Consider the following 71,203-nt stretch of genomic DNA (forward strand, 5'->3'; position numbering starts at 1 on the left):
GCACCAGACAACACACTGGATCACTGCTTAGGGCTTACCGTTTGAGTGTTGGTGGAAGATGACCCAGTACATCCTGCAAGAATGTCAACATGTAGCGTGTTGCTGTACAAGCACAGACAGTTGTAGTATCTTATGCTTCTTAGATGCTATAAACAATTTTCACTGTTAAAAAGGAGGAGAAGAACCACAGAGTTATTTTGAGACCCCAGCTGGAGAGGCAGAACAAGAAGTGCAAGCTGCATCTTGTAGCAGGAACAGGGGTGTAAGTGGCTTTTGAAAAATCTAGCATACTTAAGACAAATAAGTTTATTTCTTCGTTCTTGCTGACAACCTATAAGTGATGTCATCAGTTGCTGATTTCAGTCGCAGGCATCAATGGTATTTGACCAATGAAAACAACTGGCTGCAAGTGGATCTGGAGACTTAGGATTCTTACATATCACACACTGTACTATTTGAAGACTATCAACACAGACTGAATTCAAACTGAAGCAGACATGATTTGACTTGGTCCCTACTGCACTACTATACGTGTGTGTGTATGTGTTTGTGTTTTAACATTGTACATTCTCTTGAATGGTGAAGACATCGCACAGAATTTGTCCCACCCCATTTGTGTCTGTGAATCACCACTGTGCACGTGTTTCATGCTTGCTCAGCTGTGACACAGTCTCCTCCATCTGTCCCCCATCATCTGGACCACAGATGAGAACTGAACTTCACTTCTTGCAATAGCAGAAACCTGATAAACAGCATTTTATTTGACTGGAATCTGTGCAGGGGGAGAAAAGATCATGTGATGTACAAGATAAATAATGATTGAGTCCATGAATGTACAAGATATGCTTAAATACTTGTGGATCTGGCAGCTGTTGTGAGTGACTGGAAGGCAAAGGAGTGTGGGAAGTTTCCCTGGTGGAGGCTCAGCAGCCTGATGATGCTACACAAGGGGCTCACAACAAGCCATGAGAAACCCAGTGGGACTGGAAAGAACTGAAGCCTGGGAAATACAGACATCGTGACAACAAAGATTAATTTTCATTTAAAGTTGCATTATGTTGCATAGATTTATAAATTTAAAAAACACACAACTGATTTACTGTGTAATTGTCAAGATGTTTGGTGGGGCTGCAGCAGGAAGGATGACACCATTCAAGTGAACTTATATAATATGATATAATATTGTTCCTTTCATAGGGAGTCACATATCAAGCCTTCAAGAGGTACTGTGGCCCTTTCACAAAAGACAGCAGAATATCACAGAAAAGGCTTAGCCATGCAATATAAATCACTCAGGAGAGGTAACCATATACTCTCATTATGATGTATGTTATAAACATGAGAATACATTTCTTTATAAACTGTCTTTATTTGAGTTCTGTTAGCACATAAGGGAAACATAGTTTTTTCTTTGGTAAAGCAGGTTAAGAATTCATCTGAGGTTCCTCTTATAGTTTTGGTTGCAAATGTTTGTCTGTTGATGAGAACAATGTATACAGTGAAGGGCTGATATAACTTTTTTTAGATGGAGGTCTCCAGGTCTCCAATCCCAGCATTGGGGTTATGAGGTCAGTGAAGATGACTAATCATTGAGAAGGATTTGATTAACAAAAATCAGCCTACTAAATTCATAAATGTCTGTCTGTATGTGGAACGTATGGTGAACTGTTCATCTTACGACTTCTCGCTTGGCCTGTGTCTTGTTAATGGTTCAGTGAAGTGAGCGTTACATTGAGTGCCATATGGACACGTGATATGTTCAATATTAACATTATTTGAATAAGCAAACGACTAGTACTAGCAGTCAGTGAGGGAAGGGCGGTGTGCCCACAGTCTGTGAACCTAGTTAAACATGTCTTCTACTAGCAGTGGTTAACAACTGGGTCAAACCACAGGTCAAACTCGCACCAGATCATTTTGATAAATTAAATTATTTTTAATTTATCATATTAGACTGACAGGGGTTGCAGGTGCTGACCTCAGTCATGAAAACACATTTTTCAACATCTCAACAAAGTCAATGATTGTGTCGGTTGCTAGCGCAGACCTCTGAAATAGTCGACATGTAATGTATGAAAAAATAGCTGCAGTTAAGTCAATCATTCAAACTTATATATAAACCACACGCATTGAACACTAATAAAGAAAATTGTTTTTATTTTATGAAAAACACTGACTACAAAATCTGAGCAAGAAGAGGAATCTGGTTGATCATAGGTAATTTTTAAAGTTTCAGAAAGAAAGCTGCATCCAGCATCACCAAAGGCCAAACAAACAATAGATTCAAAACAGACGTGTTAGAACATGCACTACACCAGGTCATTCAATGACATTTACTTGATAATACATTCTGGTCTATTTTAGCATCATGATAATACATAATGATACAGGAGGACAGGCAGGAAATGTACAGGACATGACATGCAACAAAACTCCCCTCCCGTATATGAAAAGGATGTGTAGCAGTTTCACTGGGAGCCCGCCAGGAAGTGAACCCATTGAACATTTTGTCTACTTCACCTCATAAAATATATGAAATTATTTTTTTCTGAGAACCCTCTGAAGAATTTTTAGTTATGTGTCACTTCCTTTGTAGGAAAGCATGAGGAAACAATGGGACTTATTATAGTAATGTTGACAATTGTTTCTTATTTTCCTAGTGCATGCTTGAATAGACTTTAGACCCAGTGACTATACTTGGAAAGAACAAGTGTTGATTAAATATGGATTACTTTTTAAAAGTTGTGTACTTCAGTAAACATCAACACACTATTTAAAAGACAGTAAAATGCTCTGAATTTATATAACACTTTTCTAGACCTGATGTCTACTCACAGTTTTGTCATTCACCCATTCACTCACTCATTCATACAGTGCATCTATGTGCAGCACTTTCTCTGTCACACATCACTCACACACTTCCAGCACAGCCAAAAGACACTTCAGCAGGCGGAATGGGGGAGACATGGATCCGAATGCTGACCTTCTGGTTAGTGAACGACCCGGTCTAACTCCTGAGCTACAGTGGACACATGCTCAATTCGCTTTTACTGTTAATTGCTGCAGTGTAGGCGTAAATGTCCTTAGGCTGAATCTGATCGCCATTATTTGTTTCTTTTAAACTTGTAGGTCTGCAGGTTTTTTGTACACCAATATAGTTCATGTATTCTGCAATGCTATTGATCAGTCACGTGTAGGTTTCAGTAAATGTCAGAGGTAATTTGGAATCTGCAGTTTAAATAAAACCTTCCATTCAAGGCATTTCCTCTATTTTGTCGATGTCCTCACACGTCCTGTTTAGATAGAACAGATTAAAATGGCGCTCTAACAGCATTACTCACTCACATTAGCCCTGGGGTTGACCGTACTCCTGAGGTCATGCAGGTTTGTCTATCTATGGCAACTTCTCTCTGTTAATCATCTGAAATCATTGTGATAGCCCAACAATGCAGGAGACAAAATATCTCAAGATGGAAACACAGGTGCACAGACACACAGTAAGTCATCTCACATTATCTTGATACAAATGTAAACATCTAAATCAAACACAAGCAACCAATTCATATCATACTTCAAAAAAGATAGGAATTTAATGTATGTAATGTGTTGCATATCTATTGCAGTATCTTCAAGGGTCGGACAATCTGATGATAAATACCATGAGATTATAAACGGTAATAAGATTATCATGATTTATCAGGTATTTACCGCCACTAGATACATCAAAAAGAGACCTTCCTTTCTAGTTCTTTTATTCCAACGTTTTATTCTCATTTGATTTCCCAGAGGATTTAATATTTGATTGGACGGAAAAATTGATTCATGTCAGCACGCTCTAAAATCGTTCTATGAAAAAGTAGAAAGGGAAACCACAAACCTTTTGTTTCATCATTTTTTATGTAATCTCGACTGACTCACTGAATTGTAGAGCAGATAGGGGATCTTTTTTTTTTCTCTTCACTGTTTCTAAGTGTTTGCTCATAGAAGGAAGTGTTGGGTTTCTCTTTACATCTTTTCCAGGTCGTGACTTAATTGCTTTGAGATGATATATTTTCTGGTTTGAGGGTATATAAATTTAATTTTACTGAAATTTAACTCTCCAACAATGCAATGTCCTGTTTAAGTATAATTATTTCCCAGTATCAGATATACCAGATCCAGTTCAATGGCCTCTTGTAAAGTCCCCTCTATAGGGGTATCAAGTTTTCCAGCCTTGTGGTTTTTCAGGTATAACATCCCTCCCCCTTTTGTTATGTGTCTGGGAGAGACCTTGAACAGCAGAACTGATTCAGCCAGTAAAACCTGAATGGGTAAGGTCAGGAGGGAAATAGGTTTACCTTCAGAGCTGAGCACTTCCTGGACAGGACCAGAGAAACATGTAATCCTTTACCTAGTTAATGTAACAAGGCCAGTGTGAAAAACTTATTATCAATAAATGTCCTCCATTCAAAATGCTCCTCGAGTAAACTATGTGTGATGTGTTTATGTTACTTAGCTCTAATTTTACATAATGTTTGAGAAATCATTATATCATATAAAAAAAGGGTTGAAACCCATGTAAAGTATGTCAAAGTATTTACTTATCTTCCACCACTGTCCAGTTAACAGTATTTAAAGAATGTTTTCAAAAATGATATCAACAACAGTAGGTCAAAGCTTTATACTGTATATCCTGTTGTACTAGCAAACCTAAAAAGTTACTCTACATTCACCAATGATTTACAGGCTATGTTCCTTTATAACATATTGACTATAAAATAAAATACAACATAACTACGGTGCAATATAAAATAAATAATACTACATTAAAATCAAATGCTAAATAAAATAAAACATAAAAACTGTGTAGTAAAGAATAAAACTGCAATATGAAAATACAACACAAAAACAGTGAAATATTACATTTTAAAAAAGAAACAATGCAGTATAAAAAAAATATAACTTAAAACAGTGCAATATTATATCAACAAATAAAATAGAATAAAAAACAAAAAAACAAGAACAACATAAGAACAGTGCAATGGATAATAAAAATACAAAATAAAATACTTTGTTGGGTTTGTTGGCGGAAGGCAACCGATGTCAAGGTGCATTGCCGGAAATAAAAAACTGTGCAGTATAAAATTAAATTGAAGTAAATAAAGTACAACATAAAAACTGTGCAACATATTGTAAAATGAAATAAAATAAATTACCACATAAAAAAAAACAATAGACAACTATAAGGCGGGTGGCTGTATAAACACCTTACCTGAACTCAGTCAAATTAATATATAGATAAATAATAAATAGATTCAAATCGGAATATGTTATAAGAAATAATATTGATTAAGGTTAAGGCCCACACAGCAGTTATAAGCCATGGTTTATATAAGCCATGTTTTATATAAGTCATGTTTCTGAAGTAAAGAAGTTTTCCAGTTGACACCTCACGCTACGCTCTCGTGTTACGCAGTTGGAGGCGGCTCCGTGATTGGCTGAGCAGCAGCTCGGGCGCCCTCCCGTTGGCTGCACTGTACACGTCAGCGTTCAACAAGTTTCAGCCCAGATGTTGGAGCCTCTTCCTGGTGTGAGCGTGTTGACACATCGCTCCTCGTCCGGGTGAGTTCAGGTCCAGGCTGAAGCTTACCGCTAACTAGTGCTTTGTATCAAAGTCAAACCAGCACGTCCCCCACTCACTTCGCTCTGTTCTTCCTGTTGTGCTCCACAGGTGCCGAGAACCAGCCGAGAACCAGCTCGTTCCGATGACACGGTGTCCGAGTGAGGAAGGGGACCCGCCGTCACAAACACAAACTTCTGCCATTCGGTTGAAGAAGCGGCTCACGTGACGTCGGACCGTGATCTTCAGTGCAAGAGGAGGTGATGTTGCCAACGAGCTCACAGCGAAGATAAAGGTGAATCAAAGCCACTGCTCCTCTGCCTCTCAAGTCTGTTTCCACCGGGAGAAAAATGAGGTCTCGAATGTCCAGGAGGAACCTGCTGCCACTGCTGCTCCTCTTCTTCGTAGTTCTGTCTGTGACTGTTTTATTATTACTCTACGGCAATGATGAAAGTGTAACCGATCACGTGGCTCAGGGAAATGAGGAGGAAAAGGTGAAGTTTAACTTTGGTTCTCCGTCAGACTTGACTCGGTCCGTTTACAACGCAAACTACAGGCAGTATATTCAGAATTTCGACAAGTTTGTTGGGGAGCCTCAGCTGGTGCTGGTCGTGCAGGTCCACAACAGGCCTGAATACCTCAAGCTGCTCATCAAGTCGTTGAAGGAAATCAAAGAGACTCACGGCTTCCTTTTGATCTTCAGTCATGACTATTTTACAGAGGAAATAAATACGATAGTGCAGGGGATAACTTTCTGCAGGGTACTGCAAATTTATTTCCCTTTCAGCACTCAGCTGTATCCCAGTGAGTTTCCCGGGCAGGATCCACGAGACTGCCCCAGAGACATGTCCAAGGACAAGGCTGTGAAAACAGGATGCCTGAACGCACAACACCCTGACTCCTATGGGCACTACAGGGAAGCCCTCATCACTCAAACCAAACACCACTGGTGGTGGAAAATGCACTTTGTGTGGGAGCGAGTGCAGGTGATGCAGGGCTACAGTGGGTTTGTAGTGTTTCTGGAGGAGGACAACTACATCTTACCAGACTTTTTCCACTTCTATAAGTCAATGGTAGAGTTCAGCAAGAACAGCTGCCCGGACTGTGACATGCTGGCTCTGGGTAACCACAATGGCCTGAATGATTTTGTTAAACTGTCCAATAAGGTTTTGACCACTGGGTGGATGTCCACGAAACACAACATAGGCATGGCCCTCTCCAGGGAGGTGTACTACAAATTGATGGGCTGCAGCCACGAGTTCTGCACCTATGACGACTACAACTGGGACTGGACTTTGCAGCACTTGTCAGGAACATGCATACCAAAGCCCCTCAAAGTGCTTGTAGCACAGGGTTCCCGGGTTCTTCACACAGGAGACTGTGGCCTTCACCAGAAGGACGAGTGCAGGCCAGAATTGGCTTCACAGAGGGCAGAGGAGGGGCTTCAGAGCGTCAAGCATGCCTTATTTCCTTCATCTCTTCTCCTTAATGGTGCAGAAGCAGTAGAGCACAAGGCACACATGAAGAATGGAGGATGGGGAGACACCCGTGACCATAGTCTATGCAATAACTATGCCAAGCGACTTTGAACTGTACCTTTTTCTTAAAAGTAGAATTTGGTATTCTGCGAATGAGCAATCACACATCACTTTTCAGGGCTTTAAGGCTAAAATGGTAAAATGCTATAAAGAAATATAACTAAACATGGTGCATGCACACAGCTAGTTTATTTTTTGTAATCACCAAAGCTGCACTATTGCCAAAGACATTGTGGAGTTTGTGCGTTTTTAATGCATGCACATTCCAACAAGCTGCTCAGTTTCATTTCATCATGTTTGTTTATCTCTGGGTGTCTCACAAGCCAAAACATCAGGTTAGAATTATTGCACAGTGATGGTGAATTAGAATAAACAACACACACACACAGCATGATGTTTATTCACAAGAGGTTCAGTTTGCTTGTGTGTTGCTTTTTATGGACCATTCAGTTGTAATGATTTTTACACCTTCTTTTCATGGTACGGATTTTATATGCAACACCAAAAAGAATGTTCATGTAATGTACGTACATAGAGGTGTAATCAATTGTGCGTGACTGTCTTCAATGTTAGATGCTCTGATTAATTGAGCAGCTCTGTCTTGGGATTTTAACTTTGTGTTACTTAATATCTCTCTCTGCTCTTACCAGAGGTATTTTTTTCTGAGGGGAGGTCGACGGACACCACTTGACTTAATCTGTCTCATAGTACCCAGTGTATTGATCCCATGTTACAACCTGCAAGAGGTTGATATTGATTTATTTTTTGTGCATTTGCTTTCTGATTGGAGCAAAGTGACCTATTGGAGTCTGGCTCAAGATTCTGATACTGCAAACGTCAGGGTCGTCTGATTCTGCATTTCCAGAATAGCACCTTCATGGTCAGAATTTATGCTGGGAAATGAAAACAGAATGAATTGCATTGGGATTAGATGTAGAGAGAAAGACAGATTTCTTTTCTTTACAGGCATTCATTCAGTAGATAAAAAATATCCCCCTGGAGATAAACTTTCCCTTTTACATTATAAAAGAATGAGGAAACACAATCATAATGATGCTGTTGATGGCTTCAAGATCACCAAACGTGCCTTTTTATAGTTCCTCTGTGCCAGACCTGTTTTAAAGAGATTTTTAAAAGTGCACTGATAACATTGGAATTCACCTTGTACTTTGCATTGTATTTACCAATTCTTGTGACTCATAATTGCTGATGGATATTATTTGATAGTGTCTTTCTTTACAACATTTTTAGGGAAAAAATGTGGAAATTAATTTCACAAAAGAAATTCTTAGTATAAAGTTAGGTAAAATTATGCCTCACTGTGGAATATTGCTTGTACAGAAGATAGTTGCCCCAAATAAGTGCCCTAACCTGTTTAACCTGATATAAGGGCATCACAATGTGCCTTAGGGAGATTCAAGAAATCTGCAATGAATGTGATAACGGATAGATTATCTTCTGTTCATGTTGAAAAGCACAATACATTTTTAAGAACATAGAAAAGACACAAAAATATACATATTATAATGAATTTCTGTGTATGTGGATTATTTTTGTGTGGATGTCGACTGTTTTTGTGTGGATGTGGGATGATTGATTATCCCTTAATCAGTGAGATAGGTGTGCAGTTTCATGAAATGAATCCAACCTTTTTTGTTGTCATTTTTGCTTGTTCTATTGTTCCTCTCTGTCACTTGAAATTGCTGTTTATTGTTCACTTAATGTTTTGCCAAATGGAAAATAAAAGACATTGAATGTTTGGCTGGTCATTGTTTTTTTAAAATAAATAACTTGTAACGCTTCAAGTTAATATCAATCGCTACCTTGAGTCATACAGTTGTGACACAGCAAGTTAAATGAGCATTAAAAAAATATGTTCAGCAGTTGCCAGAATTTTCAACAGTTTCTTAAAGGAAATGTTTTTTATAGTCATCAATTGCTAATGTAATAATCTTTATTATATAGCACTATTTTTATCAAGGTTACAAAGAGCTTGTAAAATAAAATGGGAATTTATACAGAAATAAGATTAAAAACTTAACACAATCAACTAATTTTAAGTATGTTTGAAAACATTGTCTCTGTCTTGGCTATAATTACTTGATAAAACATCCAGACTGAGCAACAGTGACTGCTCTGTTAAAAATATATTTTTTTTATGACAAGTTAAAATCTCTTCGAGAAGCTGAGCCCTGAAAGAAAAGAGAAGCTGATGGGAACTCGGAGGTTCTTCCGGTAACACGTCACGTGATTGACGCGCCTGGTGTCATTGGCCGACTTCTGCTCCGTGTTTATTTCCGGAAGTAAGTTATCAGTGTCACACTTTCCATCAGGACTATCAAACATCTCCAACGACGCAACAACAGGTACAAGATAAATCCGCATTCAAACACGTGAAGTCCTTTTATTTAGCTGTCGAATTAATAAGTCAGTTGTCTCGTCGCTTCAGCGAATCATGTTTACATTGTGGATGTAGCCAGTGTTAGCCGTTAGCACTCCGTAGCGTAGCTTACGTAATGTACTTTGTCTTCAAAGGAGAGAAAGACAAATAATCCAAAACAACATTCATGGCAGTCTGAAGTCATGTCCGAGGCTTTGTGTCAAGATTTCACACACTTTGTCCTGTTAGTGAGTCAACACTGCCGCGGGCGAGGAGGTGAAGCGACCGTGTCGATAACCTGATGTTAGCCATGATTACACATTAGCTAGCTTGTTAATGATGCCCATTCTATAAATGCCTCACCAAAATGTACTGGCTATTCAGGAGAAGGTCGATTCTACTTTACCATAAGTGTGTTAACTCTAGAAAGGGAAGTGGTTCATTAAGTGCCTGTCATGCTGTATGTTTCACCCCCTTTGTGTGTCCTCTTCCACAGGATGGCACATTGGTTTCACAGGAACCCACTGAAGGCAACGGCGCCTGTGTCTTTTAATTTTTATGGTGTGGCAGGGAGCCCCTCCGCCAATAAGATATGCAAGTATGTCTTATCATCTTATTATAAACTATCAAGGGTATTATAGCAATGGACTTTGACTATGAAAAAGATCATATACAGATATACCTTTTGTGTGGTCCTCTTTCCTTTCCTCATGATGATCTAATGACCATCAGTGTGGTGCTACTGTCACAGTCCTGGGATCAATTGCGTTTCTTTAACTAATTGGCTATAATAGCCTTGTTGGATACAATCTGTATGAATGATGTAATGATTATGATAGATGTTGGACATCAGTTGATGGCTGCTTTTATTTTGTGACACGTTCAGTGACCTGAGGACAACCAGGGCGAGACTGCTGGAGATGTTCACTGATGTCACCTGCAACCCAGAGATCATGAAAAATGCCACAGATGCATACTTCTCCCTCTTACAAGGTTTGTTTACACTGCAGAAAATGAATCTCCTCTCCTCCACCTGTCGTGCTTACATCAGTGTTTTATCCTAGGAGTTTTGTCAGAAGTGGTGCTGTTCTGTACCAGTCTGTGAGCGTGTAAAGCTGGACTGTTATATATGTGCAATGGTAGTGGAAGAAAAAGGAATAGTCAGTAAATCAGATTTTTCATGGTGACCTTGTTAGTGTGTTGATTTACTTGGGGAGTTTGAAACTTATAAGGTTTCACAGGCCCAGATTATAGCCAGTAGTAATGAATGTTGAAGAATAAGGTTTTACTGAGAGGAGACAGGCGGAGATGACTCCTGTCGTATCTCTTTCCAAACTAATGCTATACAGTATTATAGTGCTGCATAATCAGGTTAATTCACACACCACAGTGAGGTTAACCTATGAATGAGAAACTTAACACTTCCCTCAAAATGACAGATAATAACAAGCATTGAGTACATGTCAACAGATGATATCAATTGCACATACACAATTGTTTTATTCTTCATTGAGGCAGATCTCATTTCGTGTGAGGGACACTGTGGCACACAAAAGCTTTCAATCTCAAAGACAACTGGCAGATCCCTTTACAGAGACATTAACATGTTGTTACAAGTTTGGATATAATTTAAAAAAATTGTAAATTCAAGTTATTTTATCATTGAAAATGTCTTCAAATTAAATTAAAAATGAATCATATTCTCAGAACCATTGTTGCGCTGCTTAACAGTGATGTCTGTGTATTCATATTCAGCTGTGTGTGTAGGGTACCCCTACTTTCATACCAGCACTGGTCAGCTGCGTGTAGTGTAGAAAGCACCAGTAGCAGGTTACATTTTGAAGTAAATATCAATAAACCATGCGAAATTTCAGCAATGATAATGCAGTTGGTCAGCCAGCATGAGCTCAGGCTGCTCAGTTAAACCCACTGCTCAAACCAACAGAGCTGTATCTTAATTCTAGTGGCAGATGACATTTAAAGAAATGTTTATAAAATGATCTACGAGACACACAGCACTGTATGATGGAACTGTACAGGAGTTAAGTATATATATTTCACTCAATAAAAACATTGCATTGCCTCCATAAAGAACTAGCAGATATATGCAACACACAATGTTAAATTGTCTTCGTATGTGTTTCCAACTTCTAAGAAATCTGAATATTACCTAAATATAAAAGCAATTGCTTCTGAGCATGGTCTTTGCATATTGTTGACTAAAAAAGTGTTTGAAAAACAGAGTTTGCATTTTGAACCTTTATGAGACCGGCACACTTCATGTCTTTTAATAGCTTTTATACATTCAAATGTGTTTCTCTTTGTCTTCTGCCATTTTTGTTATGTCGCTTTGCACCTAACCAGCTGCTTTTCTGTTTTAAAACATCGGTTTAACACACAATAGGCTTCATCTCATCCTTGGATGGAACTACACAGGAGAACAAGATGAGGTTCATCCAGAACTTCAAGTGGACTGACACCTTACAAGGAAACACACCAAGGTAGAACGATAAGAGAAACTCGTACAACCAGTCTTGTAGTAGGTGGAGGGACTGGCCTTCTTTTTCACATCTGAACAATGGCGTGATTAACTTGCCAAGACCTAGTTAGGATGTTCTAAAAATAGTGTTAATATCTGTTAACAGTGGGTGCTGGAAGGTAAAGGAATTGTAAAATGAGCAATTTCTGGCATAATTGATCGTCACACACACACACACACACACACATACACACTTTTATATACACAGTTATTACATGGCAAAAGTTGGTTATTCCAGAGGTCAGCAGCTAAAGTGAATTTCTGTTTGGCGCTGATTTTTAATGTTGGCAATATTGACTTGTTTGCATGTTTATTTGCATTATCGTTATTGCATGTTACATTATTATTTAATGATATACAAAATACAACAGCTATGATTATATTATTCAGTTTTGTTGACAATTTCAAAAATGTGTACATTCAATGATAAGGTATGTTCAATACCATGATTAAAGATGTTTTCTTAGTGGACTGCTTTAAACTGAAGGGTGTTTCTATTCATTCATTTTCCTTACATTAGGGATCATAATAATAGAGACACCTCATAGTAATGCAGCTTAGCACAAAAGCACTCTTAACTATTGCGGCAGAGCTAAACTGTGTAATTTAATGAATACCTCAATGACAGAATTGACAAAAGTGAAAGACACATAAAAGTAGAACATACAGCAGAGCAGTTGTATTCAGGCTGTACAGGTGTGAGTGGACACAGACCTAAGTGCAGCACTGAATGCACCCAAATCCGTCCTCAATGGGACCTAAGATCCCATTTCTACGACCACATTTGGAGGTCATCTGGGAAGCATGCGACTAAATTCTTTTTGCTGTGTGAGCACATACTGTACGTCCTGAGCAACATATGATGGACCACCAATTCAGCTGTCGCCTCTGAACCGCTACAGTTTCACACTGAATCGGACCTCTTTTACGCTTGAATACGTTGATGTGTTCGTGGCCACTGCCATAGTATCAGCACTACTCACCACATAATAATTTACACTTTTCTTAAATTGGTAAAGTCTTTCTTCTTAGTAACAGCTCTGCCTATGTCACTCCTGACTCCACAGCTATCTTTCTTGGAAGAAGGTTAAACAACATAATGGGTAACTTGGTAAAAACAACCTAATATGGTCTTTGCAAAAACACAAATGAAGTACATGTTTATTTGCATATAGAGTGTGGAGGTGAGATTTGATCACAAGTGGTCCCAGTGGACACATTCAAGACACATTTTCATGCCAGGTATGAACAGGTGAACTTAATGCTGAACACTAGTGATCGGATCTTTCAGGGCGGATGTTGATGCCAGGTCTGATCAGAGCCTATATAACCCACTGTCTCTGGTTTCTCTCCTCCCAGTGCCCAGCAGGATGCAGTGTTTGAAATGGTCTCCATGGCCTTCAATGTAGCCGTCTGGTACACCAAGTTTGCCTCACGACTAGCAGGCAAAGAAAAGTATGTGGTCATTTTGTTTATATTCGTGCATTCATTTTTGTGAAATCAGTCGTATACTAAATAACAAATCAAAGATTTTTAGAATTTTCATTGGTTTGTTCCCATACTATACATTTTTACTGTCGTGATTGTGTCTATCTTATAGCATAACAGAGCCTGAGGCAAAAGACGTTCACCGGAGCCTGAAGGTTTCTGCTGGAATGTTCAAAAACCTCAAGGTGAGTCTCATCGACACACAAGTCTTCAGCCTAAATTATGGCAGAGCTGGGAAGCACTTTTTTTTCTGGAGGGTTCCTCATAGTACAATTTTTTTTAACTCCCCTCATAACCACAATATTCACATTTTACCGTTTTGTAAACAACATACTGTTCATAGGTGTAAAAACTTCGAACAATGGGATTTTTCCAAACGCCCTGAAACAACAGCACACCCTTTACTTTTCCCTTCATCACGCAAGCATTAGTCAGACTAATACACTTCCTTAACTACAAAGCAAAGCAAATGATCGCATTGGTTAAGAATACATTCATAAATGAATATATTGGGGGTGAGGGTGTGTGTGTGTGTTTTTTTTGTTTTTTTTTTCAAAATAACTATTATCTGGAACGTTTCCTGCAGGACGTTCATATCCCTCGCCTCATCACCCCGGCTGAAAAGGGCAGAGACCTGGAGCCCCGAGTGATGGATGCATACATCATCCAGTGCCAAGCAGAAGCACAAGAAGGTACAGTAGCTCAATTACAGCACTGCATTACGAATGTTTATAAACATTAACTCATATCCAACCATTGCTGGAGCCAGCTGTGTGTCAGAACTCTTTTTCCTGCCTCCATGAACAGACAGCGACATTATTTTCTGCTGGAAGTTTTAATCTACAATTCTGTTGACATTTTTAAGGATGTCTAAAAAAAGGCTTTTCTTGTCTTAGCTGCACATGACTTGACTCAAGAGGAGTATTTTTCTTTTCTAAACTGAGCTCTGACATGACCGCTGTGATATCTGCATCTAATTTCTGTATAATTTGCATCGAATATGACTTGCATTTGTTTGTCAAAGTTAGTTTGTGAGAGTTTAGTAGATCCTAATAAATTTGTCTAAATAATAGGGAAAGATCAAAAATAACAATTGTAATTATTCCTAACTCTGCCAGTGTGTTATTTAGAAACACACCTTTTCCTTAAATTAATAAATCAGTAGATATACTGACAACGAGAAAGGGTTTCAGATCAAGTCGTATGTTTATAAAAAATTTGATGGAAGGGTCTTCCCAGACCAAGCTCAAAGCTTGGTGACAGCAGATATGAAGTGAGGGAACTTATGAATATAAAAATAATCTATTATCATATTCATGTTATTTTCCATTTTGTTCATTATATTTGAGTTCCTTTATCATATAGTCACTTTTTTCCTACAGTGACCATTGCCAGGGCGATTGAACTGAAGCACAACGCCACTCTCATCGCAGCGCTGGCATTTGAAACAGCAAACTTCTATCAAAAAGCAGGTCAGTATTTTTCTGCATCTGGTTTAGAAAACCCAAATCAACACACTACAGCAACTATTAAAATGCTGACAATTGTTTTTCCTACTTTACGCCATGTTTGTATATTTAGAATATGAAAACTGTACCTGGTTAGTTACGTAGACCCGGGTATTAAAGGTACATTTTCCTTTTTGTAGACCACACACTGAACACATTGGAGCCAGAGTGCAGCAGCAAGTGGAGGAAGTATTTTCAGCTGAAGTGGCATTTTTACATGGCTTATGTGAGTTCATGCGTATCCTGGTGTTCCCTTTGAATTTTAAAACCAAACTACCAACAAGTCTTTAAACTTATATTTACCTGTCTTTCATTGTGTTTGCAGGCATACTGTTATCATGGGCAGACACTGCTGGCAAGTGACAAGTGTGGTGAGGCCATAAGATCTCTCCAGGAAGCAGAAAAGTGTACGTTTGTATTGAGCTGACGTGTAATCAACTTGCTGCAGATGCAGTAGGTCATGACACAGGTGCTTCCTGTGTGTGTTTCCTGGGTTGCTGCTGTATTTTTGTGCACATTTGTCATCATGCCTGCTCTTTGGCAGGGGAGGTGAGCAAAAACACACATTAACTACATCGGATCAGGTTTATTGCCAAGTAGGTTTACAGCAATTCCATGTGTGTGTAAACCTACTTGGCAATTAACCCCATTTTGATTCTGATTGTAATATAGGGAATGTGGGTTTTTGTTCATCTCTCCTTCTAAAATTGCCAAACATCTGTTTTTGTATTAACACAAGGATGTTTCTGTTTAGGTTACTCCCGTGCTGAGGCGCTGTGTAAAGAGTATCGTCAGACCAAAGGCCCGGGCACCACAGCCAAACCATCAGAGCAACTGTTCTTCCTCAAACTGGGCGGCCTCATTAAAATCACACTGGAGAAGTGCCAGAGGGAAAATGGATTTATGTGAGTCCGTCAGGGTGGACACAATACACAATACATGCATACAACGCATATTACCATCCCCAAAAGAGTGTTACTGAGACAGTAAGAACATTTCTTTTGTTTATTAAAGTATATTAACTTATCAGAAAACCTTCATCACCTACTGATGAGTATCTTCTAATCACACTGTCTATAGTTAAGTAACAGTTGCGAATAGTATCTCTTTGCAGTTTAAGAAGCTGCTTAGTTATTCCTGTTTATATCCAGTTTGGCTGTTAAATAGTGCACCACTCAAACCTAAACCGACAGAGTTTGAAATGATCATAATACCTCAAATTGTTTTTAAGTCTTACGCCTTTAAATTGTACCTCTGAACATAATCCCTTAGATACTTCCATAAAGTCCCAGCTGAGGCCCCCCTGCTAGAGCTGAAGGCGAGTTACGGCCTGGCTGAGCCGGTCACATTTGAGCTGCCGCCTCTCAGCGAGCTGTGCACTCCTGAGGTTTACGCCACCTTCGATCTGACTAAAGGAGCCAAAAATGGAAAGGTACTGCCGCTGGCCGCACGCACACAATCTCCAAATCAAAAAGCCAACAGAGGTAAGATTCTGAGCTCTGTTGTTTTTATTCTTACTTCAGGCAAAACCCAAGGAGGAGGAGGTGAAACCAGTGAAGGAGCCAGATTTGAAGCCTCAGACGGACACAGGCTGTGTCATCTCCTAAACCCCCCAAACACTTCATTAACAGCATCATGCTCACCTCCATCGACTGTACTGATGGCATCTATATTTCCTTCCAAGTATACATCCATAGGAAATGTATTTTTTAATTAATCCATGACGTTTTACATTTATGCTAAGACATGTGTATTGTATTTGGGTATGACTGCCGTTGTTGTTGCATTTAAACCAGAGCCAGTTAAACATCATAGCTAACATGTTTGGAGTTTAATTAGGGCCCGAGCACCAACAGTGCTTTCGCCCGATTGTTCAGGAAAATTAGTCGTATTTTTGTCAGCTTAAACATACTCAAAAACTCACAAAACTTTGCGTGCGTGTCAGGCATGATGACAATGGCTCAACAGTGATTCCTAAAACGCAGCAATTCCGTCTGGTTTAACCGATCATCACGAAATTTGGTACACACGTGTATCATGACCTGACGAAAAAAAAATATTTTGTGGTCATTTGGGATGTTTTACATGTGTATTCTAACAAACTCCTCCTAGAGCCCTCAGCAGATTTACTTTAAATTCAGTGAGTGTCATTTCCACTCTTAGGAGATGAAAGTTATTAAACGTTGAAGTGTACGTCACACGGTGTGACCGGGCGTCAAAGTTTGATGATTGCCAAAAAATAAGGATTTACTATAACTCCTCTGTGCATTGTCCAATCAGCCTCAAACCTCTTTATCACAATGGCAGTCCCGCCCTAAACAGAGCCATATGTTAATATTGACTCATCGTCACTTCGCCTACTGCTGGGGACAGGAAGTGACAAGTTTTATACTTTGATGCTTTGAGTATGTTCAAGCCGTCAAAACAGCCGTCAGCCTTGCTTTGACTTCATTGTATCTCTCCTGAGGTTTTCTCCAGTCAGTCTGTAAACTTAGCAGAGTCGTCTTTGTTTCGCAGAGCTGGATATTGAGGTCAGCACTGAAACTCTTCTCCTGTACCAGCAATTCAAAGAGCTCCAGATTTTGATCTGCCACCTTTTTCTCATTTTTTTACTTTGCCACTTCCCCACTGGGCTCCTGATAGTCATCGTACATGATGAACATTTCTTTCATCCTCTGCAGTTCTTGTGTGCTCTTCTCGTCGTTCTCCTTTGCCCTCAGTTCTGCAAGGTACAGAGGAAAATTGATCAGTTGTAGGTCACTCATCTTGTGTGCAATTATGGTCTTTTCCTTGATTAACGTCACTGCTGAGTTCAGTTGTTCAGATGATTACACAGAATATCTTAACCCTTTGATACACAAGCTATGCAAACCCCTTCTAATGCAAAACATTGGTCAAAGATGACCCGTATTCATTTCCTGTGTTAATTCATGCATGGCTGGGTGTTTCTTTGCTAAATTCTTTTACAAGTTATGTAGAGAAGAAAGCTTCTTCATTTAGGAGAAGGCTGCTTTGATGACAAAGAAGATGAGTCCCCTATGTCATCAAAGAAGCCCTCTTCATTTAGGAGAGCTGGATTCTAAGACAAACCCACAACTCCAGCTTGATTCTACAGTGTAGAACATAGTCTAGATCCTCCGCATCAGAGATTTCAGGCTCGCAATCAAGACTAAGAATTGCCTCCTCATTTCCCCCATCCTGTTCTTCATACAGCATCTTTATGACCATTAAACCGTGAGTCTAAAATGATAGGGACTATCCACTCATGCGTGAAATCAGGAAGTGAATACGGGTCCTTTTTGACCCATGTTGTACATTATAAGGGTATAAATATATGTATAAATAGGGAAAAAATAAATAAGGAAACATTTAAATAAGGATTAAAATAAGTATTTGTGGAGATCTTTCAATCATCACAAATCCTTAATACATTTTTGTCCAATCCAAGTTAATTGTGGAATACCTGAAATACCGAATGATGAAATTCATTCACTGAAAATATATAGAAAATCAAAACAGAGCTAGGTCACTTTGTTGTATATCAAAGGGTTAAGCTGAAAGAATAACACTTGTTTGTGACTTACAATAATAACTCCACCCAGGCTTTATAAAAAACACTTCAAAGGATTCATTAGGGCAAATCATTTCTTGTTTTCGGTTTGCTTTAATGTCACAGTGTCAGTGGTCATAGATTCCTTCGATGTCTTAGACGGTTGTTAAAGGAAACATTGTATACGATCTGAAGAGAAACAAGTGTTTTTGCCCTGAACAGATTTATTAGTCTGTACGTAGTGACAGTGATATCACCACTTATTTACCAAAAGGGAGGTAAGCCTCATTTAATTCGATTTACATAAAATTCTCAACAATTGGTCTTCACTTGATGGCGTGGACCGTAATACATCATGTTATCGTTCCAGCGATGCAAAAAACCCCACATGAAACGCGGAGCCGTTTCGCCTGGTCCCTGTTCACCCTCCCTGCGGCTGCATCAGGGCCCGAGCTCACAAGTGCTCTGGTCAACACAGTGCTGCTCGCAGCCCTAGTGCAAACTGAATTTCCTTGAAGTAAACCTTAAACACATACAAATGGACAGGTCTTCTAGGCCGTGGTTAGGGATGACTTTTGAAAGATTTTCTTTAAATTAGGATATTTATACTGATAAAAAAGCCTTATGGGCAATGCAGAATGGTGCCTTTGTCTGCATTAACCTGTTCACTGTTTACTCTTATAAGTGTCTGGGTGTTAAACTCTTAACCGCTTTATTGCTCTGGTCTGGTGATAGACAATTTAAAAAAGGCACATCGGTCTATTAAACTTGATAAATGGTTATATATTGAATATAGATCCAAAGCTTTTAAAATTAAATATTTAACACTACATAGACTATGATGGAACAATCTGCAAAGAGTAAATGTAGGATTTGCATTCACACAACCGCCCTGTAAACTAAACTACCTTTCAGATGGCATTCTATTCAGAACCTACACAAAGACAAAATTAACAACTGCATGTGCTATTGCTCTGTTTAGCTGTAGCAGTTTACAATCCCAACTTTTAAAATAGATCACATGACGTATGTACTGTAGTTATTTTTTGTACATTAGATTCCATAGCAGTTTTATACTTTGATTGTTGATTTAAATAAGCTTCATTACCACATATATTTGAATCATTAGTAAAGGTATTTTAATTTATTTCTATTGTTATGTAATGATAGTTTAGTTGACAACATAACACACTTAACGACAGTATACAGTTCTGTGTAATTTGAATCATGTTTATTGTAATTGATTTTGGTTGAATGATATTCATTGTTTCAGTGGATACATCAGAATAGTCACTGACGTATACAACGCTAACTCCTGTAAACCTGAACAGAGTCTGTGCATCCACCGAGTGTTATTATTGTTTTTCATTTTAGGGCAAAGGTCAAACGACGTAAGGGCTCGGCCCCACATATGCGAATCCAAATAGAGTATTGTGGGTTAGAGTTCACCAGAGTTGAGTTTCACACAGTCACTCTGGGATTTGCCCCGCCACAGGAAGTGAATGCATTCGCCTCCTCACTTGCACAGATTGAGGCGAAGGTTTGCCACCGATATATTTGCATATGTGTGACCGGGCCTTAATTGTCAACACACCGGAGCTTGAGGATCACATGGACATGAGTGTCTACGATTATTTTCTGTGCTAGTTCAGGGGCAGTACAGGAGCTGCTTCTGATGTCAAAAACTCTTCCAATTAATACGGTCACATCTGATGAAACAAGATAATAACTGCTAAAAACTTGTATAAATTATAATATACAGCCCAAACATACTCCTCCATGTCCCTACTTGTATATTAACTTACATGAGCTAGACTGCTGCTGAAAAAGCAGACGAGATTCTCACTAAATTTCCTCATTGCACATAGTCATAAGTTGTGCAGGGATGTCTATCGTTTAAGACGCGTTTCTCCTTGTGGTCTGGTTTGGTTTGAATGGGAATATTGGTTTGATAAACTTGGATCAGTTGGTTTAACTGGGAAGCATAAATCTGAGCAAAGCTGTTTATTAACAAAGCGTGTCTGGAATCATCATTACAGTGTAATACTCCTGTAGCCCTCTGATGGTGTCTTTCATGTAAAATATATTCCAGATGGTGTTAATTCATTTATTGAACCACATTCGTCTGCGTCTGCTGTTTGTATACAACACTTTATTGAGTTGTGTCTCAGTTCAAGATACACTTGAGCATTATCCTGTCTGTTGTTGTGCAGAATGAGCTCCACAGAGTTAACAATGGTCAGATTTGTCAGGGGCAAGAACAGCTGAGTTTGTAGAAACACTCAGGAGAAGCTTAGTCACTCCTGAAATAAACAGCCCCGGTGATGGCATCATCAAATGAGGATCTTGAACATGTGCAACAAGGAGCTTATGTTGTTTGATCACATCCAGAACCATCTCTACATCTTGGGGCCCTCAGCAAAATACAGGATAAGTTTAAAGCACTGTCTAAATCTTTGTAATTAAATCATGCATAAGATCAATTTCTTTAAACAATAAACATAAAATACATTTTTGTCCTGTACTCACATACAATGTACATTTTGTTCAATTTTCACCATGCGACCTGAGTGATAGGTGGGACCAACACATCCAACCAACAATTTGTTGCTCGATATATTTCAATTAGGGCTGGGCAAGTTAACTCGTTTTAATCGAGTTAACTCATCACTTATTTAACTCAGACAATTATTTTATCTCGCATTAACTCAGGTTTGATTATTTATTGTTTTATTGTGAAAGTCAGGCTTTTATTTTGTGAAAGTCTGTTGCTGACTGCTGCGGAACCGGAAAAAAGAAAATGATTGGCGGATAAACAACCATGGATAAGGGTACGGAGCTTTTACATGGCCATTTTCATTTTAAAGTTGTTCCAGACGGCGGAGTCGACAGAACCAAAGTAATTTGTAGCCACTGCCAAGGTGAATTTTCTTATCACCAGAGTACTTCCAGTCTAAAATATCACCTAAATGCAAAACACACAGTTGATATTAGCAAATCACTCAACGAAACAGCGAGTGGAGCGAGGCTTCGGCAGACTACGTTAGACGCAGGGAGGAGTATACATTTTTCATAACGAAGAGGATAACATTAATGCCCTGGCAGTGGCATTGAGCTTTAATGTTGTATTTGCTTTGATTGTTAAGTTGAGACTTACACTGAATATTTTATTTAACTGCTACTGTATTAAATGCTGATGTTAAAAGTGTTTGCACAACAAATGTTATGGCACTTTCGTTCATATGGCAGAACATTGAAAATAAAGTTGCGCTATACACTACTTTTTAATTCATTATTGGATTTTGCGTATACAAATGCGATTAATCGTGATTAATCAGGGAAATCATGCGATTAATCGCGGTTAAAACTTTTAATCGTTGCCCAGCCCTAATTTCAATACATTTACATGAATTCACATCATTTTTTTCACCATCAAACCTGGGAATTGTTCAATCACTAAGGGAGGCTGCGTTACATATGTACTAAAGTCATTTTTTCCAGTATTGGATCAAACCTATATGGTGATCCTTATTAGTGGCCCGTGGAGAGTACATCATTAGCAACTCTAATTCAGTATATGATGACTTTGAGGGGCCCCTGGTGGCTACAAAGACCTTAGCAGCTGCCTAGTTGGCTCATAGGAAGGGCCGGCTCAGATCCATACCAGTGTATTTACCAAACCTAGCAGTCTACCTTACCAGTTACCACTTATATCAAATAAAACATACACCCACTGAGGTAACATGTTTCTGCTAAGCGATATTCTAATATATAATATATTCTATACTAATTTACTTTTAAGTTCAATATTTCTCACAATCCTCTCAATACAGTGTTGTATTTTAACATGCCAGTTCTTAACCAATTTGCCTTCATGTCTATCCAACTACAAGAACATTTAGTGTATATAAAGGTTTACGGTTCAAATAAATCTTAAATTCCTCTAAAGGTTACATGACACCAAATGTGTTTGAGTTTGAAGGAAACATCCATTGAATGGGCTTTCCTCTATTTCAGTATTTCACTTTGATATTCGGTCAAGTGCTGAAAGATGAACATAAATGTGAATATATGTAGATGTCAGATATTAAGCTGTGTGTAACAAATAATTTAAGTAATTTTCAGGTCAATTTAGGGACAAATGTCCTGGAAACATTAAGGTTCATATATAATCCAATTGGCAAGGAGCCTTGACATTCTACACACTAACTACTATAAGTCCAGCCCCTTTAGGACAAGAATGAAACTGATTGCATTACAGAGGCAGCTCTGTGATAAGGTTTGCACTGTTGTATTTGGCTTCTCAGGTTTCAAGGCGAATCCTGTATCCTGTTGCGTGTTTTTCTACAGGAGTAGAAAACTAAGTCAACACATTTGCAGAGGAGCGCCAGAGAAAGAATTATAATTTCGGAAGAATGGACAACAGCCTCCAGCAGGAGGTAAGTGTTGTAACAATGGAGCAGGACAAACAGATATGTTAGCTCAGGCTGTGTTCAGTGACACTGTAACAGAGGTGTAAGTGTTGGCTTTCAGGAGCTGTTTGTGACCAGTCACAGGTAAATCTTCACTCTTGCTCTAGTCAGTAGTAGAATATATATTGACAACATGCTGTACATAAAGAGAACAATCATAACAGGTTTAAGTTTAGACCTGTCCGATCTTTAAGGTTATAGTCACTCAGGAAACAGAGTTTGCCGGTTCAACCCAGAGCAAACAGAAGATGATCATCCACTTCACCAGCGGTGAAACCATGGAGGAAGAAGACAGTGATGAGGAAGCGGCGCAGCCCTCGAATAGTTCTCCGTTGAGAGAACCAGAGGAGAGGGTGAGAGATTAAGAGATTACATTACATTACAAGATGTAAATATATCACACACAACCGGAAATGATTACGATTATGATGCACCACCTGAATTCACCTGTCTGACGTGATCTCATGAGGAAAACATGATGGGATGGAGAAGTAGCGTGGCGTAGTGCAACAACTTGCTCTGTCAGAAATATTCCTTATACATACAGTATATATAAACCAGCACAGAGGAAATCAGTCTGGATAAGAAAATAGGTCAAGGAGGCATATTTCCAAGTGATAAGTGATTTGATATCACTTTAATACTGTTATATCAACAAGCTTCTCCTCAACTCAGCTGAGAATGTTAATGTTTTTTAAGTTCTGTGTTACAGAGGCGTGTAAAACATGTTAGTGTGGACGTAGTATTTGTATTACTTGTTAATCATCATTCTGAACATCATCAATTCAGTTGTTTTTTTTTATGTCTCCTCTATCTCAGAATTGGTTCTCATTCAAGAATTGGGCCATTCTAATTGGGAGGATTTCACTGCATGGTATGTAACATCACGATTAAACTTATTCAAAGTGGACTGAAAAAACACTGTGGCTGATTTTAGTTCTGTATGAAATCTCATTGAGTTTCAATATATTTGTGTGTCCAACATTAGCTTGTGATTTCCTTGGAGAAAGACTAGCCAGTGCACTTGGACTGAATTCACCCAAATACCAGTCTCTTATAGATCGACATCAGCGTGATCACAAGGTAAATTAAAATTCAAAACGTATGTGTGCAGATAAGTAAAAAAAACAGAAGCATTTATTAATTTTATGTTATTCCAAGTTCTATATTTTTGGTTTGGTTGTATTTGCATTTTTTTTTGAATAAAGTTTATAGTTAAGCTGTAAAAGAAGTCAAGCCTCAATTATATTTCAAGTCGTTATCATATGGGTTTGATAACGACTTCTTAGGAATCATTGCTATATGTATGTGTGTGTGTGTGTGTGTGTGTGTGTGTGTGTGTGTGTGTGTGTGTGCGTGCGTGCGTGCGTGCGTGCGTGCGTGCGTGCGTGCGTGCGTGCGTGCGTGTGTGTGTGTGTATTTATACTGATATCGGTGTGGGAAATTTCTTCAACATTAACAACAACTTTATTATTATTATCATTATTGTCAATTTACTACTACTACTACTACTACTAAAAATTATAATAATAATACACATCAGCTACCAAAATCCCATGATCCATATTAGCCAAGTTCTAATGACAGGTATATGCAGAGACTTTTTGTGATATAACAGTGTGATGTGTCCGGGCTGAGAACGTGATGAAACTGCAGTTAACAGTTCATTTGTAGGAACAAGAGTGGTTTGTTCCTTGTGTTTGACTCTGTCCCCTCGCTCTTGCTCAGGAACCGAGCAGCCCGGCCTCTGGCAGCCAGGCCTCTGGCGGCCTTGAGCAGGAACCAGTAGAGATGACCTGCTTCTCTCAAACGGATGATAGTCAATACGGAGCGACAGGAGACATAAGTAGGCCCGCTCATCTCCAGGGGAGCCATGATGGGAAACTTGTGAGCAGCAAAGATGGATACCACAACAGAAGCTATCAAGCAGATGAGGATTATTTGAAATAAAAGAAAAAGAAGCAGTGAGAGTTATGATTTGATGTGCAAATAGTGATTTCAGAGAAAGTATGATGGGACTCTTTGTCTATAGTATGGTAATGTTACAAGATAACGTGAAGGATAGTATTAGTAAGGAAGCGTATTGCATTCACTTGGGGGGGGGGGGGGGGGGGGATATTGCATGGACGTGACGTAGCGCCATGACTTATAGCGTCGCTTAAAACTGTCAGACTCTCCTTCTGTATAAATAACAGTGAACTACAAAAGACTAATGTAGCCGAGCAGTTTGTTCTCTTATATCTACTGTCAGGAGGCCTCAGCCGAAAAAGGACACGAGAGATGGTTATTGAACCGGGACATTACACCCGTTTACTTTACTTCACACTTCAAAACTTCTCTATTGACAGAACCCTCTTCCGTTAGAACCCCTTTCAAAACAAGAGTCCCAACATCCTGCTTTTAACAGGAACTACACATTAACCCTCCATAATAAAGCCACTAAATAAAGTAGCTTACACTAACAAACGAAATATTTGAAATGTGGACAAAAACGAAAACTATCCTTTATCTATCTGTAGCATATCCCCCGAAAGACGGTCGAGACTTTCAACTGATGTTTTCAGGATTATTTGAAACTTCCCTAAACAGCACCGTAAGAGCTTGTGCCTCTTCGGAGGGTCGCTTAAAACATAAAACTTTTCCTCTGTGAAGTTACAGATTCCTAACAGTAAGTCCGCGTCTAGACAGGAACTTCACTTTCAAAATAAAAGCATTTTAAACAACTCTGTTTTTCTGAGCTAATAATTTTTTCAAGTGATGCAGTACGCTTCCGTAAGTGTGTGACTATCAGTGTGAAATTATTATTATTATTAATGATTTGGATTAAATTAATTTAAGCTAAAAAAAAACGGAGAACACGAGAGTCTGGTCTTAAATATGTCGACGGAGGAGAAGCTCATCGCATATGGTTGACTATTCCACAGATTTGGGGCAGAGACAGAAAATACATGATCGTGGTATAATATCTTTAATATAAAATGAGTTAGAAAAAATATCAAAGAAATCCGACGAGGATGGGATTCGAACCCACGCGTGCAGAGCACAATGGATTAGCAGTCCATCGCCTTAACCACTCGGCCACCTCGTCGACATGGACCCAAGGCTACATCACTGCATCTTTATATGTTCATTAAATGTGTGTTGCTCACTGACTCGCGTTTAGCTACATTTGGCCAACATATTGTACAGTTGGTCTTATGTTACATTTCATCTCTTTGAGCCGAACAACCATAGCTAGCGAGCAACGCTAATGTGCTAACAAGATAAGCTAATCTTAGCAACGCGAGAGTTGTCGGCTGACTGCGGTCATGTGATCCGAGGGTTGTTAACCTGAAAACCCTCTCACGCCACCTGCAGCTGGATTAATTGTTTTGAGTGTTAAGGTAAAGGTGCGGCTCCTGCCAAATCTCTAAGGTCAGCTGTTTAATAAACTCAAGTCAGCATTGTTTCATTGCATCACATACATTTGCATTAAAAAAAACTACTAACTGCTTTGCAGTGCAGATGACAAAGTATCCTCTAGATGGCAGCATAAGACAAGGATAGTTATTTTAGGCTACATGTTTTACAGTGTTTGTGACAGTTACAAGTACTGTACTTCAGGACAATTTGTAGGTACTTGTACTTTACCTGATTATTTCCATTTCATGCTACTTTATACTTCTACTGCAATACATCTCAGAGGAAATGTTGTACTTTTTACTTAATTTGATAACCTACAAGTTACTAGTTACTTTTCAGATACAGATTTTGTAAAGTAACTGATAAGAAATCAGTATACCAACAGTATGAGTGAGCTCCACCTTGACAAACTATAACAGCAAAAATGCTACTCATTATTGCATCAAATGCCAATTTATACTGATTACTACGAAGACTGAGCGGTATTTCTTTAAGCAAGACGACCGAGTTGCTCCTCTTGTAAGGGATGTTGATCTTGAATGTGACAGTGACAAGATCATAGGCTGATGTGATTGGACCACCAAGGTGAAAATGCAACAGCTTACATATGACGAAAACACGTTACTGCGAGCACCAGAAGCCATAGAGATTCCATTGCATTACTTGCAGTGTGAAAAGAATCGTCTTACAATGCCCCGTGCTCTATTGAACACGGCTTGACGCTGCAGCCGATTGGACTATAATATTCAGACGCAGCAGGCAGTACAAAATGTCTTAAGCATTTGCATAATTTCATACATTTTAAATATAAATATGATGATTATAATGATGATTATCTATATGTATCACCATCATCTTTTTTCCTTTTTTTCTTTTGGAAGCGGGCGACCTATAGGCCTCTATTGGCCAGCTGCACCTGGAATACAGAGGAGTGACGCTGTCACGGTTTGGTATTTTCAAGTGTTTAGGTTCCACCTCTGTTTGAGTCTGTCTGAGTGTTTTCTGTTTATTAGTACATCCCAGTGTTATGTCTGTTTGAGTTGTTTCTGGGTTTCATGTTTTCACAGCTTGTGTATCTGTTTTCTGTTTTATTTTTGTCGTCTCTGTTCCCTGTGTGTTTTCTATATTCACTTCCTGTCGGTGATTGTCTGCACCAGTCCTCATGTGTTACACCTGTGTCCAATTGCCCCTGCCTTCCCTGTGTCTGTATATAAGTCTCTGTGCTCCTTGTTGTCTAACCATCGTTATGTTCTGTCCTGCTCTTCTGTCCTGATCTCCTGTGTTTTTTGTATCCTGTGTCTCCTGAGCCTCTGCATCTCCTGAGTAAGCCTCCAGAGTTTTCCCCTTAGTGTTTATAGTTGTTTTGTCTGGTAAAGACTCTTTGTTCATTAAAATGTCACTCCTTGTTAATACTCTGCGTCTCGGTCCAACTGCTGCACCGCCCTATGACAGACAGACGCAGGACTTTGTGGACTGGTGCCAGTGAAACTGCCTCCAGATCAATGCGGGGAAAACTGAAGAGCTGGGGCCCGTTTCACAAAGCAGGTTTAGTGAAAACTCTGAGTTAGTTAACCCTGAGATGAGGGAAACTCTGGTTTTTCAGTTTCACAAAGCCAGTTCAGCTTTACTCTGAGTCAGTTACCCTGGCAACATACTCCGTGAACCTAACCTGCTCGCTGGCAGGTTTTCTTCAACTAACCCCGAGTTTCTCCTGCTCTTAAGTTGAAGCCTGCAGACTGAAGGCAGTGGCAGACATGGCGTGTCCTTTTATTGAAGAGCCAGTTGATGTCGAGGCGAAGATACTCCGCAGACATCTCCACCGGGAGAGGATTATTAGACCCCGATTGTATGTTTTATCATTCCCTGATGAGTATCTGTTTGAGCGTTTACGTTTCTCTGCATCATCTATAATTTATATAAACGATATTCTCAGCCCTCACATCGCTCACATGACGCATCGTGGACATGCTCTCAGTTCCGAGCAAATTCTTTGTATTGCACTTCGTTTTTTTGCCAACGGCAGTTTTTTGTATAACGTCCGTGATGCAGAGCATGTGTCCAAGGCAACTGTCTGTCGGGCTGTCCGAAATGTGACACTTGCACTGAAACGGCTACTATGCACGTTTGTAGTGTTCCCAAGTCACAGACCCACCAGACTTCTCAAAGAAGAGTTCCACAGAATTGCAGGTATCAGTCTAAGCAGTAATTCATTTATGTCATAAAGCTTTGAGACTTGAAGCACTAATCAGTCAATTTGATATATTTTAGGGTTTCCAGGTGTGATTGGCTGCATAGATGGCACTCACATTCCTATCATCGCTCCTTCAATAAATGAAGGAGATTATGTGAATAGGAAATCTGTCCACAGCATTAATGTGCAGGTAGGCCTAAATAGTAGCCTTTAACATTCCAAATTAAATACACTACACCATACAGCTAATTACTGTTCTCCACTGTGAAGATCATATGTGATGGAGCCCACATGATTAACAATGTGGAAGCGAAGTGGCCTGGGTCTGTGCATGACTCACGAATGTTTCGTGAGTCGACACTGAGTGCCAGATTTGCCGGTGGTGAGTTTATATATATAATTTATATACAGTATATAGTTATATCCTATGATCAAATATTTTGTTTCCTCCTATTGCAACTGAAACAAACTGTATCTTGTATTATCATAGTAGAGTTCAATGGTTACCTACTCGGAGACACAGGGTACCCCTGCCAGCGCTATCTGCTGACCCCTTACCCTGACCCTGAGCCTGGCCCACAGCGACACTACAACTTGGCTCACTGCAGGACACGAGCCAGAGTGGAGATGACCATCGGGATACTCAAGGCCCGGTTCCAGTGCCTTCGTAGGCTCAGGGTCACCCCAGAGAGAGCTTGTGACATTATAGTGGCATGTGTGGTTCTCCACAACATTGCCACTATTAGAGGAGAAGAATGTCCTACTCTTTCCCCCTGTGATCCAGGTATTAATCATACCCCCCCTGCTGATACACGAGATGGAAGAGCTGTTAGAGACATGATATGTGTCAATCATTTCTAACTGACCCATCACCTCCCCAATGTTCAAGAACGACAATATGCATCTCATTTTATGAGGTCTTCTTTATTTCCTAGAAGGACAAATTTTGTACAGTTGTTAATCCTTTGTTGTTGAAACAATTAAAAAACATCCACCTGTGGGCACGTCACCCACCTTTAACTGATGGTCCAGCAGTTGTATTTCCTTTTCTGTTTTGGTGATCTGCAGCCTTATGTGCTCCATTTCTAGGTGTGATTTGTTTATTTGAGATTCTAAATATAGCTTGTAAAGTTGTTTCACAGGGAGCTATAGGAACATAAATGACATTGAATTTCAGTGCCATGTCTATTTAGTGTCATTGTAAGTTGTGGGTCAATGCTGAACAACATCTTACTGAGGTAAGCTGTGCTGTGGAGGTTGATGGACCTTCTTCCCCATTGTAATTTCCAGCATGGCTCTGTTAGAGAGAAAGAAGTTGCAAGTTGTATTGTGGAACAACACTATTAACTGAGCCAAAGTTATTTAAAAAAAAAAAGGTGTATACTTCAGCAGGCCTCTCTGCATCTTCCCTCTCTGTGGCAGCTGATAAGGTTTCTTCATCATCCTCCTGTAATGAAACAGAATGTGTGTTATGGCAGAAGGCTCAACGAGACAGATTACACCATCAGTAACTGGTAGAAAATGAAGATTAGACAGTTGATGATTACCCAGAAAAGTGCCCCACCTAATTTAAACACAATTTTTCAAACTCTGAGTCACCTTAAAATAGATTGATATCTGAAAGCAAAAGCAGCCAATTGCAAAGAACTGTAGCTTACTGCTACAAGAAAAATCAGTGTGCCAACTAAGTTGTGTCTAAGATGAATGGGTGGCCATTACTGAGCGAACACTAGAAAAAGGATTAACGTACATGCCATTCATTTGAATAACTTACCTCTTATGTAGGCCCCTGTGACCTGGGGCGTGGGTGGGTCCGATGAACTCCCCCCAGAGATGCCCTCAGCAATGGGTCGTCCACTGTTCTGACTGTCGCCATCTTTTCAGCCTCTGTGAGAGGTGGTGGTGGTGGACCGCCACCTGTTTTGCGGGCCTCAGCCTTTTTTCTGTTGGCTATAATGGAGGTCAAATTTAAATACATACAGAAAACACAACTTTGGAGACTTGTATGTATAAAAGGCATTTAGGTGTTGCTTTCATAGAGACAATATTAAATACTGGCAGTGTTGGGATTTCTCTTTTTTTTTGCAGATTTCCCTAATTACTTAAATATATCCATCACATGTTGAATGTAGCCACTAAATGCTGTTTAATGAGGGCAGGCTAAACAACATCACAATTGCTTGTACTTTATTATACCTTACCTATTTGAACTACATTTTTATATTTCATCTTTAGCTGCTGCCAAGTCCGTTTGGTGCCTGTTGGGTTGCACCTGTGCTCACAGACACACATATGGAATATAATTGTTGAATAAGTGGAACATTCAAGACAAAACATTTCTTTTTTTTCTCAAATTAATACTGACGCATTGACTCGGTCAGCAATTTCCTGCCACGCAAGATCCCGCGCTTTTGCTGCTGCCACAGTATTGCTTCTTTTTAAAAATATATGCTCACTTTCTGCATACGCAGTCATTAATATTTCCAACTCCACTGGGGAGAAGTAGGAGGATCGAGGCTGTTTACCACTTGTTGCCATGGTGAATCATGTTATCTGTGTTCCTTTGATGAAGGCTTTTTATATCCTCATGCACAAGCTTCACTCAGGGTTACCTTGACTCTGAGTTGATTGAACTAAGTGTTATCACCTGTTCTGAAACCGAAAACTTAGAGTTTGACAGCTCAGAGTTGCTCAACCCAGAGTTAAGGTTTTAACTCAGAGTTTGTTGAACCTGCTTTGTGAAACGGGCCCCAGGTGGTATATTTCTGCAGGCGGAGACACTCCCCCCTGACACCAATGAACATCCAGGGATTGGATATCGAGACAGTGACTTCTTATCAGTACCTGGGTGCTCATCTGCACAACACCTGGACTGGACTGATCATGCCAGTGCATTCTTTAAGTTTGGCAAGTTTCAAGATATTGTACTCCAGAAATGTTGAGAAAATTAAAGGTAAAATTGACAATCTTCATTTTAGCACTCGGCACTTGCTCATAAAACATATTATTAGGGCAGAATGACAAAAAGTTTCAGGGTTGTAGCTTAAGCATGCATATATAAAATGTCACCATAATTGCCATCAGTGTAAATTCTCAACGTCATAGTTGTCAACGATATTGTTTTCAGTGTTTACTATTTTTAACAGGAGTGAATGCTGTTTAAAGAGATACGTGCAGCGAAAAGAGCCAATAACCCCCCACAGACTCTAACATAAAATAGAAGTGAGCTTGCACAAACGTTTGGAGGACAATTCATTAATCAACGGTTTTTATCTGATGTCTCGGCAGAATCAGTTATAAGCCGATAACAGATGTATTGTAAAAATATAGTGCAGGTGCACGTGTACTAACATCCTTTACTCAGTTATAATTTGGAGTCAAAGTCTCTCGGTAACTCTTAATGACTGACATAAAATTCAGGGTCAAACGGTCATATTCCTTGTCAAGGAGCACATTTAAACCAAACCAGCAACATCTGCTTGTGTCATTCAGCAGGATGGTGGACAGAGTGCTGTTGTGGTTCGGACTGGTGGCTCTGGCCACTTCATTTACTGTAAGTTTTTATTCATCAATTATTGATAGTGAGTGTGATGTTGTTGTTAATTTAGTGATAACTTGCACTTGTTATCATTTTTTTGCAGATACCAGTCTCCCCTAAGGTACATGGTACGTACATTAATGCTATTTAATACAAGAAATACAAATTGTTGAACAGAAAAAAGTTGTTCAGAGTAACATTAGAAGACTGAATCATGTCTGTGTTTGTATTTACAGAGGTATATGAGCATGGTGAGGATGAGAACCCCATCTTAAACCTGGGTGAGCAACAGCACATCACAGTTGTTCTAAGGACCATAATCCGTACATCAGTAAAGACCCTGAGTTTACAGGAATAAAATGTGGAAACAACTTTGTATTTATTGATGTGTCGTTTGTGCCTGTGCTGTAGGTTCAGATGATGAACTCTTTGAAGGCGACATTCTACTTCCAGTGAGTTGAATATTTTCCTAATTTTTAAAATGATTTAAGAGTATTGCTGATTACTGCTCATCATTCCTTGATTGTTATTACTGTTGGTGTATGTGATCACATGATTGGCTGTTGGGACAGTTGGTCCTTTGGCCCTTGAGTAATTACAATGCAATATCAGATAACAATCAGGGCATCTGAGAGGCCGTGTTTTTTTTAAATGATTTTTATTAACCTCAATTAAGTTTATTCACATAATATATATTAAAATACCTTGTTTATGCTGCAGGAAGGAAGAAATGCCCTGATTGACCAAAAATACAGATGGAAATTTCCAATCCCTTACATTCTGGGTGATGACTTAGGTGAGTCTTTTTTCAAATTTTAATTGTACCGATATTTACCTTATAACGAATGCTGCATTTTTAAATGATAAAGTCCGTTTTTTAAAGATATGGTCTGTAGCTGCCCTATTGCTGAGGCAGGCAATAGGACCAGTGACAAGTTATAGTATCAGGCAGAAAGGGGATATAAGGGATAGATAAAGTCTGTATAGGGGTTTATATTCCCATCTCCCATATACCTGTGTATGTGTGGTCTGTGGATAAATTATAATTTGTCAATAAATCTATACAAATAGTATGGCAGACTCCAGTTCCCTGTTTCTCTCCCTCCTCAGATCTGAATGCCAAGGGCTGCATCCACCAGGCCTTTGAAATGTATCGGCTCAAGTCTTGCATTGACTTCAAGCCTTACGAAGGAGAGAAGACCTTTATCAAGTTTGAAAAGAGAGGGGGGTATGGCTCTGACTTTCTGACTTTTCTCAACTCCGTCCACTGAATTCGTCTTAACTCAGGTGTTCAAGCTCAAGCGACTTGAATGGAGTTGATTTAAATTCACCCCTGTGTATAAAGCTTTGCCTGAGCTAGAAAAGATAGAGGTCACACTTAAAGTGAGATAATATACTTTGCAGGCACAGCTAGAACTGATATTTATGCACTAGAAACTCTGAGCCTCAGACTTGTTTCGTTGAATTAAAATTTTTATTTTTAATTATGGGAAGAAGGGGATCGTTACTAGGATAATTGAAAGTCAGGATAACCCGGCCTCTGCTCAATTCATCTTGTTTGTCACAGATGTTTCTCCAGCGTTGGTGACCAGCAGACTGGTCAGATTCTATCTTTGGGCTCAGGCTGTGACCACAAAGCAGTGATAGAACATGAGCTTCTCCATGCTCTGGGATTCTACCATGAACAGTCCCGCGGAGACAGGGACGACTATATCGACATCTGGCTGAATCAGGTTCTACCAGGTATTGTTACATTTTGTCATGGTATTTCTTCTATGAATCATGTTCTATTAAACCAATGTTGGTAAAACTATTTACGTAAAATGTATTATTTAGACCTTTAAATATGTCGACAGAGGAGAAGCTAACCCTAACCCTAAAATTTGCAGTGTTCATTCTTTATTATGACATTTTGTGTGACTTAAAGAGCTTGAAATTTCCTCCAGGACTTGAACACAACTTCAACAAATACAATGACGACTTCATTACCGATCAAAACACGGCATATGACTATGAGTCCATCATGCACTACAGGCCCTTCTCCTTCAATAAGAATGACTCCATTCCCACCATCACCACCAAAATCCCAGAGTTCTACAACATCATAGGCCAGTACCTCGACTTCAGCAAGATGGACACTCTCAGGCTCAACAGGATGTACAACTGCTGTATGTTACAAAGGGAATTTCTGATGTGATTTTCTCAGTTTCTTTAAGGTCGACAAAACAAAAGTAAGTATACATGTCCTCTACCCTCCTCCTCCCCAGCTGCTCCTCTCACCCTGCTGGACCAGTGTGCATTTGAGTATGCCAGCATCTGTGGGATGATCCAGGCCTCCTCTGATGATGCAGACTGGGTTCATACCCAGAGCACAGTCGGGTCAGAGGATCACACACTCCTGGGAAAATGCAGAGGTCAGAAATCTGCATAATATTTATTTTTAAAATCTCAAACCCTGTTTATTTGCAGTTCAGAGAACACCAAAGAAGTGAGTGAAATTAAATTGACGCACACATTTTGTCTGATCTTTTAGATAGTGGGTATTTCATGCACTTCAGCACAATGAGTGGGGCGCCTGAGGAGTCTGCCCTGCTGGAATCCAGAATCCTCTATCCCAAGAGGAAGCTCCAGTGTCTGCAGTTCTTCTACAAGATGACTGGAAGTCCAAAGGACAGGCTGGTAATCTGGTTCAAGATGGACGATGGCACGGGCACTGTTCGAAGAATGAGGAAAATACACACTTTTAATGGTATTTGATGATTTTTACATTATTATGTTTTCTTGCATGACCTTGCACATCCATCAGTGGATAGAGCCTGGCTATCCACCCACTGGCTGTAGATGGTAAAGTAAAGGGACAATTATGAGAGTATTTTCCATAACTGTCCAGCTGTTCTTTTACAGTAAATACAGTAAGGGATAGAGACAAATGTTCAACAAAATGTAACCACCCAATAACTTTATACATGAATATATCCACAAATAGTAAGATTTGCCATCTTGATCTTGTCCCTGTTACACCAGCGGATTCTGACCACACGTGGAAGATCGCACACGTCCCTCTGGAGGTAGGTGAGAAATTCCGCTATGCCTTCCAGGCCATTCGAGGTGACCCCTCAGCGTCCTCCGGGGGCATCTACATCGACGACATCAGCCTGACGGAAACCCGCTGCCCCAATGCCGTGTGGAGAATCCAGAACTTCTCACAAATCATGGAGACGGCTGACACTAACACAGTAATCGACAGCCCTCGCTTCTATAGCCCTGAAGGCTATGGTTACGGTGTGCGCATCTTTCCTCTGTCCAGTTATTCTGATTACACAGGGAACTACGCTGGGCTGTACTTCCACCTGGCCAGCGGGGAGAATGATGCGGTGATGCAGTGGCCAGCCATAAACAGACAGGCCACCTTGGTGGTGATGGACCAAGACCCTGACATTAAGATGAGGATGTCCTCTGCTCGCAGCCTGACTACTGACATGAGGACAAGTAAGAGTTCCCTATCCGGTGTCCTGTACTGCCACAATATTTTACACATGAACAGGAAGTACAGTACAGTAATAGCACTGCACTTGCTTGTGAGGTGGTGCGTGTCACAGCTAAAGGAAACTGCAATTAGACAGCAAAACCTTACTTATTGATTTCTGCTATAAAAGTAAATATGCTAAAAGTACTTTCAAAGCCTGAGGTAAAGGGTAAAAAAGAGATGTATTTAGGTTTCTCACATCACAGCTAGAAGGCTATATATATATATATATAATTATTATATTCTTATAGTCAAGAAATCCCACAAACAAACCAAAAACATCACTGTATTTGTCTCGGTAGCTTCCAAAGCCTTCTTGAAGCTGTCAGCCCTGAGCCCATTTGTTCCTATAAGATTAGACAATTAGATCATAAATATATTGCTTGAATATGACTTGATAATTTTCCAGATTTTTCAGATTAACAGGTTGTTATTTATTGTAAAATACTGCAAACACACTTTGTTAACTGATTACCACCATTCAGTGAGTCCTCCCTGAAAATAACTTTTTACATTTATATAAATACCGAACCCAATTTAGACCCTGGTTCCTCATGTTCATCAAACTGTTCTTGGTCCCCCTGGGACATCACGCAGTTGATTCTGTGTTTTTCTGTCTCTTAGCATCAGATGGACAATTGTTCTGGGACAATCCATCCAAAGTGGGCTGGCTGGACTCTTCCTGTGGCTGCTTCAGAGGTGAATCATGGGGCTGGAGAAACTTTATCAAGCACTTTGACCTCCGGCGGCGTAGTTACCTCAAGAATGATGACCTCATCATCCTCATCAACTTTGACGGTTTGTGATCTGTGTTAAATATCATTGTATGGAGATGTCTCATACTGTGCACATTATAAACTATCCTGAAATCATTGGCATGTATGATGTTCAGCATATCAAGAAGCAGAAATGACGAGTGTTTTTATCCACAGACATCACATCACTGATCAAAACAGAAGTTCCCATTGGGCCGAAGGAGTAAAAGCACACTTGCTGTTTTACCACAATGAACTGAAGGGTAGATATTTTGATCTCACCTGTGAGCATTATATCACACTTGTAGGTACTTATGATAATGAGAAAATACAATAATTGTGTTTTTTTTATTTAAAATGACTGGAAATTAATGGAATATTCCTGCTATGACAATATCATAATTACACACATAATGAATCAAATGTAGTGGTCATATTTGGTATGTAATCTGTATGGAAATGTTCAAACACATATATAAAACAGGTTTTGAAGTGCATCATTATATAATTGTTAAATAAGATTCTTGATATATTGAACTGTTGTCTTAATAAAAGCTATAAAAGAAACCCTGTGGTATGTTTATTTTAATTTGAGCTTTAATTAGGAAAATAAGCCCATGAAAGTTTAGGAAATCACACATGAATCACTAACCTTGTATTTACATGTAAGAAAAAATATATAAATATAAAACAACAAAGGTCTATGTGCTCAGGAGCAACTGTTTAATGTTGCTATTAATTTTCCACAGAAGTAGAGAACATCCTCAACCGCAGCAACAATAGCACTGGTACAATAACTAGAATGGGATTCAGTAGAGCACATACCTCCACTAAGGTCCAACAGACCCCATAAAATAAGAATTATTATTGATCCCCATCTGGTATGACAGCAGCCCAAATAGAGAATAATGACAGGTAAGAAGAATAGAATAGAACTAGACAGGAACAAAGACACAAACAAATTTACAGTTAACAAAAATTCAGTCGGTATACACACTAGTGATATGATTGAGCGAGTGGTGTAAACCGTCTGAAAGTAGCAAAGTGAAATTCAATCAAACTGCACCAAATACCATACACTCACCAGTTCCCTAATCATGTCAGATTTTCTTTTTATCAACATCCATGAATTAGGCTTATGGGAAAATGCTGAAAATGTCGAAAAAACATCATCTAACAATATTGAAAAAAGTAAAAAACAATTCCTGGAATTTGCTCCCTCATCAAGATCTGCACTAAGATTTGATTGGCGTCTTCTTGACCCATACCATATCCTTCCAAGTTTCATGGAAATCAGTTATGTTGTTTTTGTGTATTCTTGCTAACACACCGAAACCAACAAACAAACAGACATAAAGTCCTTAGCAAACGTAGTAAGGATAAAATGTTAATTGAATATAGAAACTATTTTTTCAGTTTTCTGAAACGACTGTGGACTATGTGGTATCAGAGTTGATAAGATGTTTTGTTAAGTGGGGAGTTCAGTTGTTCCATTGTTAGAAATGTTGTATGTGTGTGTTTTCTTTCATATTTTGTGATGTGAAAGATATTTTTTTTTTTTTAAATTCCAAACACTTGCCTGCAGTGAAGATACATTTTGTTCCATCTATATACTGTATTGGTAGCATCATAAAAACATATGATTAGAATCTGATTCAAGAAACCAAAAATGTAAAAGTATTGATTAATGAATTAATCAAATGTATTGTTCCAATTCATATGAATGTTTTTTACAAATTAATTTGACAAATTTATTTCTATTTACTCGTGCTATGGATGATGTTATGGCCTGTGATCCTTGACCATGTTCTTTATATGGACGTGTCGTTTTGCTTGTCTTATGTCTGCTATGTGGACTGGTCTTGTTCACTCTGTGTGTACGTGTGTGTGTGTGTGTTTGTTTGTGTTTGTCTGCTGTTCTCAGGTCAGGTAAAACATTTTTTACATGTATCTCACTTTAAGATGAGATAATACTCTGAGATTACAGATCTGTAACAGAAAGCCTGCATGTGCACATTTTTTTACTTTGACCAATAGTAGTTTTTTTATTCGTGAGGGAGAGTACAGACGAACACTGTCAGAAGCAGTGCACAACATACATGAGTATACAGCCAAAGCTAATTTCCAACACCAGTCTTTGAGGGGTTCAACATTTATACGTGACAGTTTGAAGCATTTGTTCATAGAAAATGAATGCATACAGTAATAAAAAAGAGAGCCACCATTTACGACAACACACGACCAGACAAAACAAAGGTACACAGACAGTTTTTAAAATCTGTCGCCTGTGAGTCCCTGAACTTTATGGAAGTACAATAATACATTGATTAAGTGATACATTCGATATCAGTCATATCAGCTGTGTTGACATCTGATATCTAATATGTCAATGTCAATTTTATTTATATAGCACATATAAAACAACTTGGTTGACCAAAGTGCTTCACAAGTATAAGGTACAACAAGAAGACAGTAACACGCATTACATCAGAATACAAGTATTAAAACAATATAAGATAGAAAGAAGAATAATTAAACTTAAACAAATACAATATAGGATGTATAATAATAAAATAAAATAAGCTGGGATAAAACAGTTCTCAACACGGAGAGAATGCCAAGAAGAACAGATGGGTATTTTAGTAATAATTTGAAGGGTGCATGAGAGGGGGCAGATCTAATGTGGAGTGGTAAGCTGTTCCGCAAGTTTGGGGCAGCTACTGCAAAGGAACGATCACCTCTGGTCAGGAGAAGTAAGGCAGTGCAAGTCCATTTAGAGACTTAAAAGTTAACAATACATTTTAAATCTATCCTGTAAGGAACAGGGAGCAACTGGAGGGAGCGCAACACAGGTGTAATATGGTCTCTTTTTCTTTCTAGTCAGGAGGCGAGCAGTAGGATTTGGAAAAGCTGCGGCGTTTCATAGACAACTGGTCTAAGCCTACATACAGGGAATTGCAGTAGTCAAGACGAGATGTTATAAAGGCAGTGATCACCCTCTCTAGATCATTTTGTGGAAGATAGGCCCTTAACTTGGCTATGAGTCTTAGTTGAAAGAAGCTACACCTGACCACAGAGGAAACTTGCTTGTCGATTCCCATGTCAAATTGAATCCCACGACTCTTCACAGAGGAGTGAATATTAGCAGCCAAAGGGCCAAGGGTGCCCACATCCTGCAGTTCAGGGTGTCCAAACACAATAACCTCAGTCTTATTTTCGTTTAGTGTGAGGAAGTTTAGGTTAATCCATGATTTGATGTCATTTAGGCAGTCAAACAGGTGCTGCAAGGAACTCTTAGTTTTAAGGTTAAAGGGAAAGTATAATTGAACATCATCCGCAAAGCACTGAAAAGAGACATCATATTTTTCAAAAATTTATGCTAGGGGCAGCTTACATAGAAGAATAGGATGGGGCCTAAAACGGATCCTTGAGGGCTCACCACATGTAAGTGGGGCCATCCCAGAGTAGTAATCTCTCAGGTGGACAGAGAAGATTCTATCTGATAAGTATGACTGAAAGGACCTGAGTGCAACACCTTTAACCCCTACAGAGTTCTCCAAACACGACAACAGGATTGCATGATCGACGGTGTCAAAAGTGCAGTAACTGAAACATAAGGGCAATTTAGTGAACCATAAATGGCATAACCGTCTGTTTAATTGGCTGTAAAATCTGCCCGTATCAACATGTGTTGTAACCAAATGCCTGTGTTCAGGGTCGGTAGTTTACTGCTGCCACTGGCTGAGCAACTGACAACAGGTCAGCCGTACGAGCGACGACAAGGACACGTGTGAAACGCTTGTTACTCATTAAACACAATAATCGTGATCAAAGTTCCTCTGCAGCTGCTGTCTTCATGGACGTGTTGACATCGGGGAGACACGCTGCTTATCAGAAAACATCGACATGGCCCCTGGAGACAATTTGTGGACGATTGCTGTGCTGACCAGTATCTTGGCAGTTTTGACGGTAAAGAATTTTATAATTTTAATGCACCTACAAACAGCAATTGAACAGTTTTCTCTGTGGATGTTTAAAAGCAAGATGTATCTCTCTTTGACCGCTAGGTGCAAGCTGCTCCGACCTTTACAGGTTAGCTCTAATTTATTAATTGATCAATTTCACATAAAGAAGCTTTTTGTTTATCTTTAGCATTAACAAAAGAAACATGTCAATTCCAGGTGATGATGCAGATGCAGGTGAACTGAGGGATGACATACCTGACATCAACAGAGGTACATATTCAAAGCCTGTCTGTGTTAATGCACTTTGTTCAATTATATATTTATATATCCAGAAGTTCTGATCTCTGACAGTGGTTTTGTTCAATCTTTAGCGTTAAAACACCTATTTGAGGGAGACATCGCTGGTAATGTAAGTATACTCACTGTGTGGAGATTATGTTTAACAAGAACATAAACGTACACATCCTGAGAGTCTCCCGTTTGTCGTGCAGCCCAGCAGAAATGCAATCCTCGATGAAACAAGAAGATGGAAGTTTCCCATCCCTTACATCTTAACTGATTCTTTAGGTACACTATGCATTATTTCTATCAATATGTAATCTGATGCAGAGGTAAAACATGTGCTGACTGGTAAATTAATTTTTATATCTTTAGAACTGAATGCCAAAGGTGTGATCCTCCAGGCGTTTGAGGAATACCGCTTGAGATCTTGTGTGGACTTCAAGCCATACGCAGGAGAGAGCAGCTACATCTCCTTCACTAAGCTGTCAGGGTGAGTTGCAGTTTGCTGGTTTGTTGCACAACTTTATGGGCCATGCTGTAAAGTCATCAAACTTGAGGAATTAAGAACCAAAGATAAGACACTGCTGATGTGACAAAATAATACTTAAAGCTCATGATACGGTAAGACAGCTGATGAATTTCATTTCTATCACTCTAGATGCTGGTCTTACGTTGGCGATGATAAAAAAGGACAGAATGTGTCCATCGGGGCCAGATGTGACACTAAGGCCATTGTGCAGCATGAGCTCCTCCACGCTCTGGGATTTTACCACGAACAGTCCCGCTCGGACAGAGACAACTATGTTAAGATCTGGTGGGACCAGATTGAAGACGGTGGGTGAAAAAGTACTTCATCTTTCAGGGACAGTTTGAGACATACTCGGGGACACCCAGCAGAATCCCCACCCATCCGACAAAAAAAAAAGCAAACTCTAAATCTTAACTCACTCTTTTTTTTATTTGAATGCAATTGAAAAGGATTGTTGTTATAATACACAATCTCCCTCTGTTGATTTTGATTTTGTCTTAAATGTTAATTTATAGATTCTATACATTTGGCTGAAAACTTGGACATTTTAGGGTTTGTAAAAGACAGTCTGAACAACCATGATAGCATTTCCGCACCACAGACTTCTATTAAATTACGCTGTATTGATGTTCTGCTGATACACATGCTCAACCAAAACCAAACTTACTGGAAACATGAATACTTGAACAAAAAGTGTGATAAGAGCGTCCTGAAATAACAGGAGCCATCTTTGAGAAAATAGGATTCATCCACATTTGCTGACATTGAAGAAGTGCCCGGGTCAGACAGGTATGTTATCAGTTAATGGTTACATAGACAACATTCACTGCCATTAGATGTCGCACTAGCACAAACTTCTCAGCCCAAAACAAATGCTTCAACAGCCACACATCCTCCCTCGCTTTGTTTTCTATACAGTCTATGGGTGTTCCAGAGTCCGGTGAAATCAGTGCAATAGGCCTGTAACCATCTTGCATTATAAATGTGGGTAGGGCCAAGGGTTACACAAAGAGGGACTCACAGGCATGCACAAACACATGCACTAACTATGTGCGGCCATTGCTATGTCTGAAATCACCCACTCATTCACAACCCCCTACTTCACAATATAGAGACTTCTTTGAGTACTCTATAGTGAGCTCATTGGCAAAAGGAAAAATAAATACTTTTAGACACAACTGTACATTTTCTCTGAGCCTTTAATTATGTCACAGGATCATGACGTTCAACAACAACAATGTACGCCAGTGGAAAAGCACATTGAATTACCATGTTTAAATTGATAAATAAACTTGTGTGCCCTACCTCGTGCTGCGGTGCACTGCTCTGCTCTTACTACATATTTTACCACCACAATTTTCATATTTGTCTTGGGCTGGTCATAAAAAAAACTGTGGTATCGAAAAAATTAGAGAAATGTGCCAAAACAGACAGTTTTAAAACGGTTTGCCAAAGTCTATCTTTATCCTCATGATGTCTACGATATTTTTGATAAGAATAAGTAGAATCCCCAGAGAGAGAAGGCTGAGACAAGAGGCCCTCTCTCCTCTTGAGCACAATGCATGATAGTGTATATTGCTCGGTTACTGACCATTGGACCAATTATTCACAACAAAAACAAAATTATACATACAAAACTCTATAATGGACTTTTTAGGGATTATTGAGGGATTTCTGACACAGCACATGTTTATGTTAGTGCAGAGAACGTGAGAACAGACTCAGAGACTTCAAAACTTTAACTAAGGAGTGACTCTCTGCTCAGGATGCCATTACTCCATAGAATATAGTTGTTGGCTGCTTTATTTTTGTTAAAATCATGTATGTTTAACTTTGAGGTTGTCAGTGACAAGGTTACTCTCCCCAAACAGGAATGGAGCACAATTTCAATAAGTATGAGGATGACTTCATCACAGATCTGAACACGCCATATGATTACGAGTCCATCATGCACTACAGGCCGCTGTCTTTCAACAAGAACGAGAGCGTACCCACCATCACCACCACCATACCGTACTTTAACGAAGTCATTGGCCAGCGGCTGGACTTCAGCGCTGTTGACATCACCAGGCTCAACCGCATGTACGACTGTGGTAAGTGTCTCTTCACTGCTGGTTCTAGTGTGTTTTAACATATTTGCATCATTGCTTAAAAAGTCACAGGATTTTTACCCGGTGACCATGGAAACACTTTAGCTCTCTGGCTTCCTGGTTTGTATTTGTGTTGCTGGAACTAATTTACATTTACATTCTTATTTTGCACCAATCAATATTTTTGGATTAATGATCTATGAAACGCAAAATATAAATAGGAGAATAGCACCTCTAACTCTTGTGAATGTCTGTGTCACACTGCACCACCCGCCCCCAATGACTGCTCCAGAGCACTGGTCACCTGATTAGTTGTATTTGTAATGAATGTATGATGTGTCAAAATCACACTAATAAAAGTTAAAAAGACAATTCCAAACTATATTAACAATAGAGTGCATCTAGTAAATGTGCACTGCTGATCATTATAGCCAGTCACTCCACTTTTTTACCTTGAATAAGTTACTGGGATACTGTTGTTTTCATTTACAGCTAGATCTACATGCACAAATGTAAACAATGCTTTTACACACAGTGTGGAGGTTAATCTTAATCTGTCTTAATCACTTTACTGTCTTTGCTAAGGTACCTCCATCTTTTCATAGATGGCAGGTGCTTAACCAGCGTAGGTTGACTGTTGATAATCTTTCTGTTGCAGCCAACACACACACCCTTCTGGACCAGTGCTCGTTTGAGCTCATCAACATCTGTGGAATGATCCAGAATGAGGACGAGAACGCAGACTGGGTGCAGACGCTGAGCAGTCCAGCCGACACCGATCACACCCTGGCAGGGCGCTGCAGAGGTGCTAAGCATATGTAATGTATCCTAAACAAAGTCAGATCAGACATGAAGCTGAATGAGCATAATGTGATGAATGAATGAATGAACTGTGACAAACTGTGCCCGAATCTGTCACATATGATTGGCAAACATACATTTTCTTATACATACAGGCGCCTATATTCTGAAAAGCCCATATGTTAAAACTGAAAACATTTAGCTGAAGTTCCCCAGTGAGCCATGCAATGTGAGTGCCCAGCAGGGGATCCCTTTCCAGATGATAGACAGACGAAAAAATGAAAAAAGGGCAAAAAGAAAACAAATATCTCCCGGTTAAAAAGCGATGTCATACACGCAGAAGACACTGATGATGTCAAGTTAGTTTGTGGTGATAAGAGCTGAACCTGTTAAATCACGTGATCTCCACAGTGGAGGTCATACGTCACTTTCTGACTCTGTCTGCTGCACCCGGCTGCTTCACCTCTCGCCTGAATAATGCAGAGGATTTGTTGCTATAGTTAACGTCTGTGCAGAAAAACTCCCGCAGTGTTGTGCAGGTGTGAAAAGCTCTGTAGTAAAATCTCTGGCACAACTGAAGTTAAACAGATATAAAATAAAATAAAATAAATCAAACTAAACTAATTAAACTAAACAGTCATTTATACCTGTTAAAGAAAATTCAGCCCATTTTAAATTAGTTCAGATACTATAGTCCAGACCAACTATCATTTATAAACTGTATGAATGGAAAACTAGTAAACGAAAGATGTATTATAAAAATTTAAGATATGTCTTCAAGCATTTATATGCCATTTAAGGCTCATAAACAAAACATGTACTGATAACCACTTCTTTCTTTCAGATTCTGGCTACTTCATGAAGTTTGACACAGCTTCAGGTGTGATTGGCAACAGTGCCTTGCTCGAGTCCCGTATCCTCTACCCCAAAAGAGACGAACAGTGTCTGCAGTTCTTCTACAAGATGAGCGGACGGGCTGGGGATATACTGGTGATATGGATCAGGACTGATGATGGGACAGGGACTGTGCACAGTGTCAGGAAAATCCACACCATCACTGGTATTTTTTCATCCATTTGCACACTTCCAAACATGTTTAAGGTTTCTTGCTTTTCTGTGTTGTGGTTGAGTTTATTGCACAGGTTTGTTTTTGTGATTTTTGTCTCTCAGGTGATGGGAGTGATGCCTGGAAAGTAGCCCATGTGACCCTCAAGGTGACAGAGAAGTTCCGTTATTTCTTCCAAGGCATCAGAGGTTCATCCGATTCATCAGGCGCCATCTTAATTGATGACATCACTCTCACAGAGACCACTTGCCCCAATGCCGTCTGGCAGATTCAGAATTTCACGGGGCTCCTCACCACCACTTCTCCTGGCAGCGTCCTCAAAAGCACTTGTTTCTACAACTCAGAGGGCTACTCATTCGGCGTCAGTGTTTATCCAAATGGAAAAGAGCCTGCCTATCTAGACTATGTTGGCATGACCTTGCACCTCTGCAGCGGAGAAAATGATGGGGTGATGCAGTGGCCAGCGGCAAACAGGCAAGCGACCATCATTGCCATGGATCAGGATCCTGATGTCAAACTGAGGATGTCTTCAACAAGAAGCTTCACCACAGGTAGGCCGACATCACAGGCAGCTTCATCCAAAAGCAATGGAAGCGAATGGAATTCAGTTAGTTGAGTTCATAAACAGTTGAAAATGACAACATTTATGATCAGAAACTGTCAAATGTTTTGTTGGGACTATAGATAAGTCCCAATGACAATGAGGTCTGTGAAATGACCTGTTCGGCCCACATGTGATTTTACATAAACTAATAATAACAACACTACTAATAGTCATAATAATAATAATTATATAATAATAATAATTATAAAAGTACTGTAGTTGTACAAGTGTGTTTAGGAAACTAGACTTGCTTGTGTTTCTTGAAGACAATTCACCTATCATCCAAAAAGGCTGTTCAGTTCTAAGGTTTCAGAGCAAATTAAAATAAGCAGGTCGTATTATCAAGATTGTACTTGTACTTTATCACTGGTCTTCACCTGTGGACACAGACAGCAGGGAATTTCCCCTCTTAATATTTACTTCAGCTCCATCTCCATCTGTCAAATGACAAATCTTTAGTCAACCTAATGTAGATGATGTAGATTCAGCTGGAGAGAAAATACAAGGGACACTGAATATCGGACTCTAAGAGACATAACTACAAATCAAAGCAAATGTTGCTTGTATGCTCAATATCAAACGCTTAGTAAAATATGTTTAATAAGACAACTCCAACTTGAATATGATTGCAACCAATCTTCAAGTACAGGCATTGACAAGGGACCTACATGGGTAAGGTGACTACATGTCAATGTTTATTATATTATATTATATTATATGATACCTTGCTTTACTGCTCAGAAGAGCCATCCAAATCAGTTTAAGTTACTCTAAAATGCCTCGCGAACCCTACAGTAGCTTGTGATGTGTTTTTTCATATGAAAATATAATTCCTTAATTAAAGGGACTCTTACCTTTGTTGCATTTGAGAATTACAGCACATTCGAATCATCCCGCCTTCCTCCAATGCCCCACCCCCTCGTTCCCATCCGCGGTGTTTTTTCATTTGTTTTTCCCCCTGGGAGCGGCTGTTTCAGTACGCCGTGGACCACTTTGGTCTGCCATCGTCAGTTGCTATGGTCGATACGGTCGCTACTCGCTACTGTCTGCCGTGGAATCAAAACAAACCCTATAGTTGAGGACGCGCCTTGATGACGCGGGCCCGAATGCGCCAGAAGAAGCAGACGGGCTTCCTGTCTGTTTCCATGCAGCAAACAGACAGGTCTGTCGGCCAATAAGGTCCTTCGGTCCGAAGAATTTTATTGGTTGAAGTTTTCACTAAATATTACGAGAGTGAAATAATTGTTTGCTTTAACTCCTGGTGGGTCTGTCTTGCATTTTAGAGTGTCATTACCTTATTAATACCAATTTAACCTTATCCACAAAAAGTGTAAAAATGCAACAAAGGTAAGAGTCCCTTTAAATAAAATTATCTATATAAAACATTTTATTGAATGAATTTGTCACTATGAATAACCGCTTTAATGTGTGAACAATTCAAGTCTTGAATTCTCGCTCAACCTCACATCTAGTTTTATCAACAAATATGTAAATTGAAAAGAAGTGCAGTTTCCTTGTGAGATCTAATATGATGTTGACGTGAACGAAGAATGATTGATGAACTTTTTTTTCTCGTCTACTTTCTTCTGAGACTCCGATGCTCGCTGGAACAAGCCAACCAATGCTTCAGGGGCCGAGTGGGATGCCAGCTGCAGGTGCTACCGCGGCCCAGACTTTGGCTGGAGCACGTTCATGTCTCACAATCATCTGCACAGAAGGAGCTTCCTCAAGAACAATGACCTCATCATTACTGCTGATTTCAATGGTGAGCATGTCAAATATCAGCTCTTTTATATATATATATATATATAGAGAGAGAGAGAGAGAGAGAGAGAGAGAGAGAGAGAGAGAGAGAGAGATATGTATGTGATACACAGTCTGTCAAGGTAGATGGGAAATTTAATTTTTTACCACAGATTCTACTAGTAAATAATGGCACAATTCACATAACTCAGAAATCACTTTTTTAATTACCAATTGAAATCTTGCCATACAGTTTGTATATGTTTTTTTATTATTGAGCATCATTATTAACCTGTTGTTTTGATAGATTTGACTTACCTGATCAAGTCTGAGGTGCCTGTCAAACCTGCATCACCAGCAACTGAGAATACAGATCAGAAGCCAATCGGTGACAAGGAAGTGAGGGCGCAGGCTCCAAAGCACAGAGAGGCACGAGCAGCCAACCCCTGTCATCCCAACCCGTGCTTTAATGGAGGCGTGTGTGTGGAGAGTGAAGGAAAAGCCTCATGCAGGTGTGTGTTTCTTTGCTTCAGGGGTTGATATTTGTTAAGGTGTGACTACATTTGAGAAAAAAACATCGACAGTTGAGCTGGTCATCCCTTGCAGGTTTAAATGTACATAAATATTATAATAATAACTAGGCCCAGACTAATGATAATCATCACTGACATCAGGCTGGTGCTCCTGTGCCCATGTTTGCGAATAAACTTATATATAAACCTGGGAATCAATAAGCTAAGCTCACAATAAAGTGAGTGGTTGTTTGCCTCCTGACTTTCTGTGGCCAGTCCCCCTCATTAAAACTCCAGATAGTTTGGGTCTGTTGATGACGCGTCCAGCACACAACAAAAGGAAATGTGAAAAATACAAAACAAATACAAACATCTCAGGAGTAAAAAGTTGTGCCATACACGCTGAAGACACAGACGGAGATGTCATGAGAGCTTTTGGTGAAAAGGGCTGTCGCAGGTGTCGATGAGCTGTAAAGGAAATGTTACATTGCATCCTGCCTCTGTCTGCTGTGATACCACTCACCTGATCGCTTCGGAGATTTCTGTGTTGTTTGTCTGAGGAAACAATCTCCTGCTGTGTTGTTCCTGTGTTAGTGGAAAACTCTGGAGAAAACCCGGATCAAATTGTGCGGACATCTTCAGGAGTTCATGTCTGAAAATGCCTCATTGTGGCCCTGCGATATGCCGGCAACCTTTCAAGGGTGTACTTTGCCTCTCAGTCAATATCAGTTCAGATAATGGATGGATGGATTGAAAGATAGTTACTCTACGAACAATTAAAAGTAGCATTTTAAGGCATTTCTCAGCCCAAGCCTGGAAATGTTATATTCTTATGTATTCTTCATGATTATCTTTCTTGACGTTTAACAAAGAGAGAGATGCAAATGCAGAGCAGGAGCCGGGAGGTGGTTGGAGAAGAATCTTAAAACTACGACTGGAATCAAGTGAAACAGCTTTCTATGCCAGATCAAATTCCAAGCATTCAAAACAAGCTGGTATTCCAGTTGTTTGCACTGAGGTATCAATAACCTTATCCTTTCTAGGTAGATAGTCAACCTCTTTACCACGGCACCCAAGAAAATATCTGACAGGCTGAAACTGTCCAACATCAGCGGAAGTTTCCCTCTAGGAATTTACCCTATTAGAGTTTCACTGTTACTTATTTAAGCTGATGGCCGGTGACATGCCTGGCTTCTCACTGCCTTCATCCTAACGTCTACCCTACTTCCACTGGAATAGTATTATACTGAGAGGCCCTATGAGTAAAATATTTCCAGCCACGCCCGTTCACGGCAGCTCTCCTCTCATGATCAGTGCACTTGGAAGGTGCTTGGAAAGTAATTAGTGGCTTTGTAAGCCCTAATAATCTGATGTAATATTTGACTAGAGTAACATTTAAGAATCAGTAAGTTGTTCTAAAACATACAACATCCCAATTTACTGTCACACTGAAAGCATAAATCAAATGTCCACAACTTCTTAATTAAATCTTAATTTCTTATTTATTACATGCAATCAGCAACATTACATTTTTAATAAAAAAAGAGTAATAGGTCAAAATAATAAAAGAAGTAAAAGACTAAATGTATTAAAATGAGAAAAAAAAAGTGTAATAAGAGAGCAAAAAGTAAAGATTCATACAAGAAAAACATACAAATGAATAAAAAGAGTGAATTTGATTATATATTTATATACTGCCGCTTTCAGAGAACTAATATTAATTTAGTGAGAAGGAATGAATGCCAGCACCGCTTTATCCGAAACTTGTTTCCTACCAGAAACTTGAATTCTAAACTCATTACAAAGTCTAAAAATCTTCTTTAAAAGTCAAAGTCTTTTTATGGCAGATTGGTCGCAGTGTCTCTTCAGAATCCAATTGCAATCTTCAGCTGGTTGGCTATTTCTCTATTTTAAAAGTTTTTCTCCGGAGTGCATATTTTCCAATTTGAATATTTCTTCTGTGGAAACTTTCTCTAAGTTGAGAAGTGTCTGTTTTTCCCATTCTCTTGATTCTAGGCTGAGGAGGGGGTCTTTGTCTCGTTGTGTGTAAAGGAGCCGTAGAAGAACCGACCAACACCCTTCTCACGTCTTTTTATATTCTCTTGAACTATAAAGCTTACAAATTCATCATTACACAATGACACACTACCAATAGAAATGGCCAGTCTTGGGCCATGAACTTATATGGTATAATCTAGCAACTTCTAGCATTTTCTATCATATATATTAAGTGTCGTGTCACGTTGCAAACATCGTGTCACATTTCTGTGTAGCTGCACCAGCTTCGCACAGCATGTAATCTTCCATCGAGCTTCTCATCCTGCACTTCATGGTTGAACACAACCAATTACTTCTTCAACATGCATAATGCTTTCAAGACAGTCGAAGAATGTTCAACTTAAAACCTTTATTCTTAAGAAAAGAAACACATATGAAAAGGAAAAAAAGTAATTTAAACGTTATTGAAAAAAATCCAACATCAACCCAAAAACCATAAAAGATTCTGATTACATTTCCAACTTTTTCATCTCTAACATGATACGTTACTGTGTTAAACGCATGTAACTTTAAACATTATAGAGGTAATATAAGCAAACCAGAGAAGTAATTCTACATGTTACTTAATGCTCTTAGCTCATATTTCATCGGTGAGATCTCGATTATTCTTGACATGATCTAACCTTTAAAATAAATCAAGCGAGCAAGTTTTAAATTGTCAAACTGTCCCATAAAACTCAATAATAAAAATCAATCAACCTACTCTTGCTAGCCTGGTGACACAGCATAGTGCATCAGGACTATAGCAAATACAAGCTTGGGTTTAAATGATTTTAACTGATGTGTGTGACTGACTGCTGCTTTTCAGGTGTGCCACAACTCAGGCCACCTACAACACTGGAAAAAGATGTGAGGAAGTGAACACACACAGCGGCATTCTGGGAGCTCTGATTGGTGGTGCAGCCGGGACAGTAGTTCTGACAATAGCCATTGTCACCGTCATCAGGAGAGTTCAGTGAAACACTCTGTGGAGGACGAACTCGTCCACTGCATCATTCAGCAGTGAAATCACATTAACTGTAAACTCAATATTGGGGATATTTATCTTGGGCCTTTCTTTAATACGTCCCCATATTTTAAATAAAACTGTTTATTGAGACAGATCTAAAAGCTTTCCAAATGTAGAAACCGGAATCAGCACTTCTATGTCCTGAGTGTGGTTTATTTGTATGATAAAAGTAATCAAGTGTTTTCTGCTACATTATTTCTGTTGTGAATAACGCAAGACTGGAAATAACTATTTAAATCGCACCTAGTGTAACCAAAACCCTTTCTTTTTCTTGTCTTTATTCCTATGTCTTACTTGAGATACATATAGTGGGTATGCAAACATAGCATACAGGCTATGTTATTCATGTCACATAATTTCCATCAACAGACTTTCCTTTTGAATCAAATTGTCTATGTGTATACAACATTTAAAAACACCAGATTATATCATACACCTTACTTAATAATTAAACCTGTTTATAGGGGAAACACCTTTATACGTGTCTAGGAACTATAATATACCACAAATTAAACTCTAGGTAATTTTCTCTTCATGTACTGTACATGTGAGTTGCTGTTTCTCTCGGCACCACCTGAAACACAGAAATTACATTTATTCTCAAATGATGTACTGAATATTTTTTGCTGAAAAGTGGCACAAAACTGATTTATTGCTATTTACACTGACAGACTCAGTTCACGTAACTTAGCAAAGCCTGATGGGCGGATTGGTTCCTATGGTCATTAGAGCACCATTTGTCTCCCGCATTTTGTGGCTAACATCACAACATTCTCATCACAACAGCATAAAACAGAAGCCAGATGGAATACACAAAACTGCTGGAAAAATAGCTGAGGAGTTGACGGGGTTGGGAGAGCACTTTCCCCTACCACAGTGGCGCCCAGCATGAGGCTCCACGCAGCAAGAGACGCAGACCTGCAGTCGGAGACTTAGCTAAATCGGATGGCGGTGGAATTTGTGGCATCTTAAGTTGAGTTTGGTAAGGTTATATTTGCACTGTGTTCCTGTTAATGAAGATGCTGAATAGGAGAGCCCCATGGCATGCTCAACTCCCACACTAGCATTGTCACTTTCCTTGTCTAAGTTGCGTTAGATTCACCACAAAGCCAAGAGTGTAAGTTCTGACTTCATTAGAGTTTCTGCCACAACTAGAAAGACAATATTTGCATCAGCAATGACACACAAAGTTGAAATAATTAAAACTGATGGCAATAACAACCCTTGAGGATAGACATATTTGGAGTCCCATATGTTTATATATAAAGTAGGGCTGGGCAAGTGAACTCGTTTTAATCGAGTTAACTCAAGTGATGAGTTAACTCGATTGTTTATCCGCCAATTATTTTCTTTTTTCCTGTTCTGCAGCAGTCAGCAACAGACTTTCACAATAAAACAATAAATAATCAAACCTGAGTTAATGCGAGATAAAATAATTAATCGAGTTGACTCATCACTTGAGTTAACTCGATTAAACGAGTTAACTTGCCCAGCCCTTATATAAAGTAACATTGAAGATATTAAAAGAAGATTTGGAAGTTGGAATACTGTAGGGCTCCATCCCAAGTTCCACCTTGATTGTATGGATTACAATCAAATTTGGTACAGACTTATAACCTAATGATTATAACCAAAAACAAATATCAATATGAAATCACTATAAAATATATATCTGGATATGTAGGCTTAAAACCCGGCGTAAATTACCTTGATTCGGGTCAAATATAAATGTAGTGATTTCTGATCATTAAGCAGCTGTGGAAAATAGATTAAACTGTGTTTTCACTGTTTGTTTCAACTGTTCTTCAACAAAGTCACTGACTGGCTGCTTCCCGTGAACACACCTTGCATTCGATATATGAATATATATCGCCCTCACCTAATTTGAATGCTTTTGTGATTACTTAAACTTTCAATCTGATGGCATTATCAGGTCAGAATTCCAACTGTCCAGTGCTTCATGATCAAATACCTAGAAACTACAGACATAAACAATTTTGCAACTCAATGCTAACACTATAAACTTAGATTGTAAACATTGTAAAAAATTATACCCACGGACCAGCATAGTCATTGCATTAGCATATCAACATGCTGACAGCAATCCGCTCTACAGCCTAAGTGGATCTATATGCCTGAAATTTTAAGTTTGCATCTCTAAAGATGGAGCGAATGCATCAACACATAAGGAGACAATTAATGACAACATAAGACTGACCTTTGCCTTTATCTTTCTTTTGTGTTTGAGGCTGAGGTTAAATTCTTCATGGTGTCATATTTTCCTTTATCCTGAAAGTAGAAGCAAACAGAGAAATGATGCACATGTCTGTCATGTTGTGGTGTAATTATGAAAAGACGTCTTGACAAACTTACCATTCGCTTTAACAGTTCTTGACGCACCTGTTAATAATAAAAAATATAACAAATCATTTTAATGATGGGTCGGTCCCACAGGCAGTGTTGTAGTTTTTGCATATTATAATAACACAATGAACATATTGAAACAGATGGAGCATGAACAGCAAAACTTAAACTGACAAAAATACCTTAGGCTCTGCAAAAACCCCTGTTAACATCACGAAAAAGCCCTGTAGGAGAAAAAATATATCAAAGTTACCGCACTTTTCACATTTCATACTTAGTAATGCATTTCTTCTCAAAGGGCAATACAAATTACAGCAGGAGGTTGTTTGATGTTTGTAAATGTGCCTTATGCAATGGTGGAACAAATAAAAAAACTACCTCTAAACATTTGAAAATGGCATTTGAAAATCATAACAATCTCTTTTAAGTTTATTCCACACTCACATTGCCATACACATGAACTGTGCACTGGTCTAAACAGGAAGTAGATTACCCTGTAGCTGTCAGTTTTAGAAAATACTAAGAACAAGGAGCAGCAATCGTAAAAAGTAGCAGCAGTGATTTCTTGGCTTGGACCTTCAACAAGGCGACACTGTTTCTGACACTATAGGTTAGCAATGTTTGTAATTCGTCATCCACGTTGTATTCACCACTCGAGGTCAAAGCTTATTGTTTTATTTTGGGAGACCGACGTTTTCCAAAGTTACTTTTTTTCTAGGCTCAAAAACTCTGGTGTAGTGTGGACATCAGGTTGTAAAACTAAAACACATTAGTGTGAATTTAGCCTCAGCATACCTCTCCGTTATATATGTATGTTAAATAAACAGCACCTTCATACAGTCTTTATGTTAACAGTAAGCTATTCAAACTTTGAGCAGTCAGCTTTTATGTGCGTTTGCAGAGAGGTACAATCCCAACCAAGGATGCAGTGATCAAATATGTCCTGTCTTTTCTTACCTGCATTGTAACCGCAGTGCATCTCAAACTGTTGTGTTATGTTTTATATTAAGTCTTAAACCTTAAATTGCCTTGAGCTGAAATTAGGGGCAGTTTACAGGCATCTGGAATCTTCACTTCTTTCTAATGCTACAACTCTAACTCTATTTTCTGACCCAACTGACTCAAATTAGACAATTAGACTTGACACAACTCCATCTGGAGCCACAAAAGTAAATCCCTGGTTACTTTTCATAAAAATGGTCCAATCTGTTCCATGGTCTGGAATACATACCGGTAAAATTTTGGGAAAAGAGAGCCCTGATGCCAGATTGAGCATCGGATACAATACTCTGAGTTGTAGAACAGGCATTAAGTAAGAAAAGGATGATCAAAGCACAGCTAATATCAACATTATGTTTGGTGTGTATGCTCTGTTCAAATTACCTGGAAGGAATTGAGGATGTTGAAACTGTATTCAAGAAAAAGGTATGCCTCGTCGTCCTTATCGAACATTTGCAGAAAGAAGCCAATACCCCATGTTACTCCGAAAACTGGTGTTAGAAAGACCACCACTTTTATGATGCTCTTAAACGTCTCCTTCTCATCCAACTTGTTGCCATCAGGGGCGGAGGACTTCAACAGAGTAAAAATGACAACCGCCATGGAAAAAAGATTTGTAAAAATAACAGTTCCCACAGGGAGAAGGAAAGCAAACAATGAGCCCTCCAAGGGTCCATCAAAAATTAGCCAGCATGTGTCCTTGTTATAGTAGTCCTTCTCGTTGTATTTGCAATACACATAGCTAAATCCCACAATGAGAACTGGGCAACCGTAGCCTACGATACTGGATAGGAACATGAAGACTTGTTTCCTTAGCGGGCTGAAGACAAAGATGAGCCGGTGGATGAGCATGACGCTCATGCACAGCATCCAGCTGAACATGGCCAAATAAAATAGGTGTTTGCATATGGTCAAAATTAAGCACCAGTCAGCACTGAGATTCTCAGGTGACATAGATGCCAAAAAACTGCAGTCAGCGAGCAAGAGGAACACGGCGATGTTCACCAGTGCTGTGTGACGGAAATATGAGAGATCAGTCTTGACTACAACAGACCACACGAGAGCCTCAATGATGAGAAGGATCACCAGAGAGCAGATGGACACTGCCAGGCCAACATAGGTAATGGTATCTAGGATGCTGTAAGATTTATCTTTGACCTTAGTTGTATCGTACTTGGACACGAGGACAGAGAATGGAGTCAAGTGGTTGCACTTGCAGAGTGTGTGATTACTATCACTGTGATTTTTATCAAGTCTGCAACCTGTGTCTGACCAGCTCCCATTAATGGTGTCCCAGAAGACACAGTATAGTTCAGTGTCGTTCTGCTGCTTGATGGGGAAGTCCATTGTAATCTCGGTAGACGAACTGCCGTTCTTTGTGACTATTAGTATAAAATCAGGCTGAGAAGTTGATTTTGGTTTAAAACTGTTATCTAATTTATCCATCAGATTTCTCACACCAACAGTTTTGAACTGTCCGCCAGTCTCGTTGAGTTTAACAGTGACATTAAACACAGAGATATTACAGTCCCCTTTTGAGACTTTGAAGTCCAAGTTTGGATTGGAGATATTCAAAGTGTTGTTCACTTGGATGTTCTTCACCAGACTCTCCACACCGATAATGTATTGTGATGACATGTCATTTGTTACAGATTTGTTGACTCCTGTCCAGTCGTTGGCCAATAAATTGCTCGCTGCTTTAAGAAAATCCTGAAAAAGAAACATTAAAGAAAATCAGTGAACAGGCACGTTTCAAACAGACGATGAATACATACACATTATGTACAGTTTTGCAAGACTGTGAGTTTGTGAGCCATTTCAAACACAGTCTTTGAACATTTTTACAATGCTCTCATCACTTTTTGTGGACTTGTCATGGAGATGGTCATGTAATAACAGATGGTTGTGTAAATAGGCCGGGCTTGGCTTAACCTCTGTCTCTGTTCAAAGATGGTCTTTGACATATGATTGGTTCGAGTCGAATATGAATGCCGGGGACACTAAGATGACACCACAAGAGCAGTATGGAGGCAAGGTGTTTTTTCTGTTGTTTTATTACATCTAAAGAAGCAGACACAATTGACTTCAATTTCATTGGATTCGGCTGAAATGCTCTTTACCCCTTTGAGTTAAAGTTTTTGTGAACTCAAACATTTAACTTGACCCTCCATCAGAATAGGTTTGAGTAGTTAATGTATGAATTAAAATTTTTCCGTGAACTATCCCTCTAAGGTATTGTTCTGCTTTTAGGAGATTATTGACAACCTACTACAATTTAAGAGTCTAATTTCAGATATTGTTCGTGAGAATCGTTCCCAAAGTGGTCTCTTGGCTTTCCATAGAAGTAGTCAGTAATGTTTCATGAAACGGATAAATAATGTGGACCTCGGCCATCAATGGTGCAAAGTAAAACTAAAAACACAGTTTTTCTCAGCCTTCACATGAACACAGGCATCTGTAGCATCTTCAAAATATTTACAATTAAACTTGAATGCTTGAACCCCATATATATATATAAACACTAAATACAGTAAAAGTAGTAATGACCACCAGGGACTTACATTTAAGACTTCTTCCTTCAAGGTGATGCTTTCTGATCCAGTGGCCATTACTTTCATGATGCTGATAGAAGCACTGATTCCAGCAGTGTCATTACTAGAATTAGATGAAGTGGTTGTCTTAAGTGCTTGAAAGATCCCCAAGGCTGCTTCTTGTGTAGCCCCTATGCCCGTCTTGAAGACCTAGAAACAAAAAACTAAATATATATACTTTCAGGGAACTGATAGGTCCTCTTGTGTGCATTCTGAGCAGTGATTGGTGCTTGGCATGTGTAACTTCATTAGACCATGATAGAGAATGACTTTGGTAATTTCATCCAGGGCTGTGTGTGCACAAAAGTCACAATTACTGCTAACATTTTTTTAAAATGTATAAATAAGGTTAAAATATTATTATGTACATAATTTATTTTTAAAAAACATCAGGATCTTACTTTTCTGAGTCCAGGGAGTGCTACATGAGCTATAATGCAACACTTACCTCTGCTAGATTTATTACTTTGTTCAACTCTTCGCTGATGCAGGAGGAGAACTCCATCTGCCACTCGCCATCATCACCACAAGTACGAGACTTGTAACCAGTCTTGCCGTCGTCACACTGATTAATCACTCTACCTCCTTTTGGGGTTTTTGGCCAAATCCCCTCTTTAGGGCAAATTTTTTCCGATGCTAGAAAAAAAGCAGCACACCATTAGATGGTTAAAGGGGACATATTATGAAAATTCCACTTTTGTGGTGCTTCTACACGTTATTTTGGGTATCTGGCGTGTCTACCGTCCCAAAAACTCTGGAAAAAAACAACTCCCGTGATTTGATGTGGTTCCTCTCTGTCAGAAACGCTACCCTAGAGTGCGTCCTATGGGATTATGGGCTTTTTCCACGTCAGGATTAGCCATAGCCGCCCCCCCCCCCCCCCCGGAGGTGGAGATCTGGCGGAGGAAGAGACCAGGGTAAAGTCCTCAACTCGAGGGGGGGGGGGCTGCTGGCTCCATGTCAGCGGCTCGCTTCTGGTGGACGTGTTGCTGCTGCCTCTGCTCTATGTGACTTTTGACAGACACACAGACAGACAGACAGACAGACAAAGGGATCGTGTGAAGCTGTGCCGCTCCCAAATTCTGGACGCGAGCCCGGCCGGGAGCTGCACCTCCACCTCTCCCTCTCCTCGCGCACCTCGGCCGGGCTCGCTGTGTGTCTGTCAGCCGGGGCAGCGTGAGGCAGCGGGGGTGAGTGCGGGGCAGAGTGCGAGGCAGAGTGCAAGGCAGGGGGGGTGAGTGCGGGGCAGAGTGCGAGGAAGCGGGGCAGAGTGCGAGGCAGGGGGGGTGAGTGCGGGGCAGAGTGCGAGGCAGCGGGGCAGAGTGCGAGGCAGCGGGGCAGAGTGCGAGGCAGCGGGGCAGAGTGCGAGGCAGCGGGGCAGAGTGCGAGGCAACGAGGCAGAGTGCGAGGCAGCGGGGGTGAGCGCGAGGCAGCGGGGCAGAGTGCGAGGCAGCGGGGGTGAGTGCGAGGCAGCGGGGCAGAGTGCGAGGCAGCGGGAACGTGTCTATAGCCCCCACATCCCTTTGTCTGTCTGTGTGTGTCTGTGTGTGTGTGTGTGTGCGTGTGTGTGTCTGTGTGTGTGTGTGCCCGCGTTCAGAATATATGCCCTGTATGAATAAATATACACATACAATTATATACTGTATACACACATATGTAATGCATGTATTTCAATAAATGTAAATCTTTATCAGAAGGTGTAGTAGTTTGAAAATTGTAGCTTCAATGAAGAAAAACAACAAACTGATACAGAAATATATGTGTAGGACAGTGACTTAAAATGATTTAAACAACCTTAAATATGCTAAGGGGGGATTTAAGACGTGAAAGCTGATGTGTGTGTGTGTGTGAGTGACAGGGGGGGCGGGGCGTTGACGGGGAGGGCGGGGCGGTGACAAGGGGGGGGGGGGCGGGGAGGTGAGAGGGGGGGGGGGGCGGGCACTCAAAACAGGTCAATCTGAGGAGGGCTGTTTTAGACAGGGTAAGAAGGCTGCTGTTTTAAATGATCCTTGTGGTATTTTGACCAAAAAATGTTAAAGACATTTCATTAAGACCCCAAGGAACCAAATCAACTTGTGGTAAAATGGGCATAATATGTCTCCTTTAAAGAGAAGAAATATAAAACACTTACACATAATAATTTAACCTAGTTTAATAATTTAAATTACACCGAAGACAGTTAGAAATTCAATCAGGTGAAATCCAAAAGGGTTTCATAATCGTACCACGAATTACTAGGATATCCACGCTTTCACTTTTCGTCTGTCCTTTTTGGTTTTTAAAACTGACTTCCCATCTTGTTGCAGTACTTTCCTTGCATGAGAACTCATACTTGACAGAATAGACCAGGATATCTCCATGAGCTGCAACGAAAAACAAATGCTAGTTTCAGGGCTCCATTTGTGGTTCTAGATTTTGCATGCATGTAAGTGCATGTCAGTGAATTAAATCTGTGTTCATATCATCATGTATTTTGGAGCTGTAGCTCACAGAAGGAAATATATTGTAGGTTTGTCTTACCTGGGTCGGGTCCTCTACTCTCCCCTCCAGGGGGTTGCCACGAAACGTTGTAGCTCTCCGTGCTATTTTTGATGGTGGCAGTCACAGTCACGTCTTTGTTACCGCTGACTGAACAGTCTGTTACAGGTGGATCGATTTTCATGGTAATCACTTCAGGCAGGAGTGACACTTTCAGCTCTGCCTTGGCTGTGTGTGTGACTGACCCAAAAGTGAATCCACACTCATATGTACCTGTGGAAAACATGTCGGTACATTACCTTCTCCAGCTAAAAACAGAATGAATTAGACTCTTTGGTCTTAAAGATGACTTGGATCACCAACTTGTCTGACATGCTTTTGCGCAAACCAAAATTTGGATCACTTTTTGTACAAGTATGTGCCACCACTTCAGTGTTTTGCTGATGAAACGTCATAACGTACACATGTATTTGTGATGGGCACACAAACACAGAAACCTCCTATTCAGACATGATTGAATGCAGTATCTGCTGTGTTAACCCTAACCCAACTCCAGAGACATCTTAAAGGTGACATATTAGCTAAAAATCTGGGCGCTTGTATCTCGTTTATGAGGGAGGAGGGGTGAGGGGGGGCACTCAAAACATCCAGATACAGAAGGTATAATTTGTGCTTTAGACTGATGTCACTGAGTCTGTCATTGTGATTGTGAGTCAGAGATGTACTGACTGGCCTCTACTCAGAGACCATAGTTTCCTCTTCTTTAGGCCACCTTCTGGCCAATGTTCACATTTCTTGTCCCATCAGCAATTTAGTTTTCTACTGTAAAATAGAAATAATACCTCACAGTGGTCTTGGTTTGCTGTCTTGTTAACATCCTTTTGTGAAACAAAGGATCCTGTTGTCTGCACTGTAGTATAAGAGAGAAAATATCAGTTTCTTCCAGATCTCTGTCTCCAGTCCAGTTATCTTTTATTACGAAAGCCAGGCTTCGGCCCACCTGACTATTTCTACAGAGGTAATGGATAGCTAAAAATCTGGGCGCTTGTATCTCGTGAAGGAGGGAGGAGGGGGGGGGGGATCAATCTGAAGAGGGCTGCTTTAGACAGGGTAAAAAGGGTGCTGTTTTAAATTATCCTTGTGGTATTTTGACCAAAATATGTTTCAGACATTTCATTAAGACCCCAATGAACCATTTCAACTGCGGTAAAATGGGCATAATATGTCACCTTTAAGGCTACTCAGTTATCTATATAAACTTAGTAAAACGGTGTAAAATACAAGATCTTTTACACAAAGTTTCAACCAGATGGTTGGCAGTTTGATCAAAACAAGAAGTGCCCTTGGGCAAAATACTGAACAAAATGCCTCCGACAGATGTGTGGCAGTGTGGGATTGATGTATGATAGAAGGACTGCACATAAGTAGGGTGGATGGCAAAACCGTACTGTGAAGCACTTTGAGTGCAAGACTAGTAATGCACTATATACTTTAAATACAGACCATTTACCATAGACAGAAGGAGGGTCACTTGTAGGGATGCACCGATCCGATATTTGTATCGCTATCGCTACCGAAATTGAAGAAATTTCTAGATCGGGTATCGGTGACAATGGGCCGATCCATATCGGCGGATCTATTCAGTGTAATTCTATGCTGTGCGCTGTGAGTGACGTCATACGCAAGCAACACGCCGTGTTTACAAAATGCAGCGAGAGAAAGAATCAGCTCCCCCGTGTCACTTATGAGTTTAACAGCACAATGGGGGGGAGGGGTCCGGTGGCGCCTCACGGTGGCGCTGGTGCGGGGGGCTTTTTCTCATTTTCTTGGGACCGCCGGAGGGCCCCCCGGACCGGAGGGTTCCCCCAGCAGGCGACGTAGCTGAGGTGATCCCCAAGAAGGGCCCGACACGCGTCCAGAGTCGCCGCCGCTGCAGACCGCCGTACCCGGTCCCCTCCGACGGCCCGCCTTCCGCACCGGCAACGACTCTGGACGCGTGTCGGGCCCTTCTCGGGGATCACCTCAGCTACGTCGCCCGCTGGGGGAACCCTCCGGTCCGGGGGGCCCTCCGGCGGTGCTCCTCGGCTGGCGCCTAGCAGCTGACTCAGAACTGGTGCGGACCAGGGGAATCCGACTGTTTAATAAGTATCGGTATCGGATCGGTATCGGCCGATACTAAACCTCAGATATCGGTATCCGTATCGGAGGTGAAAAAAGCGGATCGGTGCATCCCTAGTCACTTGTGTAATTAACATATAAATAGATTGTCAACACACACAGGACCAAGTAGTCCTTTGATAACAATCACACGTGATTCTAATCACAACACATAAAACAATGATGTAAAGCAGTACCAATTTCGAAGATGGCAAACGACAAAGGGACATTACAAATTAAGGTAAACAATAAAAGGCGATTTTATTTCTTGAAAATTAGTTTTGAAAAGCCATCAGATTAGGAGTGTACTGTGCAGTCTCCCGGGTTACTGTCTAGTCTCCCAGATTACGGGTTGGTTTTAGACAACCTGTTTGATGCACAAATCTGGGATTCATCAACATGTTCTGACCTAAATTTGTTCGTGCTCTGGGAACAAATGTAGAACTTCCTCGGACCAGGCATACCTGCTCTCTTCATGACAAACGGATGTCCTTATATGGATAAATAGAGGCGTGGCTGTATACAAATTGCAGAGAGCGGACATGTGCCTGTCGATTTCAAATGATTCTGATTCACAAACATACACATAGAGGTGAGAACAAATTGGCTGGTGCGCACGTGTCATGAATCCAGTGGCAACGTACGTATTTTGTGCGGAGAACATTTCTGCGCACATGTTAGTAAATGAGGCCCATTGTTTTCTGGAGACTCTTTGTGTAGCTGAATAATGAAAAATGCAGTAAAAGAAAAATATCTTGACTGGATCCAAGAGCAGGAGACATTTATGTTTCGCTCAATCTCATTTATTCAAATGAAAAAGAGGAAGTAAGGTTTCCAATTAATGAAAAAATGAATCTATCAATCAATCAGATTTTTATTTGAAAAGCCCAAAGTCATGAATCACAACATGCCTCATAAGGCTTAACAAGGTCCGATATCCTCTGCCATTAACCCCCACAAAGTAAAATTGTTTTGACCCATATCAAACATTGTCAGCTGGCCAACATAGTGCAAGGCATGATGGAACTTGGGCGTTAAACTCCTGTTTGCAGGATCTTGGCCACAAGTAAGCCATCGAAATACCGCACATCAACCAAGGTGCCACAGGTGGCCTGCATTTGTTTTGTGGTATTGTGGCCATAATTAACATTTATCATACGATTCTTTTGGTTAGACCCTGCCTACAGCCAAAAAGTCCAATAAAGGCACACATTTGTTTTAGGATAGTCCGCCCACAATCATTTTGCCCCGGCCACAAAAAGGCCAGAAGTGCTGCATCACTGCCTGAAGTGGCCCACATCCATATGCCATCTGGGCCTCAACCAGATAGAGGAAAAATGACCAAAATACCCTTTAAACAGAGGGGGGGAAATGCAGAACACTCAGGGAGAGCCGCTTATGTATCAATTTGAGCACTGAGCACTCTCTGTGGACTAATTGTATATCAGTGTGTATCATATTCCTTTTTCTCAATAAAGTACAATGCCATTGTTCACACAGACATTGCACCAATCACATTACCATACCACATTGTCACTCAGAACGTAAACTTCACATTCACTGCAAAACACTCATGTCAGGCATTTTATCGCTGCAGAAGAAAATTAACCATTAATTCAGTCGCGCTTCAACTTAAAAAAAAAATGTCAGTGTGAAATGTTTGTACTTGCCTGACCCGGAGCTGGTCACTTCCTTGAGAGTAATTGCAATACAGGAACTACCGCAGTCTTTTAGAGTCACCACACTACCAACTGTGAGATCCAAATGCTTGTTTTCCCTGATCAACTTCCAGCCAGTGCTGTGTGCTTCCCCCTCAAATGTGCAGTTCAGTGTTGGGCTGGACTTGTAGCGCACGCTGTCCTCTGGAGCTGTGATGTTGACCAGTCCTAGTTGAAGAAGGCAACATGGATACAAATCAATACAGTGGATGTCAGACATGCACTCCAGAGAACGTCTGCATAATGGGCTCCAGACATTCTCCAGAGTTTGCCTTTCACACATGACCAACGCAGCAGAAGATTCTCTGCTCAGGCGTGTTCAAAGCAATGCTCAGGTCAGGGGTGGTGCAGCAGACAGAATCAGGAGATAATGTATGAATAACGTTGGCTGTCATCACCAAAAGCTCTTCCTCTGTATCTTCTACGTGTATGACACCACTTTTTCATCGTGACATAATTGTATCCTTTGTTCTTCCTCATATTTGCGTCAGTCCTTTCAACTCGCTCACGGGAATCCTGAGGAGGATCTGCTGCTGTGTTCTCAAATAGGCTCATTCAGACATTATCCTGAGTTTTCTTCAGGGTTCTGGGAGGAAAAACTCATGTCTGAAAGCAGCTAATTTCCACTGGTTTGTGTGAACCGTCATTCATCTATCTGTCCCAGTATATCTTCCACAGCAACATACCTTGACACCTCCTTGCTAAATCACCCTTACATACTCACATGCCCCAGTGGATGATTGGAAACCTTGACCTTTTTTGTTGCTCCCATGGTATAAACATGAACAAATTTGTATTTGTATGTATCTTTTAATTGACAATGCAATGGTGATTAAACAACTCAGTCATTCTTCCATCATAAGGCGAGGGATTAGGGAGGAATCCAATACTGGCCGCCTACAGATTTACAGTAACCAGGTTACAACAGTGCATGCAAATGTTAGATTACCTTTGTAACTTGCTTTTCTGAGTAACAATAACAAGTTATTGAGTGTACAGAAATGTCCTAATGCCCAGGCCACAGTGGATGCTGGAGCGGTGAGTGTGCAATGTCTTGCCTTTTAGTTTGGCACGGCCGATGCTGGGCTGCAGGTAGCAGCCCTGCAGAGGCACGCATCAGAAACGGTCCTTGTGTGAACAACAGATGTGCATGTGGTACAGCAGATCAACGATGCAGCCGTCATGCACTGACCACACACATATTGCGACCAGTGTTGGGAAGGATACTTTCAAAACGTATTCCGTTATGGAATACAGAATACATGCCCAAAAATGTAATCTGTAACGTATTCCATTACATTAACTAATCTGAGTAACGTATTCTGAATACTTGGAATACTTCCGGTTTGTATTGCATTTTTTAAGTGTATGATTGCGGCGTTGTTATAGTCAGTGGAGCAGCAGCAGTTTAAACTCTCTGGCCCGATGCGGCGGGCCAGCTGGATGACCGGCTCCCCTCAACCCCACCTCTGTGCCGGCCCCACCGGACGCTGAAGGACCCCCCCCCCCCCCCCCCCTGCGCCAAGGCTGCCTCACGCCGTGCAGCGATCGTTTCGGCGTCGGGTCTATTTTTTTTTGCTATTGACGCGAGCGTATCGCTCCAGGAAACACACTGAAAAATGATTTTAAACGATATTGATGACATTTTATATGATATAAATGATAAAGTATGCATCCCATAGTTTGTATTCCCCTTCTGTTGTCCTGGAGTTTTAATTTGACCAATTTTACCGATCACATTATTAAATGCCCCCCTCTGCCCATCCACTACAGACACACAAGCAGTCATAAAGATAAAAAGAGAGGGGGGGGGCGGTGAATACGTAATTTACCCTCGACACCCGACATTGAACGGAGCAAACAGCGGAGAAGTTCTTGAAGATAGATGACATTAAATTGGGACGCTGTTGCAGTTAATGTTGGAGCAACGAGTGACTATATGCTTTAATACTACTGGGTCAACGGGTGATATCATTAGAGCTGCCCGGCGCTTCAGCGTCCGGTGTGAACCCGGCGTGCCTCGCTGGCCTCCTGCAGAGCCATGACAGCGGAGCTCTGGAAGCGCAGGTCGGTCTTCTCTCACCAAGTGCTGGAAGGGCAGCTTGCGGATCAGCAGCTCCGTGGATATCTAGTAGCGACGGAACTCCCTCAGAGCCTCGGTCCCGGGCCTGTAACGATGAGGCTCTTTCACACCGCCGGGGGCCCGGGCGCTCTTACGGCAGCCCTGGTCTCCAGCTGCTTCCTGGGGGCTTTGCCGCCGGTGGATTTACGAGAGAGTGAATAAACTCGAGAAGTACCGTCATGTAATCCACTGATTTCAACAATGTAACTGTATTCTGAATACCATCTATTTATTTTGTAACTGTATCGGAATACAGTTACTCATAATTTGTATTCTAAATACGTAACGCCGTTACATGTATTCCGTTACTCCCCAACACTGATTGCGACCCAAGGTGATTCTGTTGGAGGTTCAATATTCTATACAATATGCAGGGTTTCCCCCAGTGCTGTATAGGCCTGGCGGGCCGCCAGGCCTTACTCCCCCCCCCCGCCAGGCTAAGCGTCGCATGTTTTTTTTAATTTAAAAAAAAAAAAAAAAAACGTCACTCGCGCACATCAACAACACTTCACTTCCTCATTGAGCCCCGATCCCCAAGCAACCATCCTATTGGTCCAAACAGTCACAAGTCCCACCCAGACGCCTTCACTGACCCTCGGACATCAGAACGCTCCTTCAACACAGTGTTTTACTGAACATACGTCGCCTTCACTGACCCTCAGACATCAGAACGCTCCTTCAACACAGTGTTTTACTGAACATAAGTCAAAACCGAACATAAACATAAACCCAGTCCGTTACACTATTAGGCTGCAGCTATTTGGTTTTATTTATTTAAAAATAGGGTACTTCTTATTTCATACATTTTCCACAAATATGAGGAGGACTCAAATAGCCTTACAAAGTTCTGTGTATAATTTATTTCAAAGTAGGCCGACTATTGTCTGTGTATTTTGTTTGTTTGTTATTTTGTTGCTTGTCTGTTTGAGTAGCTGGCTGAAAGCAAAGAAGTAGTACGCTTATCTTTTATTGGTCCCAAACTGTTACGGTTCATTGTTTCTGAAATAAGAGGCCTGACTGCTATGTTCACAGCAAACTTGAATTTTTTTTAATATTAAGTAGGGCTGCCACTAACGACTATTTTTCTATCGATTAATCTGACAACTATTTTATCGATTAGTCGATTAATCTAAACGATTAATTTTCCTCCAAAAAAATCAAATTGACCATTTCAATTCAGTTAATTTAATTTTGATAACAACAAACTGTATGTCACCATATAATGCAGCACAAAACAAAATGTAAACAAAGGCTCAAATATTAAAGTGCAAAACTGTAGGTTTAAACTAGCAACTCCAACGTGATAAGAATAAATAAAAAAGAGAGCTTATAAGTAAAGTCAGCAGTGCAACTCAAAAAGATATCAAAGTATCTATTTAACCCCTTATCAAAATAAAAAAGTTAGGTGTGCATATTAAACAAAGTGCAACATGTTTAGAGTATAAGAAACAATGGTGTCCAGCTCAAAATCCGACTCAACACCCCCCGCGGGTGCCTTCTAGCAGCCCTACCACCAGGCTTAGCAAGTTTTCTGGGGGAAACCCTGATATGTATTATGCACAAAATTGTTGTTCACTGTGCTTTACAGTGAAACCCCAAAAAGTTATCATTAATAACTGTGTTTTTAGAAATAAAGTTAAAAAGGATTTCTCCTGATGGATTAATACAACAATATCATATTTTCTCAGAGTGCAAAATAACATAGTGATCTAAATGAATGACTCTTTTTCACTGACCTACATTGTCGACCCGAACCTTAGCTGAGAGATTGGCCATCAGATCCTCCAACAATTGATTAAGTTCAGAGGTCTTAAGTTTGATGCAGACGACTGCCTTGAAGTCAGCCTTTTCGCGACTTTGGAAAGAATAAATAAATATATCAGTTAATGGCATAGCAAAGTGTACATTTGGGTAAGGACATGGAAATTGTTTTGTGTTAATTTGTCTCAAAAGGCTATCAAAAAATATTTTCGAAGCAAGGTACATTACCTGCTAACATTTACGTGCAGGGACTCAAAGCCATTCAATCGATTTCTGAACGCACTCTCCAGCTTTGAAAAGAAACAGTGATAAAATCATGTATATCTGACTTGTGTTTTTTAGAGACAAACACCCTCTGGTATTATAAGTCTGTCACAAGAGCAAAATGTACCTCTGTAGTTTTGTTAGCATTCCAGGGTCCTTGCATCAGCGTAACAGATCCATTGATGGAAACTGTAGATTGAAAATATTATCATTAGTTTTAGTTTTGCTCTCTACAGTGTATATATTATTAAATAGATACAATTACTGTTTTTTTACTGCTTTAATGACCTTTGCTCTATTATGCCACAGAGATCTTTTCAAAATACTATAAATTATCAAGAGAAAATACTAGTAAAAATACTACAAATATCGGGTCAAGTATCATGACTGGTACCTTGGACTTTGGCAACGCAGAGTGGTTCGATGTGGGACATGTTTTGTGTGCAAGTTGTTTCGGTGCAGCATGAGGAATTGTAGCACACTTCGTTGCTCCAACTGTACCCGACAGAGCAATTGCAACTGGTTGTGTCTCCAATCAGAAAGCATTCTAGAAAGTGAAGCACAATCTTCAGATTCCTAAAACCCTCAAAACTCAGTTTGAAATCTAAATATTCATTAATCAAGGTTGAATCTGAATGAAAAATCCCAAGTTACTGTGACTGTAGGTGTGGTTGGATTTAATAAATGATTATTAGCTGAAAATAGGTATACAGATTTTATCCTCATTATGTCGAATTGATTGACATTACGATTCTGAATTATTTTTTAAAATATACTAATTTTAAATAAAAACAGCCTTTTAAAAGAATAAGTGTCCTTTGTCTAAACAAACGGATGAAGCTAATAAATTGAACAATTAATTATATTGTGATGGCAAAAATGTTATTTCCCATAGATTGTAGTCAGAGACTGGGGTTTGCATCATAAATCCCATCTGTGGTTGGATTTAGGCAACAATAACTCTCTGGTTAAGCTTATTACATCAGATGACCTAATTTTTTCTGTATTTAACCAAGAGGACAATATTTTTCTAAACATAACCAAGTGCTGTGTGTGTGTCTAGATTTGTATAAAGGGTTGTACAGTGTTGTACAGGCTATCCTGCAAAAACATTATATTAATGCGTTCTGTATCTGTAACATTTTAGTGACAATACATTTCCTCTGAGAGGTTCATGCCGTTAGATAAATTGCAAATAATTGTAATTTTGAGGAGACAGGTATTTTTTGAAATGTGCTAGCTTTTACTGGTTTGTGAAACATAAAGTGTTAATTTGCCAGTGTTAGGTTTTGTGATGCTGTACATAAAAAAGTCTTAATAATTCAAATATATTTCATGAAACAGCCACCAGTTGTATGCATGTGAAATGAATAAAATAAAATGTTCATCTTAGCAGTGCAGCCTGCTTCCCAACTCCCTCTATTTTGCCTGTCACAGTGTGAAATAACAAAAGAAAGAAGAAAGTGCTCCTGCAATATACCTGAAACCAATTCGATTTCTGAGATCATCACAGAACTTCCGTTCACCTCGACTGAAATGTTCAAAAGTGACAAGATAGTCTGGGTCTCCATGGTGATGTTATTTTCCACTTCCAGCTCAGCAATGTAGACTTCTACAAAACAATATTTTTGTGTGTTATCTTTTTGGATTTATAGCAACACAGTTGAGCTTAAATAATTTGATACATAAGAGAGTGTAGCCCTATACTCTTCATGTATTAACATACATACAGTGGGTGATTTTGGAATTGGCCTCACCTGCTGGGAGTAAGCTGGCAGTAGTAAGATGGCTCCTTCTCTCTCCCCCTCCTGATAAGAGCTTTTTGGGTTTGATTCTGTTTTGTTTGTTTTGAGTTTAGCTATGGTTACAGATCGTTTATGTTAAAGGTTCAGTGTGTATTACTCAGGTAAAAGGGATTTATTGGCAGAAATAATGTTGTTCCATGTGGTTTTTTCTGCTCTAGAATTGGCCCTTTATATTTCAGATTCTTTATATTTACATCAGGAACGGGTCCTCTCTACGGATGCCACCACGTTTTTTACAGTAGCTCAAACTGGACAAAATAAATACCTTCGAGTTTTTATGACAATTGAAGGCTACCACAGGTAGTCTTTCATGTTTGGAGAGGAAGGGTGAGGTGAGAGGTATTTAGCTGTAACATGCAACCTCACCACTAGATGTCCATACATTCTACTCACGGAACCTTAAATTCACACCTGCAGTTACACATCACCCAACACCCACCCCTCACTGCTGATTACTGATCAAACCTACTATGCTTTGCTTAATTTTGATTTGATTTCAATACATCATTGTTCATTTAAAGTGGTCCTGTGTGAACCTCCCTCCTTTTTAGTCAGCTTTAAAGTTTCAGTGTGTAGAATTCAGTGACATCTATTGAAGAAGTTGCATGTTGCAGCTGAATACTCCTCATCTCACTCGCCCCTTCCAAGCATGACAGAGAACATGGGGTAGCCTTCAGTTGACATAAATACTCAAAAGGTGTTTAGTTTGTCCACTTTGGACGACTGTTAAAAAACATGGCGGCCTCCAAGAAGACCCGCCCCTGCTGTAAATGTTAAGTATTTAAATACAAAGGGCCTATTCCAAAGAAGAGAAAACAACAATTCGTACAATTTAGATGAAACAAACTAGTGAAAACTTCACTAGGATTATTTTAGATTCAAATTCTGTCAAAAGATCCCTTTCACCGCTGTGTTTTGCATGTGTGAAAGGCCGACTACTGGTAAACTCTGTAGCCAAATGTCTAAAAACAGCTTTAAAAAATGTTGTGCATGAGGGTGACCTTCATGCACATGCACTGTTATACCTGCTACTGCCTTAGACTGAATTTGTTCTATGAGAAATGCTGCAAATTGTCAAATTTATTGTAATATAATTATTAAGTGATTCTTTTATATAAAAATGACTGATGGGACAGGGGCACTTCAGGGACCAATCATATATCAGCTGGGGCTAATCCCCCCTTGGCCCCGCCCAAGGATCCGCCCCTGAGTTTTTTTTGCCCCATGAGGAATCTGCTAACAGTTCTATTGTAATGTATCTAAAATTCTACACAATTTGGCCTATTTATATAATGGTGAACTCAGCCCCTTAAATCTTGTCAAATTTACGGAGGTTTCTGAAAAATCTTATTTAATTTATGACAACGTTGCCAAACGACTCACCTAATGCGTTGACCTGCAATGACAAGAACAGGTAACAACGACAGATTTATACTTTCTATCAGGATTCAAATTAAAATATAAACATGTTAATATACCTGTAGAGGATAAAGAGTATAATGATAGAATTACAGTGGGTATATTCAAAACATGCACTTGGTTATATTTCTGTCTTAAAGTATTCAATCCAGACTGAGAAGCATATTTACCTGATAGTAGATGTACGCAGCGCCGATCAGAATCAGACTCAATCTGGAAAACATTGTTACTCTGGGGGGAAAACATAACAAATGAGAATGACAATGAATTGCCTAATAAATCCACAAACACAATCACTCTTGATTGTTTTGTTCCGTGTGTTCTGATCATGTGTTCATGATTAAAGATGATGCATTTAATGCGGACATAAATAGGCCCTG

At 39.9% G+C, this 71,203-nt stretch overlaps 6 protein-coding genes and 1 non-coding gene across 7 annotated transcripts; 5 read left to right on the plus strand and 2 right to left on the minus strand.

The window, feature by feature from the left end:
* Positions 1-5,543: 5,543 nt before the first annotated feature.
* si:ch73-91k6.2 (alpha-1,6-mannosyl-glycoprotein 2-beta-N-acetylglucosaminyltransferase) lies at positions 5,544-8,896 on the plus strand. The gene is made up of 2 exons (XM_061090957.1): positions 5,544-5,601; positions 5,711-8,896. Exon 2 carries the CDS (start codon positions 5,950-5,952, stop codon positions 7,186-7,188), a length of 1,239 nt encoding a protein of 412 aa, XP_060946940.1. The 5' UTR covers positions 5,544-5,601; positions 5,711-5,949; the 3' UTR covers positions 7,189-8,896.
* A 533-nt stretch (positions 8,897-9,429) lies between these two features.
* Positions 9,430-21,126, plus strand: brox (BRO1 domain and CAAX motif containing). The gene is made up of 13 exons (XM_061091043.1): positions 9,430-9,503; positions 10,014-10,115; positions 10,404-10,510; positions 11,922-12,018; positions 13,416-13,511; positions 13,657-13,729; positions 14,131-14,236; positions 14,927-15,016; positions 15,193-15,278; positions 15,378-15,459; positions 15,807-15,957; positions 16,325-16,484; positions 16,576-21,126. Exons 2-13 carry the CDS (start codon positions 10,015-10,017, stop codon positions 16,657-16,659), a joined length of 1,233 nt encoding a protein of 410 aa, XP_060947026.1. The 5' UTR covers positions 9,430-9,503; position 10,014; the 3' UTR covers positions 16,660-21,126.
* Positions 21,127-21,408: 282 nt separating this feature from the next.
* LOC133024081 (protein FAM177A1) lies at positions 21,409-25,129 on the plus strand. Its single transcript, XM_061091044.1, has 6 exons — positions 21,409-21,433; positions 22,910-23,041; positions 23,269-23,427; positions 23,894-23,948; positions 24,063-24,157; positions 24,803-25,129. The coding sequence occupies exons 2-6, from the start codon at positions 23,018-23,020 to the stop codon at positions 25,022-25,024; spliced, it is 555 nt and encodes a 184-aa protein (XP_060947027.1). The 5' UTR covers positions 21,409-21,433; positions 22,910-23,017; the 3' UTR covers positions 25,025-25,129.
* A 951-nt stretch (positions 25,130-26,080) lies between these two features.
* Positions 26,081-26,162, minus strand: trnas-gcu (transfer RNA serine (anticodon GCU)). The gene has a single exon. It is a non-coding gene; the product is annotated as a tRNA-Ser (tRNA).
* A 5,998-nt stretch (positions 26,163-32,160) lies between these two features.
* mep1a.1 (meprin A, alpha (PABA peptide hydrolase), tandem duplicate 1) lies at positions 32,161-36,713 on the plus strand. Its single transcript, XM_061091836.1, has 13 exons — positions 32,161-32,220; positions 32,309-32,333; positions 32,442-32,486; positions 32,617-32,657; positions 32,926-33,001; positions 33,316-33,433; positions 33,773-33,948; positions 34,152-34,373; positions 34,473-34,619; positions 34,739-34,954; positions 35,230-35,694; positions 36,356-36,529; positions 36,664-36,713. The coding sequence occupies exons 1-13, from the start codon at positions 32,164-32,166 to the stop codon at positions 36,711-36,713; spliced, it is 1,812 nt and encodes a 603-aa protein (XP_060947819.1). The 5' UTR covers positions 32,161-32,163.
* A 3,459-nt stretch (positions 36,714-40,172) lies between these two features.
* Positions 40,173-51,095, plus strand: mep1a.2 (meprin A, alpha (PABA peptide hydrolase), tandem duplicate 2). The gene is made up of 15 exons (XM_061091085.1): positions 40,173-40,202; positions 40,321-40,455; positions 40,554-40,578; positions 40,668-40,721; positions 40,823-40,860; positions 40,943-41,018; positions 41,106-41,223; positions 41,392-41,567; positions 43,134-43,355; positions 44,011-44,157; positions 44,998-45,213; positions 45,324-45,770; positions 47,415-47,588; positions 47,874-48,078; positions 50,945-51,095. Exons 1-15 carry the CDS (start codon positions 40,173-40,175, stop codon positions 51,093-51,095), a joined length of 2,214 nt encoding a protein of 737 aa, XP_060947068.1.
* Positions 51,096-53,371: 2,276 nt separating this feature from the next.
* On the minus strand, positions 53,372-71,047 carry LOC133024115 (adhesion G-protein coupled receptor F1-like). Its single transcript, XM_061091087.1, has 14 exons — positions 70,994-71,047; positions 70,788-70,800; positions 69,080-69,211; positions 67,994-68,146; positions 63,405-63,620; positions 59,620-59,850; positions 59,432-59,462; positions 58,143-58,603; positions 57,548-57,735; positions 57,070-57,249; positions 54,893-56,218; positions 53,692-53,733; positions 53,519-53,545; positions 53,372-53,434 (listed from the first exon to the last, which is right to left on the minus strand). The coding sequence occupies exons 1-14, from the start codon at positions 71,045-71,047 to the stop codon at positions 53,372-53,374; spliced, it is 3,117 nt and encodes a 1,038-aa protein (XP_060947070.1).
* Positions 71,048-71,203: the final 156 nt, after the last annotated feature.

The sequence above is a fragment of the Limanda limanda genome, chromosome 18 (genome assembly GCF_963576545.1).
Source record: "Limanda limanda chromosome 18, fLimLim1.1, whole genome shotgun sequence".
Classification (NCBI taxonomy): Eukaryota; Metazoa; Chordata; class Actinopteri; order Pleuronectiformes; family Pleuronectidae; genus Limanda; species Limanda limanda.

Coding starts and splice junctions, on each gene's coding strand:
- si:ch73-91k6.2 (XM_061090957.1), top strand. CDS start 5,950: ATGAGGTCTCGAATGTCCAGGAGGAACCTGCTGCCACTGCTGCTCCTC.
- brox (XM_061091043.1), top strand. CDS start 10,015: ATGGCACATTGGTTTCACAGGAACCCACTGAAGGCAACGGCGCCTGTG. Junction 13,512..13,656: donor CGACTAGCAGGCAAAGAAAA/GTATGTGGTCAT, acceptor TCTATCTTATAG/CATAACAGAGCCTGAGGCAA. Junction 16,485..16,575: donor AAGGAGCCAAAAATGGAAAG/GTACTGCCGCTG, acceptor TTCTTACTTCAG/GCAAAACCCAAGGAGGAGGA.
- LOC133024081 (XM_061091044.1), top strand. CDS start 23,018: ATGGACAACAGCCTCCAGCAGGAG. Junction 23,042..23,268: donor ACAACAGCCTCCAGCAGGAG/GTAAGTGTTGTA, acceptor CCGATCTTTAAG/GTTATAGTCACTCAGGAAAC. Junction 24,158..24,802: donor GACATCAGCGTGATCACAAG/GTAAATTAAAAT, acceptor GCTCTTGCTCAG/GAACCGAGCAGCCCGGCCTC.
- mep1a.1 (XM_061091836.1), top strand. CDS start 32,164: ATGGTGGACAGAGTGCTGTTGTGGTTCGGACTGGTGGCTCTGGCCACT. Junction 32,334..32,441: donor AGTCTCCCCTAAGGTACATG/GTACGTACATTA, acceptor TTGTATTTACAG/AGGTATATGAGCATGGTGAG. Junction 34,620..34,738: donor ACTCCTGGGAAAATGCAGAG/GTCAGAAATCTG, acceptor CTGATCTTTTAG/ATAGTGGGTATTTCATGCAC.
- mep1a.2 (XM_061091085.1), top strand. CDS start 40,173: ATGTGTTGTAACCAAATGCCTGTGTTCAGG. Junction 40,203..40,320: donor ACCAAATGCCTGTGTTCAGG/GTCGGTAGTTTA, acceptor TCGTGATCAAAG/TTCCTCTGCAGCTGCTGTCT. Junction 40,579..40,667: donor AGCTGCTCCGACCTTTACAG/GTTAGCTCTAAT, acceptor TGTCAATTCCAG/GTGATGATGCAGATGCAGGT.
- LOC133024115 (XM_061091087.1), bottom strand. CDS start 71,047: ATGTTTTCCAGATTGAGTCTGATTCTGATCGGCGCTGCGTACATCTAC. Junction 63,621..67,993: donor CTGCGTTGCCAAAGTCCAAG/GTACCAGTCATG, acceptor TTCTTCAACTAG/GACTGGTCAACATCACAGCT. Junction 58,604..59,431: donor ATCCTGGTCTATTCTGTCAA/GTATGAGTTCTC, acceptor TGGGGGCTATAG/ACACGTTCCCGCTGCCTCGC.